The sequence below is a fragment of the Arachis stenosperma genome, chromosome 4 (genome assembly GCF_014773155.1).
Source record: "Arachis stenosperma cultivar V10309 chromosome 4, arast.V10309.gnm1.PFL2, whole genome shotgun sequence".
In the NCBI taxonomy this organism is placed as follows: domain Eukaryota; kingdom Viridiplantae; phylum Streptophyta; class Magnoliopsida; order Fabales; family Fabaceae; genus Arachis; species Arachis stenosperma.
In genome coordinates, this window is record NC_080380.1 from 11,534,227 (window position 1) to 11,606,315 (window position 72,089).

A 72,089-nucleotide genomic window follows, 5' to 3' on the forward strand; every position below is an offset into this window, starting at 1 on the left:
GATTTTGTTGGGGACAAAATTGATAGAAGAAACACAAGTGGCATGTGCTGCTTCCTTGGCAAGCCTCTCAATGTATGGTCAAGCAAGAAGCAAGCAATAGTGGCACTCTCCACTGCCGAAGCTGAGTATATTGCACCCTCTTCTTGTTGCTCTCAATTATTATAGTTGAAAACTCAGTTAGCTGATTATAAGCTGAAAGTATCTAATATTCCATTGTTTTGTGACAACATGAGTGCTATAAATATTTCAAAAAATCCTATTTTGCACTCAAGAACAAAGTACATTGAAGTTAGATTTCATTCTATAAGAAAACATGTGCAAAATAAAAATTTAGATATTCAGTTTGTTAAATCTGAAAATCAACTAGCTAATATTTTCACTAAACCATTGATAAAAGAGAGGTTCTGCAAATTACGAACTGCTCTGGGCATTATTGATTCATCAAACTTTTCTTAATTTTTCTGCTATTCTGGTTTAAGTTTTTTGTCTCATAGATCGAGATGAGACTTTTCTGAACAGATGATGAGTAGGCTTTATTAACTCATTGTGAAGCTAACTGGACTTGTTGAAGGATCATTAGATTTACTAGACCTGATTTGTTTGCTTGTTTATCATCAAATGGGCCACTTTTTGTGAAGCAACTTAGGCCCTATGTGGACTTGGATATCTAAAAGTTATCTTTGCTCCCAAAACCTAACATTATACAACATCTGCTTTTCAACTTTAATTTGGGCTTTCCTTCATATTGCATCTTTTTAATTAAAATTTTCAAAATTGAATTTTTGGAGGTTACAACTATAAAATTCAAAGGTTTTCAAAAGCTTTTATTTTTATCCTTTTTCAAGATGAAACCTTGCCAAACTGGTTATGTTTGCTCTTCTCTCCAAAATTCTAATTTCTTTTGCTTACTTGTTAGTTAGACACATGCATGCTTGTGTTAGTTCTAAAAATGATTTCTCTTATGCAATGCTGGTCACTAAAATTTTTTAATACTATAATGTTGATTTTGGGGCTAAGATTTCTAGAGATTGTAACTTTTACATCAAAAGGGGTGATGCAGTAAAGAAAATAGCAACCAAGCGCCACAACACTGAGAAAGGCACTGAAGTTCCATCCCATGATGATGATCCACTGATTCCCACATCCAATTCCTCCAAAATCAGAGTTCTGATACGTATAATGAAAAATGTGCTTCAAGAGTTCGTCAATTTCACCGACCTTCTAATCACCTATGGAGCCGAGTGCAAGAGGAATGAAGTTATGGAAAAGAATGCTCTCAAGAAAACCAAAGGAAGGGTTCGTATTCTGAGAGATTTTGTGGAGGATATTGTGGCTGGTCTTACACCCACCAACAATGAGGAGGATGATAATGAAGCCTCTGATGATTCCAACTCTGATACCTAGAACATTTCACCTTGGATAGTCACTAACAGTTTTTGCAGGGTCTTTTCCCTCCTTGATGACAAAAAGGGGAGATAAAGAAAAGAAAAGTTAGCATTGGCTTAGGTTAGGTTATGTACAATGATTCTTAATGATATCTGTTGCTATGTTATTGTGCTTTGTGATATATTGCTCTATGCTTGGTGTTATTGTTACTGTAATATATTGCTTGGATAATTGTTCTTGGCTGGTTTAAGTTTTATTCACTTAAAGAAGCAAGCCATGATTAAGAGGGAGAAATACTAACAGTAAGGGGGAGCATATCACACTTCGAAAGTTTATAAAAGGGAAGTGCTTTTAACTTATTTAAGTATACATTTTAAATTCAATTACCCTTTTTTATCATGTTTGTCATCAAGGGGGAGATTGTTGAGTTAAGGTTGATTTTGGGCTAATATGTGATGATAAACATTGTTTGGGATGAAAGCCCAAGTTAGTGTAATGTGTGTGCTAAGTGATACAGGCCCACATGTATGATTGCTTCAGCCCAAATTAGTGTGGCTTCAGAAATTTAAGGCATTATAGTTCCAACACTTCAGCCCATTACTTGCTAATTGAGAAACAAATCAGTATATGAGTCAAGAGAGAGAGCACCGAACAAAAAGAGAAGAAAGAGAAGGACATCTGTCAACATCAAGGACAGCTGGGGCTCTAGCAAAGCAACAAGATACAAGGACAACTCCACTACTCCAAGGACATCACTAAAGCAAATTTCAGAATTTGGGAGAGTAAAACACAAAGTTGCAAGAGAGCAAAGGTAGTGGTGTAGCTCCTCAGATAGCAGATGCAACGGAGTAAAGGGAAAAAAATGCATGCCAAGAAAGACAACAGCTCCAAGGACAATAGAGGTTGGTGGATCAGACTATCCAACAAGCAGCGTTAGTGGAGCATGATGGAAAAAGGACTGCATGCCATAGGAGACAGCTCCAACAAATTGATGGTACGAAAAATTGGAAGAGGCAAGGAAGAACGAAGTGGTAGCGCAAGCTGATTCTATAAAGGAGGCCTCACCTCAACATTTGAAGACAATGAAAAGAGAGTGATACAAGAGCATCATCTCAACATACTTGAGCTGAATTCTTTTTCTTCAATTTGTGCTTCATTTCAGATTTTCTTTGCTATGCCTATCTAATGTCATCTTTCAGTATTTAAGAAAAAAGCTTGAGAATGTGAGTTGAAAAAGTCATGAGAGAAGAGGCAAGAGAGATGCATGAAAAAGCCAAATGAATTATTTCTGTGTAATTTGGTTTCTATGTACTAAGGTTTAGTTCCTCTTACCAAGTTGGGATAGCACTTGATGGTAAATTGAATCAGTGGATTCCCTTTGCCAAGTTGGGATAGCACTTGGTGTTTTTGAATCTGGCTAGGTTTTCCTTCCAAGTTGGAACAGCACTTGGGTTGCTAGGCTTTGGGAGTAAAAAGCTTAGTGGAAGATACTAGATGAATTGGGTTGTAATTCATTAGTATTGGTGTTTGTAATCTGTTTGATTATAGTGAAAATTTCACCATGGTTGTGGTGGAGACTGGATGTAAGTTTCATGGCACTTAGAAACCGAACCAGGATACATGCTGGCCTCTATCTCTTCTTTCCTTCTCTGTTTTATTTCTGAGTATGAGACAAAACGAAAAAATTTTCTACATATTTAAATTTCGCAAAAACAGAGCTTGAAAAGTTAATATTGAGCCAACTTGATTCAACCCCCTTCTCAAGTTCAAGCAATTCCATCATAACAGATTATTCAACTTATGAATACTTTTAACACGAACTGAAGTTCATTCTTCTTGTAATTAAATTTCAGGGGCATCATTGTGATTCGGGTATGTTGACTGTCTTGAACATGTAGTTGCTCTATTGAAAGTCTATATTTTTTGGAATATGTTTCTTGTTTTTATGTTTGTTGGCTTTCTCTTCCAAAAGGATTATTATATTTAGCAATTTTTGGAGTATTGTGTTATTTTTTTTTTTTAGAATATTTACTGCTTCGTGTTGTCATTCCATGTAGATTTGTGTGTGTTCTATTGTTTCACTATTTTTTTTTTGTGAGAAAAGAAAACAAATTTTAGTGTGCAATCCAGCAATACATCTTGCTGAGCTTTTTTAAAACTTCTGAGTTTGAAACATATTATATCTTATTGATTGAAAATGAAAAAGCATGTTATATAATTATTCTTTGTTTTCGATCTACTGTATCATTGGTCAGTATTTGTGATTGTCCTATGCATCAAAATTTCTAGCTACATCATTGACATATTGATTTTTAAGCCTTCAGATCTGTTTTAACCATAGAAAAATTAAAACATAAAACATGCATGAAATAGTAAATTGTTTTCATCTCTATTGCATGTGATTCCCAGCTCCTGAAACATGTTGGCTGTGTTGTGTAACCTTTTTTGAAATTAATAAGAGGTTCTATTTCAGCATCTTTTATGTTGGGATTTCTCTTTTGTGTGAAGTAATTTTGGTTAGTGGTGATTTCGGAGCCTGTTTAGTTTCTATTGCTATTAAAAATGCTATGTAGATAAAAAAAAAATAAATCTCTACATCCAAGTCATAATTCTAATAAAGACCAACCAAGTATTTTAAATTCACGCGCACACGTTTATTGCCGTCGCTCCTCCTCTTCTTTTCCTGGTGCTGCATCTTCTTCTTCTTTTCTTTTTTCGTTATTTTTCTCTTTCGTTATCCTCATTACTAGCAACATCAATATTTTGCTAACATCTTTATTGGTTCTGATTTTCTCTGGTGTCATTATTAAATAATTTCGGTTTATTTCTTAGTTTATTTGAGGTTCATTTGGATCCAGAAACGAATTTGATGTGTTTTTGTTGGTGATTGAGTTTTTTTTAATGCTTGTTCAAATTTGAACTAATTTGGGTTCATTTGTGAATTAACTGAGGTTCAGTTGATGCTGTTGTTAAGTATTGACCAAATTTTTTATTTCTTAAGAAATTTCGGCTCATTTCTTAGTTTAATTTAGTTTTATTTGGTTTCGTCTCGCTTGAATTTACTGAACTTGTTTATGTGTGGTTGTTTAGCTAGTTTTTGTTCAAATCTAAACTAATTTCGCTTCATTTGTGAATTAACTGCAGTTCACTTGATGCTACTGTTAAGTATTGACAAAATTTTTTATTACTTAAGAAATTTTAGTTCATTTCTTAGTTTAGTTTAGGTTCATTTGGTTTCATCTCACTTGAATTTACTGAACTTGTTTATGTGTGGTTGTTTAGTTAGTTTTTGTTCAAATCTAAACTAACTTCAGTTTATTTGTGAATTAACTGAGGTTCACTTGATGCTACTGTTAAGTATTGACCAAATTTTTTATTCCTTAAAAAATTTCGGTTCATTTCTTAGTTTAATTTAGATTCATTTGGTTTTGTTTCGCTTGAATTTACTGAACTTGTTTATGTGTGATTGTTTAGTTAGTTTTTTTTTTCAAATCTAAACTAATTTCGGTTCATTTGTGAATTAAATGAGGTTCACTTGATGTTGTGGTTAAGTATTAACCAAATTTTTTATTCTTTAAGAAATTTTGGTTCATTTCTTAGTGTAATTTAGGTTCATTTGGTTTCTTCTCGCTTGAATTTGCTGAATTTGTTCATGTGTGGTTGTTTAGTTAGTTTTTGTTCAAATATGAACTAATTTCGATTCATTTATGAATTAACTAAGGTTCACTTGATGCTACTGTTAAGTATTGACCAAATTTTTTATTCCAAAAATTTCAGTTTATTTCTTTAGTTTAATTTAGGTTCATTTGGTTTCGTTTCACTTAAATTTTTTCTCCTCATTTTCTTTTTTTTTTCATCTTTTCCTTCTTATTTTATTTTTTTAAAATTCTTCTTGATTTACTTTTTTGAGAAGAATAAAACCAAAAAAAAGAACGCGAAGAAGAAGGAAGAGGAACACTAAGAAAAGAAAGAGGGGGAGTAGAGAAACGCAAAAATTTAATTTGGGCTAATTTAATCAGACTTAATTGCCAAAAAAATTTGGATATATAGCAGCTCTCATAAAAAGATCATTTATCATATATTTTAGACATAAACACGTGTTATTTTTTAACATGTATCATTTTTCAATATTTGTTGAAAGTAAGATCTTTATTATTTTAGCCCACAAAAATATTCTTCAATGCACCATGGTCTAATCAATATTATTCTCTTGTGGAATATGTTCAATTTTATTTTAAATGAAGTTAAATATTTGAAAGTTTTGGTATGTTTGGACGGAAATAAAATAAGAAGCGAGGTAAAAAATTTTACAAATGAACAGCAAATTGTGTAATTGCTTGAGAACAGAGACAGAGACCATGAATGTTTTGCAAGGAAAGCAACACTATATACTGCCGAGTTTCTTTGTATTTAGAACAGTTGTAATCTTGTTAGATACAGAATCACAATGAACAATATGATTAAGCACTTGATTACTGTGTTACAACATTAACATTAAAAATGAACAAACAAAAAACAGAATACTAATTAACATACAAATACAAACCTTCTTTTTATTCCTCTAAATTATCAAATAAACACTTCTAACAAGTTTTCCAGATTCCACCCCCTAATAATATAACTCTTATCCCCATTTATTGCATTTTCTGTCTTTTAGCCTTGAAACTGGAAGTGGTGGAATGCTCTGTTCATGCCTAAACACATTCTCAGGATCAAATTTAGTCTTAATCTTAACCAACCTATTGAAATTGTCCTTGAAATACATGTTACCCCATGCAGTTGCTTGTATATAGCTTGTGCTATTCTTCTTGTTCATACCCAAATCAAGATCTCTATAGTTCACATATGCTTCCCTTGGGAACTTAGACACATAAGGTGTCATGTAATTGTAAAGCTTCCTAATCCATTCTATATGCTTTGTTGCATTCTTGTCTCCATCTTGCCATAAAGTTAAGTACTGGATCTTGTAGAGAGTTCCATTTCTGTGAGGGAACGGCGAATCGGAGTCCGAGAAGCTGTTCATCATTCCACCATATGGGTTCCAAATCATCAAGGGACTATCCTCTTCAAGCAGCCTTTGCCACAGCCCTTCTAGGCCGGTTTCTGGTATCGGATCTCTAACGAAATCTGACTTGGCTTTGAAGTAATTCTTGAATGTTGATTTCCCTTGAAGCAGAACTTCTGGAGGTGTATCTTTAGGGAAGCCAGCAATATACAGCACTGATTTGATCCAACTGGTTTCCAAGCAATCGTTTTTGGTCAAACCCAATTCAGGAAACTTTTGCTGCATTACTTGGAGGAGTGTATCAGCATCACCTGCATTACACAAATTCAAATACGTGTATTAAATTAAACTAGTAGCTATAGTATTCGAAGCAGATATGCACAACAACAAAGTCTTGTTCCACTAGGCGAGGCTGTCAGTAAAAATGAAGTATTTGTATAGAGAATCACCAAGGAATAGAGCATTGTAAGAAGTTGAGATGGTTCTTTCAGTTTTGTTAGCAGTAGAAGCTGGTTGAATGATGACTCTCATGAAGAGTTCCTCATCTATGTTTGGTGCTACTTCTTGCCACCTTTGAACAATCTTAGTTGCATCTTGCTCCAGTGTCTTGGAAACCGTGAAAACTGTCACGGTTTCTGGCACTGGAACAAGATTCAACTTCCACGAAAGAACGATTCCAAAGCTTCCACCTCCGCCTCCTCGGATGGCCCAAAACACATCTTCTCCCATGGCTTCTCTGTCAAGTAATCTACCATTGGCATCAACAATCTTCGCGTCGAGGACATTGTCGGCTCCAAGCCCATATTTTCTCATCATGGATCCATATGCACCTCCCACAATGTGTCCTCCAATCCCTAAGCTTGTGCAAAGCCCGGCCGGGAATCCATGAACCGGGCTTTTCTCTGATATTCTGTAGTAGGCTTCGCCGACCGTGGCGCCGGCTTGGACCCAAGCGCTGCTATCTTGTATGTCTACTTCCACGGCGCGAAGCTTGGCCAAATCAATGATTATGAAAGGAGTTTCAATCTCAGAAACATATGACAATCCTTCATAGTCATGGCCTCCACTTCGCACTCTCATGTGAATTCCAAGCTTCTTTGAGCAAATCACAGCCACTTGGACATGAGATTCATTCAACGGTGTGAAGATAAACTCCGGCTTCGGCGCAGAAGGCACCAGAAGCCTTAAATTCTGTGCTGAGGAATCAAGAACGTTGGTGAATGAATCATCCTTTGGTGTCACAATTGATGAGGAAAACGGTGGGGCTTTATCTGAATAAAAGCTTAGGCATTGGATGAAGTTTTCTTCAATGGAAGCTGAATTTGAGAATGAAAAAATTGATGATAACAAAAGGACTAATAGTGTTGGCAAGTGTGAACGTAGTAACACCATGGTTCTGTGTTTCTAAGGTATTGGTTTCTGTATTTTTGTGTAGAACGAAGCTACCATAGATGTTATATTTATACTTATAGTGCCAAATATATAATACAACACTTTACGTATAATTGAGCTAAGACAAACGTCACACAAATTTAAATGAAAATAGTGTTGCCATGGCATTATCTCATCATAGTCAATGTTCTAACACTACATTATGATGGTATGGAAACAAATTGAATTAAAAATTCATTCATTTTTACTTTTGATTCCAACAACATCCACCTCTTTCACATTTGCTACAAATATATCTATACAGTTAGATCAGGTTTTTCCCCCTAAAATATTCATACCACTAATTTAGTATACTTGTAACATTAATATACTTAAATTCATTTTATATTTAAATATATATGTTATTTTTTGAGACTTTGAAAATAATTAGAAAAATGAGTTGATACGTTCAATAATATCACCTATATATATTTTCCAAGAAAAAATAATTAATATCATGACTCTTTTAGAAACTAAATTAAATTAAAGAATGTTTACTTTTTTTAAGGAGGATGTTCCTAGTAACGTCTATTTGCAAAGACATTTATGTGTCGCATTATTATTTGACGTATTAATAAATCGGTTATTTTTTAATTTCTTAACAAATTAGAATAAAACTGATTTTTTTATAACAATAACAATAAATCCAATTGTTATCGGATCTAGTCGAATCGACTAATTTACATAACCCACCAGATTATGGTTTTTTGTTTTTTTTTTTAAACAAAAATCAGGGATATATTTATTTTTTTATCAAAAAATTTAAACATAATTCGGTTTAAATTGTGTAAATCAATCGGATCAAATCGGATCTAATAATTATAATGCAGACAATTATGTTCATTATTGTTGCTATAATAAACCGATTTTGTTCTGATTTATCAAAAAATAAATTATTAATAGGTTTAATAAAGATATTCAATAATATTATAACACATGTAAACGTTTTAAAAAAAATATTTTTAGTGTCTATCGAAGTGATTTTTTTTTAAATTGGCTAAATTAATAGTTTAGTCAATAACTTATCTGCTTCGTCCCCAGCTGACAAAAGAATGGTATAAGCAAAGCAACAACAGTCTTCAATGGCCCCACGAGTGTTTAAAAATATTTATCTTTTGAAGAATAAAAGATGAGCATAATATCTCTATTAATTTGTGCATCATATTACATGATCATGCAACAAGTAATGCATATTCTTCATAATTTTCTTTCTGCGTGCAATAAATTATCTTTCATATATAATATTATAAATTAATTAAATCTTTTTCATGGCTTTGTAGTGGGGATAACAGGTAGGTCCATAACATCGTTCATTAATTGGTACATTTGTTACTTGAGTTCATGGTGTTACGTAAAGTATAATGGCGGAGGCTTAAGTTTCGTAATGCTTATTTGCCAAGAGTTATCATTGCTAAACTAAGAAATCCCCATCGCTCAAAGCTTAACTTATGTGTACAAGTCATACTTTACTTGAGTAATTCTTGAAAACTATATATTATACATATACACATTTTAAATATGGTGTGTAGTGTGTCACTTGTAAATAAAAACTAGAATGGCAATAATTACTTTAACTTGGTATTTATATATTTCTTCATTTGAAAATACAATTCTATTTCATTTTGGTATATTTCTTAATACTTAGTAGATAATGATATTTACGGTTTTCTTAGATATTTAATTTTTTTTATTTAATCAACAATCAGGCCAATGAATAAATTAATTAAGTGGGCGAAGGCTAAGAGAAAGAGAAATTTAAAAGAAAAGATAAACATCGATTAGTGATTAATTATTGGATGAAGAAAATTGGTTCCAAATATTTTTAATTTTCTAATATAATACTACTGGATTTTATCAAATTAAAAAAATTGTGGCTAAATAAAATTACAACTATAATTGCTAAGGTCCTTTTGAACATGATATAATTTATTGAAAACATTTTTCAGGATGGTGACTTACTTTATTTTAACATATGTAGCAATCAACTGTATTTTTTATTTAAAATTAAACAAATGGAAGCTTAAAGAAAGGAGAAGAAAGTAATAAAGAAGTGGAAATTTTTTCTTTACGCTCGGAGATAGAGGGAGAAATTTCTGCGTGGTATGGGCAGCTAATTAACTAGTTTATTATATGATTAGGTGATTTTAAAATTGAAATTGAAAAAAAAAAAAAAAGAAAGGAAAAACTCAATTATAAAGTTAAACTCCATGTAGATGCAAAACAGGATATATAGAATTCTCCTCATAAGTCTTGGTATGGTTTAATCTTTATTCATTTTGTTGTTTCTTAATTTTGGGATTGCTTGCTCTTTTTGCCTGATGCTCCTTAGAACAAAGTGCAACATCTAATAAGCACTAAGCGATTAATAAAACAAATTTTAACTATATATATATATATATATATGTGTGAATTTAATTTTAATATAACCGTTTTACACATATATTCAATCACATAATGCCACTTTAATAAAAATAACTATTTTTTTATATTAATTACGTAAATAATCATTAAAAAAATAATTGTGATTGCACAATTGTATAAAATATTTTACATTGTCAGTTCATCAAATTTAAACTTTATATATATGAGTGTTCTTCTTGTGTAGTAATATTGTGTGTTAATTAGGTACCTCGAATTTAGAAAGAATTGGACTTGATACTTAATAAATTTGATTTTTTGGAATCTTTAGTTAGGGATGAGCACAGGCAGCGGGTATCCGGTTATCCGTTCGAATCCGAACCGAATCAATTAAATTGGTTATGGAACCAACGGGTAATCGGATCCAACCCGAACTAAACCAATAGCTTTTGTTAGTAATTGGTTCGGGTATCAGTTTTGGGGGTGCGGAATTCGAACCAACTCGCGAACCCGATCATATATTAATCAAATAAAAAAAATTAAAAATATATATGGCTTTTCTATTAGACAATGATTATTCACTATTAATATATTTGGATTTTAATAAGTTTAGTTTTTAATGTATTTAGCATTTAACATATTTGGATTATTTCTATTGATGTTACATGTTTATTGTATTTGTTGAATTTTTAAGATAAAAATTTGATTTTTTTTATAAATTTCAAAGTCATCGGGTACCCAATTACCCGAACCAAACCAATCCATTCTTAATCGGTTTGGTTTGGTTCGGATACATATATAAAAAATCGCAAATCCGAACCAAACCGAACCAATTGCATTTTAATCGGTTCGATTCTAATTTTACCATAAAGGCGAACCAAATCGATCCGTGCTCACGCCTGTCTTTAGTTAGGGCTGTCAAATAGTCAGTCCAATCAATTTATATTCAATCTGTTTAAATTATGTGGGTTAAATGATGGGTTGATCGTTTAAGTCTGTTTTATTTGTGAGTTATAATTTTTTAGTTTAGATTGTTTATGATCAGTCTGATGAATTAAATGAGTTAGTCTATTTATTTTTTAAAAAATATTTTGATAAAAACTATTATTTTTAGATCAAAAATCTTAAATAAATAGTATTTTTTTAGTTGATGAGTTAAATTTTTGAATTGGATCGAAATAAATATCTGCCAAATTCATTTAATCTAAAATTTAAACAAATTTAATTTTAAAGACAAAATCTACTCGTTTAAATGGATAAACGAATTAATCACAAAAAAATGGATAGACGAATTGGTCCGATGAAGTTAATTTATTTTAGTGCCTTTATCTTTAATTATCAATGTGAGAATTAATGAATACAACGAAAATTGTAAGTTATTTTATCTGTTATTAACTTATAGTATTAAAATAACCCTTTCGTCTGAAGTATATCTTATATTTAATCGAATTATAATTATCGGATTAAAAGGTGATCATCCCCCCCCCCCCCCCCCCCCCCCCCCTTTTTCTTTTCTCTTCTAAAGTGAATGGGCCAAATCCTAGAATACGAAGCACGCATGAACCTGATAGAATTTGTTTAGACAAATAGAGCATTTACAGCCTATAATAATTGTGATCAACTGAAGGAATCGCCAATACGGCAATACTATATGTAGACATAGTGATGGGCTGATGGCATCAATCAATCAACCTATGCAACTATATTAATTAATTGCACTTAATGCGCAGGATTATTCTCCTTCCACTCTCCCTTATCCTCTCCTTCTCTTTCACCTTTTTGTTATTATTTATATATTTTTTCATACATCGTACCAATATCTTTTTCTTCCTTCAATTTCTTAACCTGAACCCATGCTTGCACGTTGCAGCTAGCATCTTAACCAGGACACAGCCTAGCTAGTTTGAAAATTTGAGATGCACCACAATTAGTGTTATAGGAACAGTGTTATGTAGCAGATCCATTGATTAATAAATAATAATAATAATAATAATAATAATAATAATAATAATAATAATAATAATTCACATGCCCATCATCAAAGTGTTACCTCTATATATAGGTGCACCACTTAGGAATCCACTAAGTAACCAATACCTACAAAACTATTCTTGTATGGGGCATTTGTACATGCATATTTCCTTTCAAAATGTCGGCATAGGCTTCAAGTCAACCACTATATATTAACCTAAAAAAAGAATGAAAGTTTTAATGTTCAAATTATATGGATTCTTTAAATAAGAGCCACAAGCTTCTTGTAGATTTAATTTTAATAAACCATTTTGAACTATGAGTGGATGATTAATGTGCCATTTAACATAGTGGTGGATTATATTCAGATCAACTTTGCCATGTAAGACAACCGTAATCATGTATGCATATAAAAAAGATAATTTGTTCAATTTGACTGTATCTTGCTGAGTTAGTGGGAAGAATGTGAAGTAGAGTTGGTGAACATGTATAAGCTAAGATCTAAATTAGTTAATTAATAAATTACTTTTGTTATTTGGGTAAATTAAAGATAGAAGTCTATCTTGTCCTATTGTCAAGGTATGTTATGTTTAAACTTTAAAGACATTGCTTCATGCATGCATTATTTTCTTAGTTAAACGGCAGTGTTGCGTATTAAAACAAATTAATTTTTCTTCAACTTAAAGCCACAAGTAGTTAGGAGTAGTCTTGTCTTGAGAATGTATGAGTGTCCCAAATCATCTACATGCAAATGTAGATGCACAATAATTTCACAAATATCATATTTTAATGATTAGACGAACACTGCCGTGAGATCTAGAACTAGAAGTGTAGGACACATAATTCTAAGATATGTTGTCTGAATTCCAAAGTGATTGTCCTCGGAAATAGCCAATAAAAAAATACTAAGTCTAATTAACTTTGGTACTCAATTAAAAATCAGAAATATTTTGTGACAAAAAGAATTAGTAAAAAATAATAAAAATTTATTTTATTTAATATTTATTAATTATTATAATAATTAATGAATACTAAATAAAATAAATTTTGACTATTTATTTTTATTTTCTTAACATTATCATTAAACTATATGAAAAGACGGGAAGGTTAGCACATGGCATTCTTGTATAACGAATCATATTAGGACTGTAAGTGAATTTGCGTAATTCAATTATTCAACTATAAAATTGAAGAAAAATTTTTTATATACAAGCATTTTTTTATACAAATTTTTACAAGTTATTTATATTAATGCGCTTCAAATTGTTACTGTATTTTTTTATTGCAGCTTTTTTTTCTTTTTTTTCTTGTTGCACGTTCTTTTTCATCTTCCTCTTCTTTTATTTTGTTTCTTACCTTTTCTTTCTTCTTCTTCATTTACGTGCTTTTCTCTCTATTTTCTTTCTTCGTTATTCTCGATTTCCATTGTTTTTTGACATCAAACTCTAAAATCGTTTTTGAAGAAGAAGAAGTAGCAGAAGATGAGGAGGAAAAAGAGAAAGAGTTCTGAATTATGCATAAGGTGTACTTCAACAAATTTTGGGTGTATTTCTTAAATCCTTTGGTGTATTTCTTAAATCCTTTGGGTGTATTTCTGTAATTCTTTGGGTATATTTCTGTAATCATTTGGATGAATTTTTGTAACCGTTTGGGTGTATTTCTGTAATCCTTTGGATGTATTTCTGTAATTCTTTGGGTGTATTTTTGTAATCGTTTGGATGTATTTTTGAAGTTCCATTATCTTCAAAACGATTTTAAAGTTTGATTTCAAAAATCATGAAAATCGAAAAAAAACAAAGCAAGAATACCGGTGATAAACGCAGGTAAAACAACGAATGAAAAGGCGAAGAGAGAACGCACGAAGGAGATCAAACAAATTTGGCAAGAACCTCGTTTTCATGGAGAAGGAAGAAGAGGAGTCGTTCATAATATATGGTGAGTAGCGCGCTTTGAAAACAGGAACTGGTTGAATAACGCATTAAAAGGCCCGTATGTGTAGCAACTTATAAGACTTGTAAGTCAAAAAGACTTGTATGTGTAGCAGGCCTCAAAATTGAATTAATCTAATTTAATAGGTTCTAATATTCGACGGCTAATCATGTTAAAACGATTAGATTCTATCTGGGTTGGATATCAGTTTTAATTTTGTGAAAATCAACCCAATATGAATATCCAATTATAATCAATTTGGATTGGCCGAGTGCTCAATTCATTTGTTCGCTTAAATAAGTGTCGGAGATTTAAATCTCACCTTATGCATGCAGTAATTCATTGGCCGACAGACTTTTAAATGGAGTTCAAATCCGTGACGGATTAATCCTTAACGTATCAGGTTGAGGGATATCATGGACAACTAAAAAAATAATACCCAATTACTATATATATATAGTTTTAAAAAATATTTAATTTTTAGTATTGGTCTATGATGTTAATTTATAATTTTAAACTATTATAATGTTAATTTGTTATAGTGATGATCTGTGATGATAATTTATAATGTTAATATATTCTTCTTTGTTTAAAATATTTATAGTATTTTTATTTATTTTTCTAAAATTTTCTAAAATTTATTTATTTTTTATTTTATTCCAATTGGGTATTCAATTAGTGAACATGATTTAAATAAAAAAATTATTGAATACAATCCAAATTAAACTAACCAAATTATCTTTTATTTAATTGGTTTGGATACAAATTTTTTCACTCTTGAATCCAAATCAACCGTATCCGATTATCCTCCTAACCAAATATATGTTAAATACTAGAAAAAAATAGGATAATATATTAATATATTAACAAGAGTAAGTCGTACGAATTACGGTAAAAAAAAAAAAAAAAGGTTGTCAAGAATGTTCAGAGCATAGGCGGTCATGAAAATCGATCCTTTAAATTAGGTTATAAATTTTTATTTAAATAAAAGTTTTGTTCTAAAATGTTAAGAGGTTGGGGATAAAGAAAAAACAAAGATGGTAAAAAGGGTGTGCAAAATGTATAGAGTGCATTTCGTAGGGTTTATTGACACAAAGAAGGATTGTTTGGATAAAGGTTTGGTGTCTCGTATATGGGGGATAATAATGTGTCTTGGGAAGGTTTGGAATCTGAAGGGAGTTCAGAAAGTATTTTGTGTTTATGGAAGAATGATTTTTTTTGAAAAATCTCATGTACAAAAAGGTAAAAGATGGGTGGTAGTGAGGGTATAATAAAAGAAGTTAAATTAGAAGGTGCAATTTGTATAACATATGGTCTCCATATTCGAGAAGAAAAGCTGGAGTTGTGGTCTAAACTCATGGGATTGAAAATAAGATGGAGTTTGCTGATTTTATTTGGAGGAGATTTTAACGAGATTATGAAAACTGAGAGGGTGGGATGTAAAGCATTGTTAGTAACGAATTTAAAGAATGGGTGGATAACATGGAATTGCTAGAACTGGAATTGTTGGGCAAAAATTTCACGTGGTATGGTGGGAGGAGCTATAGTAGAATAGATAGAGTTTTTGTTGACAGTGAATGGCTAGAGGCGTTCGACATGCTCTTTTTGAAGGACTTGAATAAGTCAATGTTTGATCATTGTCCTTTATTAGTGAATTCAGAAGTGGTGGATTAGGGTCCTAAACCTTTTAGAACGTTGGATGCGTGGTTAACTTCATAATAACTTTGAAGAAACAGTGAAAAAAAGTGGGATAAATTGGAGAAAAGTAACATAATTGATAAGATGGAAGCCTTGAAAAAGCCACTAAAAGTGTGGAACAAAGAGAAGTTTGGAAACATTGATTCCCAAATTGAGAAGATTGAGGCAGAAATACAAAAAGTTGATTAAAGAATGGAGGATGGGGTGGTGGATGATTGTCTTGTAGCAAGGAGTAAGGCCCTAAAAGTTTTAGCTGAAAAGTGGTATGAAAGAAAAAAATTATACTGGAAATAACTATTAAGATCGAAATTTGCCTCAGATATGAATCGTAATACATGTTTTTTTTTCATAATATAGCAAAGAATAGAAGAAATTGTCAAGTTATTGACTCAGTTTGTATTGGCGGAAGACGGTTTAAAGGTCCGAAAGAGATACGGCGATTTTCATGAAACTATACACTGAAGATCAACACCTTCATGTTGGGTTCGAAGATGGGTTGGTAAATAAAATTACAAAAGAGGAGGCTGATTGGATAGAAAGAATGCCGCTAATGAAAGAGATAAAGGATGCGGTTTGGGATTGTGAACCATCTAGAGCTCCAGGTCCAGATGGTTTCAATTTCAAATGTATAAGGAAGTTGTGGGGTGTGGTGGGTGGGAATTTTTGTAGTATGGTACAAAACTTTTTTGATAAAGGAATGCTCCCAAAAAAAGCTAACTTGACTTGGGTGGCATTAGCGCATAAGGAAGGAGGGTCTGATGAGTTAAATGACTATCGCCCAATTAGTATGGTGGGTGTATATACAAAGTAATAGCAAAGCTACTATAAAAAAGGCTTCAGCCGTTGATGATCACCTTGGGAGTGAAGAACAGTCTGCGTTTATAAAGGGGAGGAACATTGTTGATGGCGCATTAATAGCTTGTGAAGCAGTTCATTAGTTAAAGAAGAAGAAGGCTCCGACTTGGTTGATTAAACTTGATTTTCAAAAGGCTTATGACAAGGTCAGATGAATTTTTGTGCAATGCTTCTTGTCAATATAAGTACAAATTATAATACATATAGAATGTTTTAGTTTACTTATATTCAATTTATTTTAATTTTAATGTCACTCATTTTTAAATCATTTATATTTTATTTAACTATAATTTTATATTTAATACAAACTAAAAAGATAAATAAAAAAATTTTATTAATCACAATTTATTTATTTTTTTCATGATTATACGATATCTATTAATATTATTTTTTCAATACATATTTATAGTATATAATAATAGGTAAAGACTCACATACATTTGTCTTCATATGAAGTTGATAATTGAAAATCGTTAAATGATAATTTAGTCAAACTTGTCAAATCATCTAACGATTCTTAAATATCAACTTCACATAAAAACAACTGTATGAAAACAACTGTACGGGAGTAATGATCCAGTGACCTAGTAGCTTGACTAGTGACCGGATTAACCGGTTCAACCAGTAACCCACCGATTAAATCAGTAACCCAGTAACCCAGTAGCTTGACCGGTTCGATCACCGGTTCGGTTTTGATAACTATGCAACAAAGCGAAATTTTCGATCCAGTATTTGGAAATTCCTCTAGGGGCAAATCCAAAACGTGTGAAGACATGTGATCTTATTATAAAGAAGGTAGAGGAAAGTCTTAAGGGTTGGGAAGGAAAGTTTTTAACAAAGACGGGTAAGATAGTCCTTATAAAGGCTGTTCTAAATAGCCTTCCTATGTATTATCTTATCATATTCAAAATCTCTAAGGTTGTCGCTGCAAAAATTGTTTCTCTATAGTCAAAATTTTTTTGAGGTAAGGCAGATGGTGGAAAGGGTATGCCAATGGTAAAGTGGAGTGTTGACAAAAATAAAAAAAAAAACTAAGGAGGTTTAGGAGTGGAAGACATTTTCTTGTAGAATAGTGCTCTATTATTTAAGTGGTGGTGGAGGTTCAACAAGAAAGAATGTCTGCTTTGGAAGAAAGTAGTTTGCTTTTGCAATAATCTTGATAGTGGTGTGCCCTTTGAAAATCAAAATTTGAAGAGAATTGGGGGTGTTTGGGCTGACATTGGTAACATAAGTATGAGTGAGAGTAGTCTTGTGGATATATATCAAGAGGGTCTTCAATTGCAAGTGGGTAACGGAACTAAAACCAAATTCTGGCACGACCTTTGGATAAGGGAAGGTAGATTGAAAGAGGTATTCTCGGGTCTTTACAAGGTGACGCTGAACAAGGAGTGCACAATCAGTGAATGTGGCATTTGGATGGTTATATTTGAAGATGGAGGCTACAATGGAAAAGAACTTTATGGGAATGAGAGGAACAAGATCTTGTAAAACTTTTTGTAATTTTGTCAAAAATCGAAATTAAGCAAGATGAGGTGGATACTTTAAAATGGAACCATGACAAGCAAGATTTTTCTGTTAAATCTTTCTTAAATGTGGTATATAAGAATAAGGAGATAATAGTGAAACCCAATATGTATAATTTCACAAAAAAATTGTGAAAAAGTATTGTGCCTCCATCGGTTGAGTTGCTGATGTGGTTTGTTATTTTAAAAAGATTGAATACTAGAGATAGATTATGTAAGTTTAAGATTGTGTCAGAAGCAGAATCTTTTTGTGTATTATGTAAGAAAAAAGTGGAGACGGTACATCACTTGTTTTTTCATGTTATTGTATATGAAAAGTGTGAGGATTAATCTTGGTGGAATGGAGTGTGAATTGGGTTTGGCCAAAACCACCAAAAAATGCTTTGAGGTATGGATGGATAGGAAGATAAGAAAAGATGTGCAAAAAATGTGGATGGTGTTATTTTTTTCTGTAATATGGTGTACATGGAGATGTAAAAATAATATTGTCTTTAATAATAGAGTGTTGGTATTAGAGAAGTTAAAGGAGGAAGTTGTAGAATGCACAAATCGATAAGAGAAAGTATGGGGAGACAATGATTTTAGTATACAACATGTTACAATAGAATTAAAAAATAAAATTAAAATTAAAGTTAAAAATCAGATTATTAATTATTTAATTTCAAATTTTAAAATTTAAAAATTAGGATTAGCATTTAAACGCATGACTGCGTACGGTTATTTTTAATCTGACCATAACTTCTAATACACATCTAAAACTCGTCACCATCTTCTTTGGTCCACACATCATGCTGTTGCCCTCCCCGTCGGCCATACCGATGCTGCCGCAGTCTCCCACCAATACCGCCTCTACCTCCGCCGGTCAGCCCGACGCGCCTCGTCCTCTGCCGCTGTTTTCGCGCCACTCTTCCAGTAGCCATCATCGCGGACGGTAAGTCCTACCTTGTGCTAGGCTCGTCTCTCTCACATGCGCCGTTGCAAATCCCAACCGACCGTGTCACTGACGCTGCCACAAACTCCAGCCAACGCTGCCACGGGTTCCCGCATATGCCGCCAAAAGCTCAACGACGCCGCTGTTTGAATTAATCGTGCGAGTATGGTAGATGTAACGCCCGCATGCTTGAAGGCAATATCAAATCAAACACTCAATTGCTTACTTTTGATTGTCACTCATGTCTCCTCTTCTGTTCAAGTTTTTTTTCCATTTTTGTTTTGCCAGTTTTATTGTTGCATCAAATCATATGACTTATGTGTTAAATTATATATTTTCTCTTTTTTTAATAAAAATTAAATTGTTAGATGATCATAGTTGCTTCTTCTGTTTATTTATCTTTTTTTTCTTCTATTTTAATGGTTAATTTAGGATGGTTATTTTAATTTTTATGTAGATGATTATTTTGATTGGATTGGATTTAGTTATATATAATTAAAATATGTTGGATGTTTAATTCATTAGGTATGCGGATGATTATTTTTATTCTTAAGTGGATGGTTATTTTTACTAAGGGTGAGTAGCATATGGCAAGCCAAGCAGCGATGGTGAAGTGAGATGATTATTGATAAAGGTGGGGGTGCCCGCCGGTTGAAAAAGAAGAGAGTATTTGAGTGAAATGATTTGGTAAATTAGGATTTAGGATGGTTTTTTTTTTGAAATAACTAATTGAATTTTTTTAAAATTTGAAATTTGAAATTGGAGAATTTAAAATTTGAAATTTGATGTGAAATAATTGAATGAGAGTTTTCAAATTTAGGTCATTTGTGAAATAGTTTTTATTATTTATCTCTATTGGGCTAAATAATCAACCCATTGTGCATATGGTCAAGATTTCTTATTGTTTCCCTAGCAGGATTCTAAATTTAAATCTTGTAAGAACTAATTTGATTGAAAAAATTATTCGAGAATGAATTTGACGAATAGTTTATTTTTTGGGGACTAATTTAACCATTAACCTAATAAAATATATACATAGATTCAACAATATATCCAATTGAATACAAAATATAAAATCATTATATTGTAGAGATATTCTTGTGTAGAATATATTTAAAAGTATGATTTTAATTATTTTTTAATATTTAAATGATTAAATATTTAAATATATATTATTTTTTGAAAATATTAAAAAAATTACAGAACATTTTTATTTAAAAATTAAGGATGATTAAAAAAAAGTTGAATTATGACTCTCAATTATTTTTTATATTTAATATTTTCTAATTCTTAGTATTTTGAGAAGAAAAAGGAAAATAAAGAATAAAACTTTATTATTTTTACTTTTTTTTATGATTTTGTTGAATAATATTAAAATCCTAAAAATACAAAATATAACCATATTTGTTTTTTCCAAACCATACAAGTTCTTTTTTGTCATGCCATATGGCCTCAATTAATGAGAAATGGTAAATGGGTTATGTATGTATGTGGGCTACAACAAACGTTTTTTATCCAAAACCATTCTTCTGGCCAGGGTTTAGATAATACATTCGCGTCATAATCATGAAATTGAGCATAATTAATGAACTTAATCCTAGCTTATTAGGTGTTCAACCCTGCTTCCTATATAGTATATTTATATGTTTCTCAAAGTTCGGCAGCAGCATCATCATCATTATCTTCATCATTATTATCATGGAAGTGCCAAAAATCACAACTAACTTTTTTTTTTTAAATTAAGAGAGAGACTAGAACCCATGATTTTTTGGTGAGTATGAAGTAATTGAATAGGGATGTTCATGGTTTGATTAATCCAAAAATCAAACTTATTTTTGAGTTAGCCAAAAATATAATTTAGTTAATTAATCAAATTGATTTTATATAATAAAACTGGTTATTAACTAGTTAAAAAATGTAAAACTAGTTTTTAATCGATTATAAAAATAAAAACCAATTTTTTTAAAAAAATCGGTTTTTACATAAAAAAATTAAAAATTGTTAAAAATCACTTTTTAATCGATTAAAAACCTATTTTAACCGGTTAAAAACTGGTTAACCAATTTAAACACAAAGATTGCATAAAATTTGATTTTGATTTTGGTTAACCGATTAAAAATCAGTTTTTAAAATTTAGTTTTGGTTAATCATTTTTTAATAATTTGGATATGATTTTTAAAATTGTTTTATTAAATTGATTAACTAAAATATGGTTATGATTTTTTAATCGGTTAATCACAATTTAATTATTTTATATACACCTCTAATATGAAAAGATTATGTCATTTGAGTTATATTTCATTAGCTTGTGACAACTAACTTAGTAGCATATAGACTCTCATTACTAATACGTTTATCTGGAACCAGAGAATATTCATCTTATAAACATTGAAATTGCCAATGGTTATTAGGTTTTAAATTATTAATAATATAATATGGCCCTCACAATTATAAAATTTTTAACACTATTTCTGTCGATCACAATTTTCGTTTCAATTACTCTCCCTGCAAATTCTGCATCCTCTGATCTTGACAAGCGTTTTCTTCAATGCTTTTCATTAAAATATCCAAACTCATCAACTGCAGAAGTAGTATTGACCAAGAATAGCACTTCATATGAATCCCTTTTGCAATCTTCCATAAGGAACCTTCAGATTCTTGGGAAGTTCAATTCCAAAACCTGACATCATTGTTGCCCCAAAAGAACAATCCCACATACAAGTAGCAATACTGTGTTCAATGTTACTTGGCATACAAGTAAGAGTGAGAAGTGGAGGGCATGACTATGAGGGCCTTTCATATGCATCTGATTCTAATGATGTTCCATTCCTAATCATTGATCTCATCAATCTTAGGTCCATAAATATTGACATGGAAGAAGAGAGTGCTTGGGTTGAGGCAGGTGCTACACTTGGAGAACTCTATTATTCAATTGCAAAGGCAAGCAATGTCCATGGATTCCCAGCTGGTAGTTGCCCCACAGTTGGTGTGGGAGGCCACTTGAGTGGCGGTGGCTTCGGAACCATTTTCAGAAAATACGGTCTGGCTGCCGATCAGGTTAGAGTCACACTAAATTATCATAGATCTATAAAGTCGGTTTAGGGTTTAGGGTTTAGGATTTAGGGAACAAAGTCGAATTCTAAGATTTTTTGTCATAAAAATATTAAAAAATACGAGAAATTATCATTTGCCTCCACTAAAGTTTGGAGAATATGAACTTTGTATATATTTTTGTCTTTGTTATTAAAATTTTCTGAATCTGTCACTTGATCAGGTAATTGATGCACGGATGGTAGATGCGAATGGGAGGATACTGAACAGAACTTTAATGGGTGATGACCTGTTTTGGGCCATAAGAGGAGGAGGAGGATCAAGTTTTGGAGTGATCACTGCATGGAAAGTGAAGCTTGTTCAAGTTCCTGAAACAGTAACAATTTTCAACGTTCCAAAAACACTAGATAAGGATAATAATGCTGTTGCTACCACCAACCTTTTCCTTAAATGGCAAACCGTTGCTGACAAGGTTCCGAAAGAACTTTTCTTGCACTCAGTTATGAGTGTCACAAATTCATCCTATGGTGGAAAAACAGTGCAAATTTCATTCACAGGGTTGTATCTTGGAACAGCAGAAAATCTTCTACCATTGATGCAGAACAAGTTCTCAGAACTGGATTTGCATTATGTTAACTTCACTGAGGTGAGTTGGATCCAATCAGTTCTTTACTTTGCAGGCTATTCAATCAATGATCACTTAGAAGTGTTGCTTTTGAGAAACCAAACATCCCAAAGCTTCAAAGCAAAATCAGATTATGTAACTGAGGCAATTCCCAAGGAAGGTTTAGAGGGTTTATGGAACATGTTACTTGAAGAGAAGAATCCAATATTGATTCTAACACCTTATGGTGGGAGAATGAGTGAGATTTCAGGAACAGAAACACCATTTCCACATAGAAATGGGAGCATATATGGGATTCAGTATTTGGTATATTGGGATTCAAATGAAGAAACAGAAAAACATGTGGATTGGATGAGAAGGGTGTATGAATATATGAGAGCTTATGTTTCAAAGGGTCCTAGAGCTGCATATTTGAATTATAGGGATCTTGACTTAGGAATCAACAGAGACAACACAACATATGAAGAAGCAAAATCTTGGGGCTTGAAATATTTTAAGTTTAATTTTGAAAAGTTGGCAATAATAAAGGCTCAAGTTGATCCTGCCAACTTTTTCAGGAATCAGCAGTCCATTCCACCTTTTAACTAGTTTACTCTATCAAATTTACCGTAGAATTTTTTTTTCCACTTACTATTTTATCTTATTTAGTGCTACATTCATTTTAGGATTTGTTTGAAAGTCATTCTTAAAAAAAATTTCTTTTAAATGATATTTTTTTTATTTTTGGATATCTCATATAAAAAGATATTTTTATCTATCAATTATGTTTGAATAAAATAAGATAAAAATACCTTTTTATTTATTTAAAAAATATTTATTTAATGTGTGTTTGGCCAAGACATAGACACTCTAGAACATGTGCCTTGTTTAGTTTGTAAAACACAAAGTTGAGAGAAACACACATACCCATAAACCTACACAATATACATGTTTTTTGTATCTCACTAAATTAATGAGACACGGAATTGAAGTCATGGATACTGATTTAAATTTTTTTTGACTATTTTATCTTTATTGATTTTTTAAAATTTTAAATATCTTCTTCTCTTTTTACAATCTCTAATTTAATTTATGAGAATAAAATAATCATTTTTAGTTATGTAATATCTTATGTTTTGCAACCAAACATAATATTAGACACATAGTGTTATGTCTATTATTTTCAAACACTATACACAAACATAAATATTTTATATCTATGTCTTAAGTGTATATGTCTTAATGTATATGTCTCAAGTGTAAATGTCTTAATGTCTATGTTTCAATACATATACAAATCAAACAAGCCTATCATATAAAAAATATCTTTTTTTAAGAAAAAAATATTTATTTTTTTAATACTTTTATTTTTATTATTAAAAATTTATTAAATATACTAAAAAATAAAAAAAATTATTAAAAAATTTTTTTTTATCAATTTGATGACGTCCAATCAAACCCTTAGTATTATTAGCTCTATATGCAAATAGTGAAACTTTTGTTGAACTTTAATTCTGTCTTCCATTTTATTTTCGGTTGATTGATCTTAATTTTAACTATAGCAATATTATCTCATTTTTGTTCTCTTTAGTGAGAAACAACAAAGTATTTATTCAGCAGGTACCTAGAAGGTGCATTGATTTTGGTTCCAAATCCACAATTTCTCCCAGAAAAGAGTGCTTTAATTTGACAATTGCCCATGTCACTCTACCATCCCATCTCCACTTCCTTATTCAACTCTCATATTGGAAACTTCTCCCATCTTATTCTCTAATTAATATTGGTCTACTTATGTAATTAAACACCGGAACACAATTATATAATTTTCTTTCACATTAGTTCATTTTCAGAGCGAAATTTCCCCCACCATTTAAAGTCCATGATCTTTTTTCGATTTCTTTTATTGGAACTCCATTTAAGTTGACAATCATCTCTTATTAATAAATCATAAAGATTCGAGTGGTGAGAATTAGGGTTAGTTTGGTTAAACTTTTATATTTTGAACATATTTTATTAAAATTGATTTTTGAAAAATAACTTTTTAAAAGTTTAGCATTTATATTTGATAAATCAAATTAAAAATGACTTTTAACTAACACATGCAACAATAATTATTTGATAAAATATTTTTAAAAGTTTAAATAAATCATAACAAATATAAATATAATTATAAATTTAAACATTTATTAATATATAAGATTATATTAAATATTTTAATTTTAATAAACTAAATTTAATTTTGAAGAGTACATTTTTAAATATTTTAAAAATATTTCTATCTTTTTAAAGTTACAACCACAAATATATTTTTTTATTTATTAAATACAAAACAAATTGTTTGTGTTAAAATACAAAAACTTCTAGAAAAAAGTTTTACCAAATAAAGCTTCAAAATATATCGACCACACAAATTCTTCAAGAATATCAATATATACGGACTCTTTTATTTAGTGTAAATTACATTACATTATTATATAGCTTAGTTCCAAATCATACAATTCTTCGTATATAGCAATGTACTAATAATAATAATAAAACTTATAAACCTGATGAGATTTTCGAAGCTGCTTCTTTGTCAGCATCTAAAAAAATAAATTAAAAGGAACAAAGAAAAGTGAAAACGTATAGGTGGAATCACATGCAAATGTATAATAACAAATTACAACATGTTAAAAAAATACAAAATAATATATTGATTAAAAAAATGTAAATTTTCAGAATAAAATGGTGGAATGGATCAAAACCACGGCCAAATTAAAGTAAACATGATTAGATGAAGGCACATGGAATTGCACAAGTAGAGGAAGCTTATGCGAGAATAGTCGTTTTCCTTATCCATTGAAAACAAGTAGAGAGTGACTAGCAATTATTTTTGACGTTTTGTTAAATCAAAATGTCAAAAGAAAATAAATATAGTACACATTTGCACAAATAAAATCCGTTATCCTACTAAATTTAAAATATTTCTATATAATTTAATTATAATTTTTTATGAAGGTACCTAAAAGTTTCAAATTTTATAAATTAAAATATTTACATGATTAATTATATTAATAATTAATAAAATTTCATATTAACAATTAATTAATATTGGTATATATATATATATATATTCCTTAGAATCCACTTTTTGTTCTACATATTTTCTTGAACTGTAGTTCAAATGAAAAATCGAATTTTTCATTTTCTTTCCACCTGATGGAATATTAGATCAGTCTTCACTTTCAAATTAATTTTAATGAAAAAAAAAAGCTTAAGAATTAAGAAAAGTAAATCTCAACTGTTTAAGTTTTATGGTCGGTAGTCAGGTCCAAGAGAACCATCTTTTCTACTATACACAGAAGCAGTAACAAATAAATAATAAAAAATGTATATTACTTTATTTGGATAATTATAAAAATAATGTCTGTCTCGTCCTATGTGTTTATTTAATTTAATTTAAACTCAAAAGAAAACTACTAAAATGCTAAGAACATTTTTAATGTAAAAAAGATTAATTAATATTAATTCAAATATAAATAAAAAAATTATGACTTTAAATTACTCACCTCAAAACTAATATAAAGAGTCAAACTTATTTGCCACATTATTATCAAATCACTATATATAAAAATTTTGAGATAGCATTGCGTTTAAAGTGTACACACAGTATGTACACGTCTCTTTATAGAAGTATATACATTATTGCGTTTTATCAGTTTATGATATATTCCTTTCTCACCATTCAGTCACATGCTTATGGGTTATACGTGGTTTCCCCAATGCTTATGAGTTATAACTTATAAAGCTGACATAATTAAAATGATGGTGACGGTATTAATTATAATTATTAACATGTTTAAAAATATATAATTTATCATTGGCCGATAATCAATCTTTTCGGATTCAAATGTTGTTGTCAACTGGATACTTTTCAATTTTTTATTTTCATATTTTAAAGATTAATTATATATTTGTCTAGTAATGGAACCCTTAATTAGTTTATGTATGTTATACAATAAAATAGATTTTAGGATCAAATTAAATAAATAAAATTATCAGAGTATTATTATTTTAAAATGGTGAATGCTACCAACCCCCTCTAAAATAACATGTAAGTTACCCTTCATTACGTGTCACATTGTAATTAGATCTTATCTTAACCATAGTTAGGTTATTTTATAATTTATTATTCTTAAAATATCAAAGCTCCACTCCCGTTAATTGAAGCACATTCCACTCCTCCATTCTTTGTTTATCACTTCATCACCTGGATTTGGTCCTTCCAAGCACCGTCGCGTTCGTGACAAGAAGCGCTAACGTCATCGCCATGCCCTCCCACACAACCTCTCTTCCCAATATAGTATAGCCAGTGTCTCTTTTTGGCGTGAATCACTGCTTACCCACATAATTAATGGTTAATTTGGTTATTAAATTTTTTTATTAAAAAAATATATCTTTATTTAATTACGTGATGGAACATATATTTATGTGTAAAATATAATATAATAAAATAAATCTATTCAAAGTATTTAAAAGTATAATTAAAATCATGAACATACAAATATAATAATAAAATTTGTACTCCAAAAAAATAAATATATTTTTTTATCATACATATATTATTTAAAAATAAAATATATTATTAAAATTAATAACAGAAATTTAAAATGATAAAATTCAAATTTTTTACCGTATTTTTTATAGTATTTTTATTTTTTAATTTTTAATTTATTAGTACTTTATTATTTAATTAATAATTAAACAAATTATTTTTATGAAAAATTATTTTTTATATTATATTAGAGAAGAGACCAATATAACAGTTTAAAAAATAAATTGTATAAATATTTAAGAGATAAATATAAAATACATACCTAAGTAATGTTTAGTTTGGTTATTAATTTTTTTATTAAAATAATCTTTATTTAATTACACGATAGAACATATATTCATATGTAAAATATAATATAATAACTCTATTTAGAGTACTTAAAAGTATAATTAAAATCAGAAAAAATATATTTTTTATTGTACATAAATTATTTTAAAAAATAATAAATGGTTAAAATTAATAACACAAGTTTAAAATGATAAAATCTAACTTTTTTACAAGTATTTTTTATAATATTTTTATTCTTTTAATTTTTAATTTATTCGTACTTTATTATTTAATTAATGATTAAATAAATTATCTTCATGATAAATTATTTTTTGTATTATCTTAAAGAAGAGACCAATATAACAGTCTAAAAAATAATGTAAAAATAATTTTTAAATAAAAAATAGATAATATTAAAATTTTTAAATACAAAAGTAAATTATATAGATAGATATTTAAGAGAAAAATATGAAATACATGCCTAAAATAAATAAAACAGACAAAAATAATTTTCTATTTTTCAATAGTACTCCCATTTTGTCTGTTTTATTTATTTTAGGTATGTATTTCATATTTATCTCTTAAATATTTATATAATTTATTTTTTAAACTACTATATTGGTCTCTTCTCTAATATAATACAAAAAATAATTTTTCATAAAAATAATTTGTTTAATTTTAATTAAATAATAAAGTACTAATAAATTATAAATTAAAAAATAAAAATACTATAAAAAATACGGTAAGAAAGTTAAATTTTATTATTTTAAATTTCTGTTATTAATTTTAATAATATATTTATTTTTAAAAAATATATGTATGATAAAAAAATATGTTTATTTGTTTGGAGTACAAATTTTATTATTATATTTGTATGTTCATAATTTTAATTAAACTTTTAAATACTTTGAATAGATTTATTTTATTATATTATATTTTACATATAAATATATGTTCCGTCACGTAATTAAATAAAGATATATTTTTTTAATAAAAAAATTTAATAACTAAAATTAACCATTAATTAGAGGTTGTGTGGGAAGACAGTAGATGGCGATGACGTTGGTGCTTCTTGTCACGAACGCAACGGTGCTTGGAAGGACCGAATCTAGGTGATGAAGTGATGAACAAAAAATGGAGGAGTGGAATGTGCTTCAATTAACGGGAGTGGAGTTTTGATATTTTAAGAATAATAAATTATAAAATAACTCAACTATGGTTAAGATAAGGACCAATTACAATATGACACATAATGAATGGTAACTTACATGTTATTTTAGAGGGGGTTGGATAGCATTTACCTTTTAAAATAATCTTTTTGGATTATTAGTACCTTTTGTAGAAGTAACAAGTTAATGAGATTTAGAGATCTTAATCAGACAAACATTAAAATTATAGGTCAAAAAGATAAACTGCAAATCGTTACAATATTTAAGTTAGTAGTATTTTAGATGGTAAAGTAAATAGTGTATTATTTGCTGAATTTATTTTTAGAATAATTATCCAAATTAGTTTTTAAGAAATTTAAAATCAGATATTTTAGTCTCCAAAAAAATTAATACATAGATCAATTTTTAAAGTTATACTCCGATAGACAAATCAGTCTCTAGTTAATTTTTTGACAAAGTATTACCCAAATCAGTCACTAAAGATTTTAAAAATAGACATTTTAGTCTCCAAGAAAAATTAATGTACAAATCAATCCACAACGTTTCTCTCTGTTAGACATAATAGTCTCCCATCCAAAATAAAATAAAATAAAATAATTATTGTGTGGATTATTATGTCTAATAAAGAGAAACGTTGTAAATTGATTTGTACATTAGTTTTTTTTGGGACTAAAATGTCTGTTTTTAAAATTTTTGAGAACTGATTTGAATAATTATTCTGCCGGAAAATGAACTAGGGACTTATTTGTCTGTCGGAATAAAACCTTGAGGATTGATCTGTCTATTAATTTTTCTTGAAGATTAGAATGTCTAATTCTAAAATTTTTGGGAACTGATTTAAGTAATTACTCTTTTTTTTATTACATCTTTTCAATATAACTGTAATTAATATTAAAGATATAATTATTAATATTATCTTTTCTTATCAATTTAAATTTTTAGGATAAATAATTTCATAAAAATTAAATATTTATTGTCTTTCATATATGCTTTCAAGTTTTAATATCATAATTTAACGGTTTCATGTTTAATAATTTTATTAGTTTTAAATATTTAATAACTTAGTCGTACGTAATTTTATTTATTTATTCGTATTCTCAATACGCTATTCTTGTCCATAACAGGAATACTGCTAATAATCATCATGCATGCTTGATAAAAAAAAAGAAACATATTACACACTCCGGCCGGGCTTCAATTCATTTAATTTGTATCATTGCATGCATTGACGATATATATATATATATATATATATATATATATATATATATAATTTTATATATAGTTTCTGTTTAATTTTTTGAGTTTAAATCAAATAATGGTACGGTTAGGTACTTAGTTTGAAAGTTATCAAGCAAAAACTAAATTATCTTGTGATAAGTTACAGTCACTTTAAGATTGTGACTAGCTAATAAAAAATCACAGCACCGTATGTAGCACACAGAAAACATGAACTAGCGTTAAAATGCAAGAAATATAAATCATATTAAAAGGTCCTACTTGATCTATATATTGCTAAATTAGTTTAATAATCAACTTTTTAATATGCTATATTTCATAATTCAGTAGTCTACGATCAAAACAGTATTACAAATAAAATAAAGGAAAAGTCTAGGGGCCGGCAACTTTGTTAAATTCTAGCCAGCATGTAACCAGCAAAGAAAAGTGAACCATTGGATGAAATCTCACACCAATCTCACACCATTAAAACTATCTTGATGGCTATTTGATGGCTACAAATCACCAAAATTGCTGGTCCCCTAACATTCCTCATAAATAAATATGGAGTAATTACCCAAATCAGTCCCCGAGGATTTTAGAATCGGACATTTTAGTCCCCAAGAAAAATTAATACACATATTAATCCCCAAGGTTTTACTCCGGCAGACAAATCAGTCCCTAGTTCATTTTTCGGCAGTGTAATTATCCAGATCAGTCCCCAAAGATTTTAAAAACGGACATCTTAGTCCCCAAGAAAAACTAATATACAAATCAATCCCTAACGTTTCTCTTTGTTAGACATAATAGTCCCCCGTCCAAAAATAAAATAAAATAAAATAATAATTATTATTAATTGCTCAATAATATTGTACTATATTTTTTGTATTTTTTAGACAAAAATAATGATAAATTTATTCATTAAATTCTTATATATATATATATATATATATATATATATATATATAGTGTCACTCAATAATAATAATAATAATAATAATAATAATAATAATAATAATAATAATAATAATAATAATAATAATAATAATAAAATTATTAGAGATTATTTTACAAGAAATTTAAAGTTAAAATCATTTGATATTTTTGTATTTAATATAATCAAAAGATGTCCTAAGTAAAAAAAATATATATGTTTGTATTAAAAAATATGTATTAAAAAAAAAATTTTAATTTAGATTTATATTAAATACATATTTTTTTAATACAAATATTTTTTTTAAAATATTACATCTTTTGATTATATTAAATATAAAAATATCAAATAGTTTTAACCTTGAATTTCTTATAAAATAATCTCTAATAATTTTATTATTATTATTATTATTATTATTATTATTATTATTATTATTATTATTATTATTATTATTATTATTATTATTAATTACATAATACTATTATACCATGATTTTTTGTATTTTTTAGATAAAAATAATAATTTATTCATTAGATTCTTATATATATAGTCACTCAATAATAATAATAATAATAATAATAAATAAAACTATTCGAGATTATTTTATAAGAAATTCAAGATTAAAATCATTTGATATTTTTGTATTTAATATAATTAAAAGATGTATTATTTTAAAAAAAAATGTTTGTATTAAAAAAAATATATTTAATATAAATTCAAATAAAAATATTTTCTTTTAATACATATTTTTTAATACAAACATATATATATATTTTTTACGTAGGCCATCTTTTGATTATATTAAATACAAAAATATCAAATGGTTTTAACTTTAAATTTTTTGTAAAATAATCTCTAGTAATTTTATTATTATTATTATTATTATTATTATTATTGAGTGACACTATATATATATATATATATAAGAATTTAATGAATAAATTTATCATTATTTTTGTCTAAAAAATACAAAAAATATAATACAATATTATTGAGCAATTAATAATAATTATTATTTTATTTTATTTTATTTTTGGACCGGAGACTATTATGTCTAACAAAGAGAAACGTTAGGGATTGATTTGTACATTAGTTTTTCTTGGGGACTAAGATGTCCGTTTTTAAAATCTTTGGGGACTGATCTGGATAATTACACTGCCGGAAAATGAACTAGGGACTGATTTGTCTGCCGGAGTAAAACCTTGGGGATTAATATGTGTATTAATTTTTCTTGGGGACTAAAATGTCCGATTCTAAAATCCTCGGGGACTGATTTGGATAATTACTCATAAATATGTCAAGATCTGTTTGTTACAAGAATAACAGAAAGTATGTAATATATAATTATGAATAATATTATACGTCTAAATTTTTTTATTAACTAAATCTAATTAAATTAGTCTAATATAATAAAAATTAGTTATGACTAACATTATTTTAAGTCTTATTGTTTAATTTAATTGGATTTAATTCATAAAAAAAATTTGATATATAATATTATTCTATAATTATATATAGATAAACCTTCCAGTTAAAAATTTGTTTAAGCCTTAAATATATTAAGAATACTTCAAAATAAGAAATTATTCTTTAAAGGAAAAGTATATTATTTTCTTTTTTTTGTAATAACAATCAATTGTTATTAAAATTAAAAATCAATATATTTAAATGTCATTATATTAAAATTCGTAAATGTTTTAAGAGTTTTGCAAACAAGTTGTCGCCTTAGAGCACTTAATTTTGAATCTTTTATTTAAAATATAGGATTTGAAACTTTAAAAGATAATAAATGTATATAAATTATTTTTAATAACTATATTGACCAATTTTATGTGCACACATAAAATTATTTGTTCAAAAGATGTTTTTGCTAAATTAATAACTTCTATTGAAAATAGATTTTACCAAACAGTCTGCTACACATATAAATTTGTTTGGCTTACAAGCTATACAAGTTGGCTCAATTTCAAAAAAAAAATACACGCACCACTCTTTTAGAATCGAGCGTCCAACGCACGCGCCTTAATTATCCGTTGTGTTTTTCCACAACATGTTCATTATACTGCACTCTTCCTTTTCTTCTTCAATGCAAACCGTCAAGATTCAAACGACATTCGAAACAAACTACGATTTTGAAGAAACGTCCCAACTCCTCGAGAAGAGTAGAAGAAAAGATACAAATCTCCATAAAAAATTACAAAAAAAAAACGAAGAAACATTATTCAAGGTACTCTTTTACTGTTCTTCTAGGTTTTTTTTCTAGATTGTCTCTGCCATGTGCCTCATCCTTAACCAGCAAAACATTAAAAGATTTTAAGAAGAAATATATTGTTTCCCCCCTTATATTGTGGTAAGGTATACTTCAATGAATTTTGGATGTATTTCTTAAATCCTTTGGGTGTATTTCTGTAATCGTTTGCGTGTATTTCTGTAATTATTTGGGTGTATTTCTGTAATCGTTTAGATGTATTTCTGAAGTTCAATTATCTTCAAAACAATTTCAAAGTTTAATTTCAAAAACTATGAAAATCGAAAAAAAAAACGAAGTAAGAATATAAAGAGAGAAACACACGTAAATGACGAGAAGAAATCAGTTATAAACACAAATAAAACAATGAATGAAAAGACAAAGAGAGAATGCACGAAGGAGATCGAACAAATTTGGCAAGAAATTCAAAAAAAAAACAAAATATTTTAAAAAATAGAAGTTATATATTCACATTAATTGATTTGAATTGATTTAAAAATTTATTAAAGAGACACGTAATATAAACAATGCGTTTAAGACTTTTATTATCTTTAAACTTATAAAACTTGTAAACCCAAAACACTTATACGTAAGTATTAATCCTTTACCAAATTATTTGTTCAAAAGATAATTATTTTTTGTACGTGTATTTGTTGTTAACACATTTTTCCAACTTAAAGAATTCAATATTCAACTTATTATTAAAAATCCTGCTCATTATTAATACTAAATACCTGATGAGGATTGAGGACAAATTGACTTCTATTTTTTTTTAAGTAATAATTTAATAATTTGACATGAAAACAATTGTAAGAAAGAAAACGCTATGATTGGTTAATTTAAAAAAAAAAGTTGATTTTTCCAAACACCATCCATGGTATACGACAATTCTCCCACTACTACTAGTCAACAATGGCAAAGAAGCTTCCCCTTTCCAAACACAACTCCCCCCCCCCCCCCCCCCAAATCTCTCTTTCTCTCTCTCTCTATCTATATAAAACTAACTCACTCCCAACTTTCATCTCTGCACAAATTCGTACCTAAACATAACCTCCACCAATGGCAGAGAAATCATCTTCACCTTTTCTCTCTTTTTTTGTTGCAACTTGTCTTCTACTTCTAAATCTTTCTCTTTCTGTTTCTGCGGCAGCACCATCTCCTTCATCATCATCATCTACACTCTATCCCACTTTCCTTCACTGTCTCACACAGCAAACAAACTCCTCATCAACTCAACTCTCCAACATAGTCTTCGACAGATCCAACGCTTCCTTCTCCACGGTTCTCCAAAACTACATCCGCAACGCGCGTTTGAACACGTCATCAACGCCTAAGCCATTGATCATCGTCACTCCCCTTCAAGAATCCCACGTTCAAGCCGCAGTTATCTGCGCCAAGAGCATTCCTATCCAAATCAAGATCAGAAGCGGCGGTCATGACTACGAAGGAATCTCGTATATCTCTGATGAGCCATTCATCATCCTCGACATGTTCAATCTCAGAACAGTCACCGTCGATATAGCTTCAGAAACTGCCGTCGTTCAAGCCGGTGCCACGCTTGGCGAGCTTTACTATAACATATGGAAGAACAGCAAGATCCATGGCTTCCCTGCCGGAGTGTGCCCCACCGTTGGTGTCGGTGGACACCTCAGCGGCGGAGGGTACGGCGCCATGCTCAGGAAATACGGTTTATCTGTCGATAACGTAATCGACGCACAAATTGTTGATGTTAAGGGAAGAATACTCGATAGAAAATCCATGGGGGAGGATCTATTTTGGGCGATTAGAGGTGGCGGAGGAGCCAGCTTCGGCGTCGTTTTGTCGTACACTATAAAGTTAGTTACGGTTCCGGAGGTTGTAACCGTTTTTCAGGTTGAAAGATATTACGAAGAGAATTCAACTGATTTAGTTCTTCAGTGGCAACAAGTTGCTCCAACCACCGATGAGAGACTTTTCATGAGGCTGCTTCTGCAGCCTGTAACCTCCAAGATCGTTAAGAAAACGAAATCCGTTAGAGCAACCGTTATAGCGCTTTTTCTTGGCGGTGCCGACGAGGTAGTTTCGATTCTGAGCAAGGAATTCCCTGTTCTTCGACTCAAGAAAGAGAACTGCACAGAAATGAGTTGGATTGAATCTGTGATTTGGTACAACGACGACGCCGATTACAACAACGGCGCTAAACCGGAGATTCTTCTCCAAAGAGATCTCAATTCTGCGAGTTTCCTCAAGAGGAAATCTGATTACGTTCAGACTCCGATTTCCAGAGACGGATTGGAATGGATCTTTAAAAGAATGGTGCAGTTGGGAAAAGTTGGGTTCGTGTTCAATCCTTACGGAGGGAAGATGGCTGAGATCCCGGCGGACGCGACGCCGTTCCCTCACCGTGCCGGAAACTTGTTCAAGGTTCAATATTCTGTGAACTGGGATGATCCGTCGGCCGGTGCGGCAGTGAATTTCACGAATCAGGCTAAGAGGCTTTACAGTTACATGACGCCGTTTGTGTCAAAGAATCCAAGAAGTGCGTACTTGAATTACAGAGACCTTGACATTGGCATCAATTCATTTGATGCGCATAGCTTTCAGGAAGGCGAGGTTTATGGGTCCAAGTACTTCAATGGCAACTTTGATAGGCTCGTCAAGATTAAGACTGCTGTTGATCCTGAAAACTTCTTCAGGAATGAACAGAGTATTCCAATTCTTCCAAGCAACACCAACGCCTAATCAGTTACAGACTCATCATCATGTTATATTGTTGGACCCTAGAATTATTAATAATTAGCTCGTGAATATTTATGATAATTTGTTGTTTATGTATGCTTGGCCTATATATATGTCGTTGTTTTTGTAATTTATTCTTTTTTGGGTAGGAAGACAGTAAAGAAAGAAAAGACAGACACACAAAAGCCTTTATTTAATTTGTAATTCATTTGATCATCGTGGTTGATGACTTGAAGAAATATTTAAGTAAATAGATATTTGTATACATAAATTGGTCTCTCATTTTTAGTGATACCCTAAAGTAAATTGATAGTAGAGTTTTATTATTATTATTGGTTCGTTTTAGTGTCTAATAGGAATCATATTTATATGAGAAAGGATACTTACATAATTTTTTAAACATCTTTTGTACATTATAAAAAAGGTGACTACTCTAATAAAAATTTTATTATTGTCATTATACGAAGATATTTTATTTTTATTATTGAATAATAAATTATAAAATTTGATTTTTATATATTATAAAAGTGTTATTTTTATATAAAATGTGATCAAACAAATAAATTATACCTTTAAATAAAAATTATTATAAAAAAATATTTTTGACATTTTTATTAGAAAAATTTTTATTGATCATATGGGCAATTGGGCATGTGGCGAATGTGGCAGAGAAATCTGTTAAGTTAGCATTACTTTAATGGAAATTTGATGTGGATATTTGAGGGGTAGTGGGTATTGGCTGAAATATGTGTGATATTTTGTAATTGGTGTGGAAGCGTGACAGCCGCGGAGCTCTCAGCTTTCCAAATGCTAACTAAATCTTGTGACCCTTATTTTTTCTCTTGTCGGTTGGTGTCTGACCTACGTTCCTCTCATTATTTTGTAATTTATCAAGGGTCGACTTGGATATTTAGTTATTTACTCTATTTTTAGTTATACTAATTGGTCATTGACGTAAAAAGTACTGATTAAAATTTTAAGTTGATCTAAAATTATAAACGGTAATGTTAAAAAAATAAAAAAATAATTTAAATTTATTTTATTTAATATTTATTAATTTTAATAATAATTAATAAATATTAAATAAAATAAATTTTAACTTTTTTGTTAGTTAATTTTTTTGTTATCAAATATTATAAATATATTTTATTTAACCACAAAAGATGTTCTAAAAAATTGAAACGTAATCAAAACAATTAGATATTTTATATAATCTTAAAAGGTTTTAAAAATTTAGATTTGGATATAATTTTTTATAAATATAATTAAATAATAAAATATTTTTATCTTTAAAATTTGATCATTTTTATATTAAATGATATTTTTTGAAATTTTTTGAATATTTGAATTTTTTTAAATAAAAAAGGTCTAATGTTATTGAATTGTGCTTTATGCACCTTGTAAATAATTGTCTAAATGTTTTTACAATAATTAAGATAAAATAATTTACTACTTATAGAAAATGACAAGATGATATTTTTAATGATTTCTGTTATATTTTTTATTTTTTAAAAATATTTTTATCATTTTAATATTTTTAAAGGTAATTTTATCAATTTAATTAACCTTTTTATTTTAGCTTCTATTTGGTCATTATTTTTATTCACTGACGTGTTACTTCATAATAGATATTATATAATGTTTGATTACACATACACTACGGTTTTTTTTATTGAAATAAATAAACAAAAAATATTATTTTTCTAAATACGCACTCCAAAAAATTGTTACCTAAATGCGCAGCACTATGTCTCGACCACTACTCACAAATTGGGTTTAGCCACCATTTTATAATTGTCACCCACAAAATACATGCAAAGCTGACAGAAAAAATGTTGACCATCATTTCAATCCTGCCAACCACAAAATAGAAAATTGTACATTACATAATTGTCATGAAAAATATATGAAATAACTTATAAATATCCATTAACTGCTCAATTATTTCCCACTACTAGTGTATAACCCGCGCATACGCGCAGGCTGCTTTATAATAAAGATCATACCTCTTATGAACTACACTGTCAAAATTATTTGGTTCAATAATTACAACTCACGGGTTTGACAACTGAGATAAAGCTTTAGCTTATTAGTTTCCATCTTCACAGCTAGGCATAAAAATATAAACTGAAATACACATAACTGCATTAACTACCTATTTTTGACATGTAAACTTCTTTCATACTATTCTTTATGTATCTGGCAAGGGTAGTCGGTCAATCCAAGCAAGCATCAGCAATGCAACCGATAGCAATGCTGTGGCGCTCCAATATATTTTCTGAATGCTCTTATCCAGTTCCTGAATCATGTCTTACACAACTCTTTAATGGAGAATTTAAGGCATACTCAATCTTCAAGGAGAATTAGCCTCTGTTAATATTGAATCTCAGCAAAAATTAATTCATAAGTATGAAACTAATAATGATAGGCCATCCAGAAATTGAAAATAAGACATCATTGAATAATATATTACCAGAAAAGAAGATCCACGTCCATGCCATGACACCAACATATGCCTGAAAATATAAAATGTTGAAAAAAATAAATCCATTTGATACTAACAAAACAAATGATACCTGAACATCAACATATAATTTCTCAATATAGACCAATTCGTGGGTGTCCTTCCTTAAATAGTCATTTCTTGGGTGTCTCTCACATAATGGTACTATGGACCAATTCGTGGGCGTCTGGCTTGAGATGGAGGCTAAACCCATTTCGTGGCTGGTGGCCTAGAGATGGTGTTGCGCATTTAGATAACAATTTTTAAGAATGTGCATTTAGGGAATTAATATTTTTTTTATTTTTTTTAATAAAAAAGCCCATACACTACAGCACCTTTGATTTGCATTCAGAGTATCCGTTCTCTCAAAAGAAATGGTCCAATAATAAATAATCAAGTTGAAAGATTTTTTCTTTTAAGAAATTGGAAATAAATTTAAAAAGAAGTGAATATTTTATAAAAATAAATTTAAGAAGAAAAAAGAAAGATATATAGACATTACAGTTTTTTTTTCAACGATAGAATATGATTTTCATTAACAAAAATAAATGGTTTAAAATGACTAGACAAGGATAAAAAACGAATAGATTTATAAAAAATTTAATACATATTTTATTGTAAAAAAAAGAAAAAGTAAGGCTTTCAGATTCTTTAACATTCTTCCATAGCTTTCTGAACTGCTGCCAAGACTTTAGATGGAGAAATTTGATGACCTTTAAAGATGAGAACGTTTCGGGCTTTCCAAACCTGTCAGGTAATGTTTGTTGCGAGTTCTCTTTTTTTTAGTTGCTTTATTTCTTTTCAATTCATTTTTCAGTCTCATCCACCATTTTCAAGTTTCTTCTTGCTAGTCTGGTTTTGACAAATTTGCTGTTTGTCAAACATCCTTCGATTCTGTGCACTTTCAAAAACAATGAAAGGTTGATTCCTCAACTTGCTTGCACCACCGGCAGATTGGGTTTACTGATTGAATTCGAGATTGGATCTTCTGAAGAATAGGTAGTCCCTCATGCATAATCTTCTAAAGGCAATTCTTAATTTTTGGATGACAGTTTATTTTTCACAAATTAGACCATAATACTTTGTGTTGGTACTGTTCTGGCAAGTATTCCAAAAGTGGGTGAAAAAATTGGAAGCTTATTCTGTATGCCGAGTTCATAGTGAAACTACCATTTTTTTTTCATCCAGGTAACTCTATTTTCAATTTCATGTATCTGTGTGTTGAGGATCGCTGTAGCAATTTCTGGACTGAAGATTAATTCAATTAGTGATTGATTCCATGACATGGTAGGTATAATTAGGTCTGAGACTCTCTTTGATCTTTCTTCTGTATGTTGTGAGAGATTAGGAGTGATAACTACATAGTCTCTGACCCATGAATCCTCCCTAATTTGAATAGATAGACCTCTGCCCACTTTCCAGAGAATTCCTTTCTCTAAGACTTTTCTTCCTCCATTATACTATGCCAACTCCAGGAAGGATTTGTACCTATTTTTGCTCTTAAGAAACCAGAATTCCGATAATACTTATTTTGGTAAACTTTATTGATAAGAGAGTTTGGCCTGGAGAGTATACGCCATCCTTGCTTTGCTAATATTGCTAGATTAAAGGCTTTAAGGTCTTTGAAGTTTAATCCTCCTTGATTCTTTAGTCTCCAAGTAATTCTCCAACCAATCCAGTGCATTCTCCATTCAGACTCCTTTTGGCCCCACCAAAATTGTAGGATGGCTCTTTGAATTTCTTCAAGGAGAATTTCTGGTAGTTTGAAACAGTTTAGAGTGTAAATAGCAATCGTCATGGCCACAACCTTAATTAACACTTCTCTGTAGGGGTGTGCATGGCCCGGTCCGCCCAAATCCGGCTTCACCCAGCCCGTGTGCACCCTAAGCTGGGAACTGAAAAAGATATATATGTTTTAAATTTATTTTAATATTATGTTATATTAATTATAAGTTTATTGTTTTCTATTTAATCACACTTGTTGAATTAGAAAATAGAACAAAAGAAGCATCAAATTAGAATTTACGGACAAATTCAAGTTCAAATATGGATATCAACTTTTCGGTAACAAGTTTTTTTTTTATAAATAAGTGCATCATAAATAAGTTTTTTAATAAATAAATTTTTTATAAATTATTGTTAAAGCTAAAAGACCCGGTTTTCACCCGGTTTCGACCTGGTATAGTTGTGGCCTGAAAATATTTAGGTTTCATCGGGTTTAGAATTGGGTTAGGGTCTAAAAAATAGACCCGGTGTATATTTAGGGCCGGATTTAGGTTAGGACAAACCCGATTTCACCCGACTTATGAACACCCCTACTTCTTTGCCACTAGTAGATAAAAGAGCTCGTTTCCAAAGACTCAATTTCTGAATCACCCTGTCCTTAATGTAGTTGAAAGTGGCCTTCTTGGATCTTTGAATCACTGCTGAGAGGCTCAGATATTTGTTCTGATTTTCAATTTGTGGTACCAAAAGAATTTGAGCTAACTGGTCACGAATGTGAACTGGGTATTTTTGCTGAAAAAGATAGATGACTTATCAAGATTAACCTTTTGCCCACTTATTTCCTCATAAACCTGTAAAATTCGAAACAAGTTTTATCATTTTTTCTCACTTGCTTTGCTAAAAAGTATTGAATTATCTGTGAAAAATAATAGTTGATTCTAAGACACCTCTGATTGAGTCTCAACTCGATCGGATATTTTCCGTCTCTGTTCTCCTCTGTAGAGCAGATGGAAGAATCTCTCTGCACAAAATAGGAATAGATAGGGGATAGAGAGTCACCTTGTCGTAACTCTCTACATGGCTTGAAAAAATTAAACCATAAAGTTGACTTTCCATAATGACAGAATAGGAAACTGTTGTCATAAGTTTCTTTATCCAAACCATCCATTTTTCACAAAATCTCAATTTCTACATTATATTTCACACAAAACTCCATTCAATCCGATCATAGGTCTTTCTCATATCTAATTTCAATGCCATATCATAATCACCATAATTCTTATTTTTCAGAAAATGCATATATTTATGAGCAATAATCAATATGTTATCACTAATCAACCTGCCTTTGATAAAAATACTCTGGGGATCACTTATAATTCTGTTCATAACAGTTTGTAGTCTATGAACCAGAATTTTAGAAATTATTTTGTTAAAAATAATGCTTAAGCAGGGCGGACGTGCTTCATAGATTTAGTATTCAGTACTTTTGGAATAAGACAGATATGTGTGTGATTGAAGGCTTTAAGAATTTTACCTCCAGAAAAGAAATTCTTTACTGCCTGAACCACGTCACCTTTGATATTCTCCCAAAAAAATTGAAAAAATATGGCTGTAAAACCATCCTCCCCCGGAGAGGAGAAGAGGTTGATGGAATAAACTGCTGTTTTTATTTTTGCTTCAGTAACTGGCCGAATCAAGGACCTGTTTGTGGCTATATTTATCTTGTTCAGTATACCTTGCAACTCGACTTATAGGTTTCTAGGTTGGCTAGTAGCAAAGAGATCTTCAAAGTATTTTTACGCTATTTCTACCATACCCTCCAGATCATTAGCAACTCTACCCTCTTCATCCTCCAACTCCACTAACTTATTTTTTCTATTCCTGATTTAGAATTTGGAATGAAAAAATGTAGTGTTCTTGTCTCCTCAATTAAGCCGCTGCACTCTCGATTTTTCTCTTCAATACCGTTGCTCCTTTTCCAATATCTCCTCTAGTTCCGCTTTTCATATTCGAATATTACTTCCATTTGCCTCGAAACCTTTATTGGATTCATAAACAATCTAATCTTTAAGGTGCTGAATATTGGTTTGTGAGTTAGAGGAAGAGGTTCTTTGTCATTCAACAATCTTATACCTGCAATGTTTTAATTTCCTAACCAGCTTGTACATTGGTGAACCTTGAATGTCGACCTTCCAAGACCTTTTGATTAGATTAATAACCTCTTGATTCTCACACCAGCGTTCCTGAAACCTGAAACGACATTTTCCCCTCCTTTTCTCTATCCCCGAACTGAGAAGTAACGATTTATGATCAGAATCTGTGTCCTCTACATGCTTCGCAATAGCCGCTGAAAATTCAATTTGCCAGCTATTTGTAACTAAGACTCTATCCAGCCTTTTTTTAATAAAGTTCCTTTCGAATGGTCTATTACTCCATGTGAATTTATCACTCTCGTATTCCATGTCTACTAACCTCCTGAAATTAATAAAATCATTGAACTGCTGGATGGAAGTTGCAATCTTAATTCGGCCACTTTCTTTTTCATGATTAGAACGAATTGCATTATAATCACCCATCACTATAATACTCTTACCCCTTCTCTCGAAAACTTCCAGAACTTTATTAAATTGTCCCATTCTTATACCTTTTTTAGTGTACAAATAAACACCTATCACCTATCACTATAATACTTTACTCTTTTATTCTTTAATTGTATAATGAATGTTCTTACTCAATTTTTTTTTTTATAAAAGGATCATTTTTTACACAATTATTTATAATAGATTACATTCATAATGTTCTATTCCGAATTATTTTCATCGATCCAAATACTAATTATATTAGAATCTGATAAGTTAGTCTATTTAATTTAGACATGTAATATTTAATATTTTATTTTATTTTTTACTATTTGTGGTTTTTTTTTTTATATCAGATTTAAACAAAATCAAGTAATTAATAAGTTAAAAATACCGTTATTATGATAGTATGCCACATAATTTTAATATTCTTTTATGCTATCAATACATAAAAATTAAATTTTTTAAAATAGTAATAATTTTTTTGCCAATAATATCAAATATATCTAAACAAATAATGCTTTAAATATATATTATTTTACATAATACTATATATATATATATATATATATATATATATATATATATAATATTAGTAACAAGTATATATTATGGATAAAACCTAGATCTTAATACATGATTATGAAAAAGATAATATTTATATATTATTAAAGTTGGAATGTCTGTATTAATAATATTTTAAATTTCTTATAATTATATCATTCTCATTATATTATTCTAAAACAGTTATATATATTTTGGCGTTAAGTATGTTGTCATGAATCGTGACACGTTTTGATATGAGTGTGCTTGTCTCTTTTTTTATTTTTTATTTTTGGAAAGTATCAATTATAAATTATTATATTTATCAATATTTAATAATTATGTTAAGATTTATCAATATTAAAAATATTTTATATCATATCTTTTTAATAATTACAATAATTTTTTTATATCCCTATGAATATTATATATAGTGTTTTATTTATATTGTTTATGAACATAAATTCTAGAATCAAAATATTTTGTTTTTATTTTTTAATTTTCCTTTTTTCTTAATTATTTTATATAATAATATTATATTTTTTATTGAAATTGATTCTTTTTATAATATAAATTATAATTTTATTTTTTTTATGAATCCAACTTTATTATAATTCTTTGATTTATATAATGAGTGTTCTTCTTATTCAATTTTTTTGTCGTTGCAGCTGGAACTATTTTTTACACCATTACTTACAATGCATTATATCTCTATTTTTTACTCAATTATTTACAATACATTATATCTATTATATTCCATTTCAAATTATTTTTGTTGATCCGAATGCTAATTATATTTGAATCTGATAAGTAGGTCTATTTAAGTTGGATATGTCTTATTAATTTCTTAATTTTTAATTTTAATTTTATTTTTATTATTTATAATTTTTTTTATCAAATTCAAATATATTCAAATAATTAAATTAAAAAATACTATTAATATAATAGTATGCCGTATAATTTTAATATATTTTCAAGCTATCAATACATAAAAAAAGTTCTTTAAAATAATAATTATATTTAGTTGTCAATAATATTAAATATGTATAAGAAAAAAATTTCTCAAAATAGGTATATATTTTACATAACACTTTACGTATATTAATATATTATATAATATTAGTAACAAATATTATGAAAGAAATGTGGATATTAATACATGATTATAAAAAAAATATTTATATATTATTAAATTTAAAATATATATATTAATATTGTAAATCACTTATTAATGGCAGTAATATACATGATTATATTATTAAAAAAAAGATAAAAATTTTATTTTATTATATAAATTATACTAAATATAAATTATTCAAATTATACATAAAATTGTACATAATTATTTATTCTTAAAGTAGAGAATGAAAATATTTTATTATTATTATTATTATTATCATTAATTAATAATTTTTTTAATTTTAAAAGTATTATAATTAAAAATATAGATTCTGACTGAATAATAAATATGTTAGTCTATTAGATAGAATTTTTAAATTAAATTATAAGAGTAAAATAATATTTCAATTTTTTTTGTTCGAAATCCATAGTTTATTTTAGATAATTTGAGATTTTATTTTATGATGTATTGAGTATAATTTTATTTCAATGCTCTTTATTATCATATTATTAGTTAATAATTTCTTTCCTAAACTTAAAAGAATTATACTAATAGAAAGAATATGTATACTAATATATGATTATTAAAAAAATATTTATATATAATTAAAGTTAGAATACGTACATTAATGTTCTAAATCAATTAATGGTAGAGACATATATGATCATATTATTAGAAGAAAGATAATATTTTAAATTATTACTAATTAAATTAAACATAAATTATACAACTTATACTACAATTTTACATAATTATTTATTCTTAAATTACGAAAAATCAAATTATTATATCATTAATTAATAATTTATGTTTTAATTTAAAAGCATGATAATTAAATGCATACAACTCGGATTAAGAAGTAAATATGTTAATCTTTTAAATAGAATTTTTAAATTAAATTTTGATAATAAAATAATATTTTTAGTTTTTTCTTTGTTAGAAATCTTGTGATTGATTTATTTTAGATACTTATTTTAAGATTTTGTTTCCTAATACGGTGTATTGGGTATGATTTTATTTTAGTATTTTTTATTTTCTTTTTATCTACCCATGGGTGTTTTAAAAGTGTATAATTATTTAAACAAATATTTTAAATAATATTAATATTTTAGAATTTATCTTATACAAAATCATAAATGGAATAACTTGTCATAATAATTACAATTAAAGAAATATAGAATAAAATAACCATTAAATATAACTTATATTAATTGAATTGTTACAATTAATAAAAAAATCAGTGTACATAGATGCATAATTAGTATATAATTATGACATAAATAATATCTTAATTTAATACCATTTACACTGATCATTAGATTTATTATTGTAATAAATACATGAAAAAAGAAGAATCAAATATTGTTGTATTAACACAAATTCTATGAGACTTTTTAATAACTATTACTACCTAATAATTAAACCCCTTAAAATAATAATAAATGGAACCTAATCAATTTATATGTACAATACTAAACATGATTGAAACCTAATCAATTAGAACCTAATAATTAGAATTATAATCTCTTAAAAAAATTAATTTGAATTTTGAGAGTAAAATAATATTTTAAATAATACTAAGCATAAATAAATATAATATATAAATTTATTATATATATTAATATATATTAATATGCGAACGGTAAGATTTATACATTATTAAAGTTATAATGCGTGCATAAACGTTTTAAATTAATTAATAAAAAAGTATATTATTACATTATTAGAAAAAAGGTAATAATCTAATTATTATTAATTATATGTATTAAACGTAATTTACATAATTATACTATAATCATACAAAATTATTTAAGATTAGAGAATTAAATTATTATATAAGAATTGTTATGATTACTAAGTTATATTTTAACATTCAGTTTAATATATTGTTAAATAGAGTATTATTTAAAATTTTAATATATATTTTTTATTTTGTTATTTTTTTAGGTATGATCTTATTAGAGATGTCAAGGTAATGCTTAAACATATATAAGAAGTAATTGTATAATTTGTATATCAATAATAAATCAATTATATATTTTATACCATTCTTAATTAATTCTTTATTTTGAAATTATTTTATAACAGTGTCTTATATAGTGCACATTTAAGAATCCAAATGTATATCTATTTACTTTAGGAAGGATACTATTTTGTACTCAATTATATTGAAGACTCTCCAATTCCAGTAAATTCTTTTTTGCTTTCAACCAAACTAAAAAATATTCCCAAAAGAAGAGGTGACCCATTCTTGATAGACAAGAGTTATATAATTCATTTTTAAATGAGTTGGTTTAAATTTATTTTGATGAATTTTTTAGAAATAAATTTATGTGTTTTTAATTTATAAATATAATATAATTTCTAACTAGAAAATAAAATTTAAAAATCTATAATAAATTTAATAGTGCAATATTTTTATTGTGCTAGAACTTGATGAGTTGTGACAAATTAAAATAATTGTAAAAATATTTTTAAATTTTATATAAATTATTTTTAAATTTATCTTAATATGTTATAGACATAATGTTATAGAGATGGACTTAAATTGAGATTCACATTCTATGAGAATTTTGCAAATTAATTCATCAAATATATGTATAATTACTGTTTATACCCTATCCCAATACTATAGTCCAGGTCCAAGTAAGCTAAAGAAGGCCCAATCCAAAGGTTGACCTTTACCGCTTACTCGACCTCCTCAAAAAGGTCGAGTTCGACATAATCTAGCAGATAACACTTATTCAAATAAAGTAACTGCCCCCTGAAATCTCCCATCCACTTCTAGAAGAGATATCTCAACAACTCTAAGATAAAGGGACGGTTATCCACCTTCAGAAGTGGAACTATTCCAACGGTGGTTGTTGGATCACCCCTATAAATACACTAACACGCTCAAGTAAACCCAAGTTCCAATACACCGTAAACCTGCTTAACCCTTTACTGACTTATGCATCGGAGTGTTTTTGCAGGTACCACCCCCTATTCCTCAAAACACATAACTCGGACGGCGACTCCCAGGCAAGAACAGCTCGGAGATCATATTCCCTCAATGTTTGGGCCTTTCATTCAAGCCCAATCCAAATATTTCAGGTTATCCTCGTAACATTGGTGCCGTTGTCGGGGACCTGGAAGATCAACTCATCATGGCGAACGACCAGAACGAAGACGGACATACTGCATCGGAGTCTGAGCAAGAGCATCAAGATGCAGTCAACAACGATGAGCCATAATATCTCTGCAAGGAGTGGATAGACAACATAAGGAAGGTCCCTCAGGTGTGCAAGACTCAAGAAGAATCTCCTTTGAAGTGCACGAACCAGAGAAAGAGGGACAACCTCACTCCGCCGATCTCATGGGGCTGCTACACGGCCACCAAGGGCGGCTAGAACAGCTGGAACAAGAATTAGAACGACAGCAAGAGGCGGAGAGAAACCTAAGGAGAGAGGTTGAACGACGAAAAGAGCTTGAAGCAAAACTCTTAAGACTAGAATCCAATCTCTGAGGCAGGAGCTCTCGCGTTGACCGAGAAGACACCCCATTGGAGGAGAAGATCCGTTCAGTGAAGACATCATGAGGGCAAAAGTTTCAAAAAACTTCAAAGCCCTGACATGGATCTGTACGACGGGACCACCGACCCAAAACACCACCTCAGAAACTTCAAAAGTCAGATGTATCTAGCCGACGCCTCTGATGCTACCCGCTACAAAGTCTTTCCAATGACTTTGACAAAGGCGGCGATGAAGTGGTTCGATAGCCTCCCCCCCAAGTCGGTCACCAGCTTTGATGACCTCTCGCGTAAGTTCCTTATGCGGTTTTCAATCCAGAAAGATAAAATTAAGCATGCACCTAGCCTACTAGGAGTAAAACAGGAGGTCAGAGAACCCCTGAGAGATTACATGGAGAGGTTGAACAAAGCATGCTTGGAAATTCAAGATCTTCCCACGGAAGCAGTGATCATGGGCCTAGTAAATGGGCTCCGAGAAGGACCCTTCTCTCAGTCCATCTCAAAAAGGCATCCGACTTCTTTGAATGATGTACAAGAAAGAGCCGAAAAGTACATCAACATGGAGAAAATGCCAAACTGCGGGAATCGAGCTGGCGATCCGGGCACCCTCACCCATCAAGGGAAAAGGAGAGGGAGTCCAAGAAGAAAGAAGAAGTCGGGTCAGAAAGGCCCAGAAGATATCATTCTTACACTCCCCTACGAGTTTCTCTCGTCGATATTTACAGAAAAATTTGTCACACTGAAAAGCTACCTCCCCCTCGGCCCATCAAGAACAAGAAGGGGGGAAGTCGTAGCGAATACTGTGAATACCACAAGTTATATGGGAACTCAACAAATGATTGTTATGACTTAAAAAATGTGATAGAAAAGCTGGCCAAGGAAGGCCGGCTTGACAGATATCTCATGGAAAGGTCAGACAATCATGGAAAGAGGAAACGAGATGAGGAAGATCGGAGAGATCCGCCACCACGGACCCCGGAACGACATATACATATGATCTCGGGAGGGTTCGCTGGAAGAGGACTCACCAAGTCATCTCGTAAAAGACATCTGAAGGAAGTTTACCGAGTCGGGAGTGACTTACCCGACCTCCCAACCATCTCTTTCACTAAAGAAGATGGGTAGTGTATTGTTCCCGGACATGACGATCCGGTGGTGATTACCATGATCCTTGCCAACGCTCATCTATACAAAACTTTGGTGGACCAGGGAAGCTCGATAGATATCCTATTCAAACTAGCGTTTGATAAGTTGGGATTGGACGAAAAGGAGTTAAGGGCATATCCTGACACCCTCTACGGATTGGGGGACACACCTATAAAACCACTAGGATTTATACCCCTACATACAACTTTTGAAAAGGGGATGAAATCCAAAACTCTGAGCATTGACTTTATTGTCGTCGATGTGGGTTCAGCCTATAATGCCTTGATAGGAAGGACAACCTTAAATCGGCTTGGAGCAGTGGTATCTATCCCCATCTTTGCATGAAGTTCCCAACACCAGAGGGAATTGAAACCATCAGAGGAGATTAGAAGTTGGCGAGAAAGTGTTACAATGAAAGCCTAAACCTGAGGGGTAAAGGTAAGGAGGTGAACACCACTGAACTCGGAGGCATCCGAGTTAAAGAAGAATTACGACCACAGCCCGGAGGAAAGACTGAAGAAGTGTAGATCGGGCAAGAAGTCAGAAAAAATACCAACATAGGAACCAATTTAAAAGGAGATTTGAAGCAGAAGCTGATAAGGCTCGTACGAAAAAATTTCGACCTCTTCACCTGGAAAGCCTCCGATATGCCCAGAATAGATCCCGAACGGGCTCAAGTGGTCGAAGAACAAATACAAGCCCTTTTAGAGGCCGACTTTATCAGAGAAGTCAAGTATCTGGCTTGGCTGGCAAACGTGGTGCTAGTCAAGAAGCAGAACGGCAAGTGGAGGATGTGCGTTGACTACACCGACTTGAATAAGGCGTGTCCAAAAGACCTATATCCCCTTCCAAATATTGATACCTTAGTAGATTCCAGCTCAGGATATCAACTCTTGTTGTTCATGGATGCATACTCGGGATATAATCAAATCCTGATGTATAGTCCGGATCAGGAGAAGACATCTTTCATCACACCTAGAACAAATTATTGCTATGTGGTCATGCCTTTTGGGTTAAAAAATGCAGGAGCCACATACCAAAGGTTGATAAACAAGGTATTTGCACCTCACCTTGGAAGTTTAATGGAAGTATATGTGGACGACATGTTAATAAAAACCCAGGATGAGGCCGGTCTCTTAACTGACCTCTCAATAGTCTTCAGCTCTATAAGGACGCATGGGATGAGATTGAATCCCACAAAATGCACCTTTGCAGTGGAGGCTGGAAAATTTCTAGGATTTATGCTAACACAAAGGGGGATCAAAGCTAACCCCGATAAGTAAAGAGCAGTCCTGGAAATGAAGAGCTCGACCTATTTAAGGGAAGCCCAACAGCTGAATGGCCGACTTGTAGCTCTCTCCAGGTTTTTAGCAGGATCAGCATTAAGATCCCTGCCACTTTTTTCTCTACTAAGAAAAGGATGCCAGTTCGAATGGACTCCCGAATACGAAGAAGCCTTCCAGGAGTTCAAAAGGTTTTAAGCCAACCTATTGTTCTGACTCGACCTAAAATCAGGGAAGAATTCGTCCTGTATCTGTTTGTAGCCGAAAAAGCCGTGGCATCAGCACTGGTACGGGAGGATGAGGTCGGGTAGCATCCTGTATACTTCACCAGTAAAGTTCTACAAGGCCCCGAGTTAAGGTACCAAAAACTCGAGAAGTTTGCATATGCCTTAATAGTGGCGTCTCGAAGGCTACGACCTTATTTTCAAGCTCATACAATAAAAGTTCGAACAAACCAGCCCATGAAGCAAATTCTTCTAAAATAGAAATTACGGGCAGAATGGTTCAATGGGCTATAGAACTATCTGAGTTCGACCTAAAGTATAAAACTCGGACAGTAATTAAAGCCCAATGCCTGACTGACTTCATGGCGGAATATGCAGAAGATCAAGAGGAGGCCTCCACAACTTGGGAGTTGTATGTGGACGGCTCTTCTAATAAATCGGAAGCGGTGCAAGCTTAATAATGGTCAACCAAGAGTGGACCCAAATAGAAGTCTCTCTGAAATTTGAATTTTCGGTCTCCAACAATTCAGCAGAATATGAAGCCTTGATTGTCGGGTTGAAGTTAGCAGAAGAAGTCGGTGCAACCAAAGTAGTGGTTTTCAGTGACTCTCAAGTGGTAACTTTTCAAATCAACAGAGAGTATCATGCTAAAGATCCAAACATGAAAAGGTACTTAGATAAAACTTTGGAGTAACTTAGGCGATTCTCAGAGACCGAGGTCGAACACATAACCCGGGATCTTAACAGCAGAGTGGACGCCCTCTCTAAATTAGCAAGTACCAAACCAAGAGGAAATAACAGAAGGCTGATCCAGGAAACCCTCCAAGAGCTCTCTGTCACGAAGACGGAGGCTAAACAAGATGCCCTAAAGGTTTCCGGCTTAGACCTCAGAAGAATGATCCAGTTAATCGAATATATAAAATTCGACATCCTACCTAAGGAGGAAAAAGAAGCCAAGAGAATCCGAAGGGAGGCACAAAGTTATACCTTGGTAAAGAATATCCTCTATATCCACACCATTGCTGAAGTGCATCCCGACCTCAAAGACGACAGAAGTTCTAGAAGAGGTACATAATGGCATCTGCAGAAACCATCTCAGAGCAAGTTTTTTAGCCAAAAAAGTTATCCGAGCTGGGTTTTACTAACCGACCTTGCCGAAAGATGCTACCGACTTCGTGAAGAAATGTCAGCCATGCCAAATGCAGTCGCTCCCCCTGAAGAACTTATCAGTAAAACTTCTCCATGACTTTTTGTAAAATGGGGATTGGACCTACTCAGACCTTTTTTCCAAGCACATGGATAAGTAAAATACCTCATAGTGGGAGTGGACTACTTCACGAAGTGGATCGAAGCAGAACCCTTAGCTACCATCACAGCTTAGAGAAGTTGGAAGTTCCTCTATAAGAATATCATTACCATGTATGGTATTCCCCATTTCATTACTACAGATAATGGTACCCAATTCACCGACTCTACATTCAGAAACTTGGTAGCCAGTATGAAGATCAAGTATCAGTTCACCTCGGTTGAGCACCCACAAGCAAATGGGCAAGCAGAAGCCGTTAACAAAGTCATACTGGCTGGATTAAAGAAAAGATTACAAAATGCAAAGGGGGCTTGGGCCGAGGAGCTCCTTCAAGTGTTATGGGCGTATCGAACTACACCCCAATAAGCTACTAGAGAAATACCCTTCCGACTTGTTTATGGCATAGAAGCCATGATACCAGTTGAAGTCAATGAGCAAAGTCCAAGGGTAAGGTTCTATGATGAGGTCGACAATATCAGACACATAAAGAAGAGACCGAACTACTCTTTGAGGTCCGATAAAGGCATGAAACTTCCCACAAACATGCAAGTGCACCAAGCAGAAATAAAGAAAGCACTACATGAATGACGAAGAAAGATAAAGAAGAACCAACCTTTTTTGTAGAATCAAAGAGAAGCAGTCACGACGAAAGAAAGCGATGAAGCACCCAAGAACGGAAGACCAAAGGGAGTTTTTGAGTGGAAAAGCAAAAGAACAGGGAAAGAAACTTCGAAGAGAAGACAAAAGAAAATAAAGAAAGAAGAGGGAACATATTTATAACATACTAGGGGCATAACAGTAAAATGACGTTTTCATTAAAGAAATACGCTGTTACCAATGTAACTGCTCTCATGTGTAAATACAAAATTCCAAACGGACGCGACGGTTGAGCCATTCAAAATCACGTCGGTTCTTAAATTAAAACCACGTCGCTTTTCCGACTTGAATAGACCCGAGTTCAAGTAATACTCAAATCGAACTCGTAGCTAAGAGATCGGATTCGAGTAGGGGCACTGTTCATACCCTACCTCAATACTATAGTCCAGGTCCAAGTAAGCCAAAGAAAGCTCAATCCAAAGGTTGGCTTTTACCGCTTATCCGACCTCCTCAAAGAGGTCGAGTTCAACATAATCTGGCAGATAACACTTATTCAAATTAAATAAAGTAGCTGTAACTGTCCCCTAAAATCTCTCATCCACTTCTAGAAGAAATATCTTAACAACACTAAGATAAAGGGACGGTTATCCACCTTCAGAAGTGGAACTACTCCAACGGTGGTTATTGGATCACCCCTACAAATACGCTGACACACTCAAATAAACCCAAGTTCCAATACATGATAAACCTGTTAATCCCTTGCTGACTTAGATATTGGAGTATCTTTGCAGGTATCATCCCCTATTCCTTAAAACACATAACTCGGACGATGACTCCCAGGCGAAAACAGCTCGGAGATCACCTTCCCTCAACATTTGGGCCTTTCATTTAAGTCCAATCCAACTATTTTAGGTTACCCTCGTAACAATTACATAATAGAAGATATGTTAAATAAGTTAAATATGTTTATAATTAAAAAATATATTTTAAATATAAATACAAAATATAAATATTTTTCATGCATTGGATACATACACTAATGAATATTAATTACATAAAATTTTATGATATTATTAATGATATTAATAGGTTTGAATAATAATTAATTTTATTAATCATTAATCATTAATTATTAACAAATCGCATGAAATATGCCTTTCAAAAAATCTCGTAATTATTGATAAATATTAATTTATAATTAAGATTTAATATTTTTCTTAAATGACAAGGAGGAGAGACATATGAAGACTAACACCAAAATGCGTTTTGTCAAATAAAATATAATAAGAATTTAATTTTAATTTATTGATAGTATATAAAATTTTAAACAATTATTTAATTAAATTTATGCGTTTAAATAACTTTTTATTTATAGTCAACAAATTAAGAATTTATCTGTTGCTAATCAAAATTTTATTTAAAATTTTATTGTTAGTCAATAAATTATTATATGTATAAGATAAAATTCGAATTTTCAATACTTATTTGTATAAATGAGTGAGTTAATCACTCGATTAATTGTATTTTGTAAATTATATTTGATAATTCATGAAAATTAAATTCTATAGTATCATTATCATTATATATATAATGGCAATGATGAAATTATATATATATATGATATGAGGAACGATTTAATTTAATTTATGGAAGATTTGCTATGAACGTGAAAAGAAGGTTTAGACACCAGCAAAAATGTATTTGCATGATTTGCTCATTTAGAAGATTTCTTCATAACTAATAAGGTAAGACAAACCCTCACGGAGAAATTTCAGTCACAAAAAAAAAAAACCCTCACGGAGAAAAATATATTCCAATCTTAAAATTAAAAATAAAAACTAATTCTCTAAATAGAAATTCAACCAAATCAGATTAAGTTACTAAAATTTCTAATGATTATTTATGACAGTTTAATTATCCAAAAAAAAAAAAAACTATGAATGCATGATAATATGTTAAAGTATCATTATTAGTAAAGGATAACGGATTTTGTTTGCGAATAAAAGCGTGCCATTACCAACACCAAAATTTCAATCTCCGCACATAAACCCATCCATGGCAGAAAAACCAGCTTCTCCTTCATGTTTTTTCTTTGCAGCTTCTCTTGTTCTTCTAACCCTTTCTTCTTGTTTGGCATCACCAACACCACCATCACCCTCCTGCCTCTCAGGCACACTCTCCAACATACTCTACCGCAACAACAACGCTTCTTTCCCCACAGTTCTGGAAAACTACATCCGCAACGCTAGGTGGAACACAACCACAACACCAAAGCCATTGCTCATCATCACACCCCTTCAAGAATCCGACGTTCAAGCTGCAGTTCTCTGCGCCAAGAGGATTGGCCTCCAAATCAGGATCCGAAGCGGCGGCCATGACTACGAAGGCCTTTCGTATGTCTCCCGATCCCAACAACCCTACTTCGTTCTTGACATGTCCAATCTCCGGCAAATAACCGTCGACATTGGAAAACAAGTTGCCACGGTTCAAGCCGGAGCCACGCTCGGAGAACTTTACTATAATATATGGAAAAATAGCAAAATCCATGGCTTCCCTGCTGGATTGTGCACCACTCTTGGCGTTGGTGGCCACATAAGCGGAGGAGGCTACGGTGCCATGTTGAGAAAATACGGTTTATCCGTTGATAACGTAATCGACGCGAAAATCGTTGATGTTAAGGGTAGAATTCTTGATAGAAAGGCCATGGGGGAGGATCTTTTTTGGGCTATTAGAGGCGGCGGCGGAGCGAGTTTTGGTGTAGTTTTGTCGTATACAGTTAAGTTAGTTCCTGTAACTGAAACTGTAACCGTTTTTCGCGTGGAAAGGACGTTGGAACAGAATGCAACAGATCTTGCCGTTCAGTGGCAGCAAGTTGCTCCAACCATTGATGATAGGTTTTTCCTTCGGCTTCTCTTGCTCCCTTCCAACAAAACGGTTAAAGCCAGTATTGTAGCGTTTTTTCTCGGTGGTGCTGACGAGGCAGTTTCGATATTGAAGAAGAAGTTTCCTCTTCTTGGACTCGAGAAACAGAATTGCATTGAAATGAGTTGGATTGAGTCGGCGATTTGGTTGAATAATCCCGATGATTACAAGATCGGTGTTAAGCCGGAGATTATTCTGAATCGGCGTCTCAATACTGCTGGTTTCCTCAAGAGAAAATCCGATTATGTTCAGGTTCCGATCTCCAAAGAAGCGTTGGAGGGGATAGCGAAGAAGATTATTGAACTGGGGAAGGTTGCGCTTGTGTTCAATCCTTACGGCGGGAAGATGGCTGAGATTCCGGCTGACGCCACCGCTTTCCCTCACCGTGCCGGGAACTTGTTCAAGATTCAGTATTCTGTGAATTGGAATGATTCATCTCCTGCCGCGGCTGAGAATTTTGTTAATGAGACTAGGAGCTTGTATAGTTACATGACTCCATTTGTGTCCAAGAATCCAAGAAGTGCGTTCTTGAATTATAGAGACCTTGACATTGGAATCAATACATTTGGAAAGAATTCTTATGAAGAAGGGAAGGTGTATGGGGCCAAGTACTTCAATGGAAACTTTGAGAGGCTGGTGAAGATTAAGACTGCAGTTGATCCTGATAACTTTTTCAGGAATGAGCAGAGTATTCCGATTCTTCCAAACAACCACTAGTAGTTAATTTGCTAGCTAAGGATGGAAATTTAGAGCATATAGCATAGTAGCTAATGATGCTCTTAATTCTGTGTTAGATATTAATAATTATATTCCATGTGAATAATGCTTAATCTATTGGTATTTAACTATTTATGACTATTGCATGATGTACTTATTTTGATGTTTGAATAATTCAAGTGTGGTTAGTAAATAAGATACAAGACTTCATTTTTGATTCGTTCTTATTTTTTCAATAACATTTATACATAAGTTATATTAATTAATAAATTTCAACATTGTTTCATCGTTCCAAGGATTTAATTACTTCTTCTCCATGCTCCTCATAACAATAACGTTTAGCTGTATTAATTGTGGCACTTAATCACAGTAATGAGCAGGTTTCAATTAAAAAAAACTTATTTCGAGGACTTATATATGATACATGATATTCTGAAATAAATACACACAATATGACACGGGACACACCAACACATAAATATAAAGACAAGATATAATATGGGACACACTGATATACGAATTTTAAATTTTTATAAAATACGAGGATATATATATATATATAAAATAAAATATTTTTTAAATAAATTATAATAATATTTTGATATTTTATTAATATTAAAATATAAATTAATTTTTATTATATTTAATATTTATTTTAATTATATAAAATATTTAAGAATAAGTTTAGACATGCTGACACGTGATAGTATTTAAGTGTGTTCAAATGTGTTTAAAGTAGGGGTGTTCATGGATCGGATCCAATTTACATATCCGCGCCGTGTTTATCCGAATCTGATCCAAAAATTGCGGATATGGATCCAATCTGCAAGGCTATCGAATCGGATCGGATAAGATCCGCATATTCGCGTATCCGCAAAAATAAAGAAATAAATAAGTAAATTTTTTTTTGTTTTATTTCAACTAATAATTATCATATATGTTGTATTATTTTAATGTATTATTTAAAAAGTATGTTTAATATTATTTTAAGAGTAAATATATTTTAAAAATAGAAAAAATGAATTTTATTGATATTTTTTCAATAAAAATAAGCTTTTAAAAATATTTTTGTGTTTTGCGGATATATCTAATATTCGATCCGCAAATGTGCGGATTGAATCGGATCTAAGCTTAAAAATTGTGGATATTGGATCCGATCCGATCCGATGAATTTAGTGCGGATCGGATCGAAATTTTGGCCATATCCGATCCGATCCGATCCGCGTTCACCTCTAGTTTAGAGAAGCAATTTTTATTTTCTTATTAAGACATAGTTGGACACAACAAATACGCGTGTCAGACGAATATTAATAAGTGTCATATCTAAAATGTGTCTAACATACAAATAAAACAACTTAAGAAAATATCCTTATAAATTTAGAATTATATTTTAAAAAAATAAATTAAACAATGTATATTCATCTAAATTACATGATAATTGATTTAGTAATGGACTCTTTATATACACGTGATATTTTTAATTTTTTTAATTTAAAATATCATTTTTCAATGCCAAATCTTGACAAATATATACTTAACTCTCTAATTAAGGTAATTACAAAACTAATTAAAAAATCTTGACCACCATAAAGACACAAACTATCTTCAACCTTAACTATACAAGACAAAGCAAAGTCACGATTATAATAAAGTTGACAGAACAATAGAAAAAACATAGAGCACACAGATAGGTTTTATAGAAGCAAGAAATTTTTTTTTTTTTTGGAAAAACTGAAATCAATTTACTTTTTTTTTCCTTTTTTCTTTTGGAAGAATTAAGTAAGTTTGGCATCGATCAGCGCAGCAAATCAAGAACATGTGGCCTTCTTTTAGGTCACTACTAAATAATAAAAAAGTAAATTATGAATAAAATTAAATCAACAAATAAATTTAAAGTTAAAAAAATAAATAATCTAAATTAATAAGCAAAAAATTAATAATTCTAACTAATATTAATTTAAATGTATTGAATCTTTCAGAGCAATATAAAATAATTTTTTTAAGATTTAAAATTTTAAAATAAATTTTATTCAAGAAATTAAAAAATAAATAAAAATTATTAGACTAAAAATATAACAATTATCAATAAAAATTGATAAATTAAAATATAGATCTTCAAAAATAAAAAAATTATTAAAAGAATTACAAATAAAAATTTAACTCATAAAAATATTATTAAATTTGTAAAAAATAAAAAAGTATCAAAATGATAATGAAGGTAGAAAATAATATTATAAAATTTATAAAAAATAATAAAAGGATAAAACAATCCTCTAATAAAATTTGTGTTAAAATTAAAATGTAAATTTTAAATAAATTAAAAAACTAATATCAAAGCTGGAATGAGTATTGCCGTGCCTGTTTAGCCGCTTTTTTGTTGAGTTAAAAAATATTTTTATATTTTTATTTTTAAAATTATAAATTTATTATCAATAATTAAAAAATAAATTATGAAAAAATAAAATATTTTAAGTTATCTAATATATGTAGAAAGTATAAAATAAATAAATTTAAATTAAAAAATAAAAAATTTGTTATTATTATGTGTAATAAAATTAAGATAAAGATTTACTAATATTATTTTCAAATTAGTTATTTATATATTAAATTTATTTATTTTGTCAATCTTATTTAATTTGAAATAAATTAAAAAATTTATATTCAAAACACTTTTTTTAATACATAATTCTAATAGATAAAAAATTATTTTTAATCTTATATTAAACATATTTAATAATTTTTTATTTTATTATTATTTTAAAATTATTAATTTTTATTTTGATTATATCATCTCATCATATTAATTTTATTATATGTCTTATCATTTTTTCTTATAATTATGTTGTCTTGTTTCATTTTTCTTCCTTGTTTTCTTCTTCTATTAACCCCAACCACAATCAATTACCACCATATATTATTATATGGTAGCTCTCATTTTTATTTATGACTTTGATCCATACATATCCATTATGTTAACTTTTGAGTTATTAAAAATTTATTAAAAGAATTATTTTTTTATTTGATTTAGATATCTAAAATGTATAACTATTATATAAATACTTATTTTTCATACATGCTTGTTAAGTCATATTTTATCATTTTAAGAAAAAAAAATTAAGATATCAAGTATTTAAAAATTTTGTATAGAATAATTAATTATAAAATTTATATGTTATTTAATTTTTTTAATATATAGAATAATTAAATTTAAATTAATTTAGGTATAATACTAAAATCATTATGTTGTTATTATGTGTAACAATGAAAATAAAAATTTATAAAAATTTATAAATTTATTTATTTTTCAATTATATTTAATTTAAAGTAGATATAAAAATTTATATTTAAATCACTCTTTCTCTCGTATAATTTTAATAGCTAAAAAAGTTTTATTTTTTATAATTTTATATTCAATATTTTAAATTATCTTTAGTTTTATTATGTTTTTAGAATTTTTAATTTTATTTTTATTATTTTTTTCTTACTATTATCTATCTACATATACCTCACCACTACTCTTATATTGGCTTATTTTCTCTTCCTTCTTCGATTTTTTATTCTCTTTCAATCTTCTTTTCAATCAAAATTAGATTACAGAAGTGAATACTACTTTAAAAATAAAGTTAAAAAAAGTCTCATAACTTTTATGTGAATCATCTACACTCTTGTAAAGGTAACTCTTGTAAAGGTAACGAAAGAGTAAATTTAACTTTTTCTATTATGAGTTTTTTTTATTATCTAATGCATACAAAGTCACATTTTTTTATTTATGATAAAAGTTAAAAATTAAAATTAAATGACATTAACACTTTTTGGTTTAATAAAATTAAAATAAAGTATAAAAATAAAGGATAAAAACTAAAAAAATAGATGACTCTATTAGAAAAGGATAATGTTAAATTTTATGTCATTATATATGAGAACAATGATTTATTTTATTATATTTATTTTTGTACCAAATAACAAAAAAGTTAAATTTTACGTCCAATTATTTTACTTATTTATAAACTTTATATTTATTAAGTCATGTTTCCTTCCAAAAAAAAAATAATGATTATGAAGTTATTTTATTTTTTTATAAGAGTATATTTATTATATCATAATTTTAATAATCAATATAAAATTTAAAAAGTTAAATAAATATATATTTATTTTGATTACATTTAAGAGTGAATATATATATATATATATATATATATATATATATATATATATATATATATATATTTATAGGTTGAAATAATAAATAAGTAACTGATAAAAGAATTTTTTAATAATAAACCTTTTTTTAAGAATAATATTGGAACTTAAATTTAGACACCAATTATCATTATATATTATGTAAATTAGTAAATACCAAGAGTACATTAAAATAATGTGATAATAATAATAATTTAGAGAAAAAATTATTCTTTGTATATGTATTTAAAAAATTATCCTATTTAAACTATTTTACTTTATTCTTTAAAAATTTGCAACCATGATTTATATCCAATAGAAAATTTTAATGAAGTTGTTGATTTAAAATTAAATAGATGAAATTTTTTTTATTTAAAATAACTTGAAAAAATATATTATTAATTTAAATAAATATATAGAATTCCTACCCATATATATTATCATTATTCAGTCTATTATTTGGACATAGTTTTGCTGTTATTATGAATATTTGACAACGAAAATATAGATTATATTAGTTTTACGTTATATTTAAGTGAAATGAGAAGGATGCAAGAGAAGATGGATAAGAAAAGAAAAAAATTTCTATTATGGAGTAATAATAATATGAGATGAGAGATAGCAAGGGAAAAAAGAGATAATTATAGAAGTTCTGTGAATGTAAATAAATAAAATAAAAGAGACTGTTAATGTATGAGATAAGAGAGGAGTTTTTTAAGGTGGAATAACTAACATATAGTGGAATAGATAATTAGAAAGGGCAAGATTGAAAAAAAATTTTGGACACCAAAACAGATTTTTAAGATGAGAGATAGTAAGGGAAGAAAGAAATAATTATAGAAGTTTTGTGAGTGTAAATGAATGAGATAAGAGAGGAGTTTTTTAACGTAAAATAACTGATATATAGTGTGATAAATAATTAAAAAGAGAAAAATTAAAAAAGAATTTTGGACACCAAAATAAATTTTGCTATTATATATTGTTATAGATACATATAAAAAATTTAATATATGACAATATATTTAATAGACGAAATCAAATATTTTTATCTGAGTGTATGTGTTTTTTTTTTAACTCAATATAACTTAACTGGACACTTAGCTATTACTAAATAAAGGAACTCACAAGAAGTTGGTACGAAGGACTTGAACCTGCATTTTTGGAGAATATGTTTCAAGCTTTTAACACGGTAACTTTGGATTTGAAATCCTCAAAGATCCATCTAGCTACTTCACATACATTTTTGTGGAACGAAAATATAATTGCAATAATACAATGTTATATCCATACATATATATTCTAAAAGCAAAAGTTGTGTTCATAGATCTATTTAGATAATTCTCAATTCATACAAGTATGAATGCCTCCTATATACATATATACCTAAGACTTACCGTAGGTATGAAGAGAGAATTTTGTCTTCGGAAGTAAATTACATGAACATATAGAAAAGTTCAAGAGTAGCATCACCATCTTCTCCCAAGCTATAGTAGCCATTTAAGCATAAGTCCTATAATTATATTAGACTTCCATTCCAGAATATATTCATCCAAGTCTTATATATATACTTAACTTACCAAAACACAGCAATATGATTAATTATCATCTCAATAGAGAGACTTATAAATTCTTATCAACTAAGTAAACTATCTGGCTATCTAATGTCCTTTTTCTTCCGTTGAATATCGATCTACCTTTGCTTTTACTTTTAACAAGACTAGTATATTCTTTTATTAAAATAAACGAATGAATGGACAACTGAACAAATCGCTAATTGCTGACATAATAATTAATAAATGACAACAAATCATATATAATACTTATATATACACAGCGTACGTGTGGTATATATATGTATATGGAATTAGAATCATACACTATAATAATTTAATAATTTATATACAATATAAAGGGATGATGGCCGTCATTATTACTCAGACCTAAGATAGATATGTATCTGGAAATAAACTAAATCTAACAAACAAACAAGCTAAGGAAGAGTTCAATTCATCAAACCCGTGTATAAAAAGCAGAAGAAGAAATTTAAAAAAGTTAAATTCCACCGGAGATTGATATATATATATATATATATATATATATATATATATATATATATATATATATATATATTTATTTATTGAAAACACATATGTTTCATCGTGAGAAGCAACATAAATTGCGACAAAACAAGAAGTAAGACATCAAAAACAAAAATAAAGGTTGCTTACACAGTAACATTTTTATTGATATATATGTGATATGGAATAACATTGCCAAAGGATGAGTAGTTGCCCTTGTAGGTCAAGGCTTAAAACTAGGTTGCTAATAACATATCTGATGCACTTTCTTCTCTCTTGAAGCCATAGCTGTTATTCTTGTTGTTGTTGTTGAAAACACCGTTATCCTCCCAGCAGGAGGATCTAAAATTGAGATTCATTTTGGAAGAAAAAAACAAGGAAGGTGCATCATCAGTTGGTGACAAGAGCAAAATAGAATGATGATAGTGCTCTAGTGAGGGGAACATGTTGGGTAGTGTGATAATAAGTAGTGGAGCGAATTAAAGCATCTTCCATGGGATATACGGATATGCCTTTGATGATGCCATTCACTTTTTTGATAAAATAATCATCAAGCTGCTGACATTTGCAATTTTGCTGTTTTTGGGCTATCAAGTGATCATGGGCTTAGCTATCTCCAATCATGTTTCTGTCCATTTTGCAAGCAAGGAGTTTTAAATTTTAATTAACTAACTTTGAAATAGTCAACCATTTGACCTAACACAAATAGTATTTGCATGGTTTTGTGGTCAGTGTCATTCCTGTAAAATTAACTTTTATATGGAAAGAACATTGTTGTAATGCACTAGTATTGGGCGAGATTTAAGTATTTGTGGTGGGGTAGTAATTTTTCGCAATTTGCAAAAAGCATAAAAGACCAATAAATTTTTTTTGCAACCTACGAAATAGGTTAAAAAAGAATTATACTTTTTGCAACATGCCAAAAGCACCTTACATTAATGGTTGCATTTTGTAACTTGTGAATTGTGTTAAGCGTTAGTGTTAATATGATTTTGTTTGGCAAATTTTAAAAAAGAATAGGCCCAAATATATGTATTTTTACTTATTGCTTGGCCCATTTTAATAGAAAGTACCAATTTTAAAGTTATATTAAAATCTTTACTTGACCCAAAAAAAAAGTTATATTAAAATCTTTTATCCTAACTCTTATACAAAAGAAAGGTAAATTCAAATAGAACTAAAAATTAATAGTTGATACTCCAATAAAAATATATCTTTTTAATTTCTTTTCAATTCTTTAAGTAAAATAAAAAAATGTGATAGAAAATATTAAATAATAAAAAATTATATTTTATCAAATAATTAAAAAAAAAGAGAGATAAACCCTAGTTCAGCCTTCACATGTCACAAAATAGAAGAAAAAAAGTTTTTCTGAGATGCTGAGTTGATGAGGGTTTATTTAGTGTACCAATATATAAAAGGTGAATTTTATAGTATTTTTATCATGGTGTTTAAATTTTTTAATTTATCTTAAAAAATAAAATATTAAAAATAAAAAATTAAAAATTAAAATTTATTAAATAATATTTATTTTTCCTTTTTTAATAAGTTAGGCACAATATTAAACACATCATACCATTTAACTATATAAAATGTGCTTTTCACAATCCGTCCTCGCCTAACCAGAAATTTGGTGTACAGGTACAGGTACAGGAATTTCATATTAATATGTTTCGGGACCCGCCACAACATAACTCACCTTGTTATTGTGTTTTTTGGTACCATGACGTAGTCAATTTGGTCAAGCCATTCAATTCGAATTAGTCCAACATAAAATAAGAGGAGTTTGATTCAAACCGCTTTAATCGATTGAAGTGGTAAACTATATATTTTAAAATATATAATCTTAGTTGACTTATCAACGCGGAAATTTAAGCAAGCAAGGTCATGGTGCCAAAGGTTATATAATTCAGAGCTTACACATGTATCTGGCTAGTTTCTATTAAGATAGATAATATAGATGCACACATATTACCACAAGCCATGATTCTTCAATCTGCATTTCACTACTATTCACATATCATCATTTTGATGATAATATCCATATATCCATTGTTATTGGCATGTGCAAAAGATCCCACCATAGCAAAACCTGGTTGTGTTTCCACATGTGGGAACGTTGACATCGCTTACCCTTTTGGTATGAACGACTCCAATTGCTATGCTCACCAATTTTTCGAGATAGAGTGCAAAAATCACAAGCCTTACCTTGCATCATTCAATCTTGAGGTCACACAAATTTATGTAAACGTAAGAATACCCATATCTTTATTTTTGATAAATTTAATTTTTTTTATTAATTTAATTTTGATACTTTCGTAATTATTCGAAAAGATTTATAGATTTTTATAGATTTATATTTATATGAATAGTTATTTGTGAAAATTTATATAGAGTTATTTTTATTAATAATTAAAACAGTTAAATTATTTGATAAGTATAACTAATAAATTATACTAGGTCATCAATGACTTTCTTACACAACATGAACAATGAATCTTAAAATTGGCCCAATTCAAATAAAATATACTACATTTTAAATTACTCACCTAAATTTTAATATTAGAATAACTATCCGCACACCTAGTGAATTAAATATCCAAAATATCCATTATTCATATTGTTTAATATTTTCATTATCTACCTATACTTTTTTATAACTAAATTATTGTTTTTATGATTTTTGTATCTGTGTGACATAGATTAGTACGGTGGAGATCAAGAACCCAATCTACTATAGCTGCCAAAGCAAAAACGCTTTCATAAACCTAAAAGGAAGCCCCTACGTGTATTCCCAAGAATACGACAAATTCATGGCCATTGGTTGCAACAAACTAGGGTTCTTGCGTTCCAACGGTTCAAAGGTTGGCGGTTGCGTGTCCATCTGCGACGGCGATGAAGCGGTTGGAAAGGTTGAATTCGGAAACGACGGTTGCCATGGGAGATACTGCTGTGAGACTTCACTGCCTATGCATGTTTGGGAGTACAACGCAACAATAAGGGATATTGGAGATGGAAGTGAGAGCAACATGTGTAGCTATGCCATGATTGTGAGTGATGCTTGGCTTCAGAGTTATGGTTTGGGGATTCAGAAACTTAGTAACGTAGAGAACATGATTGATGTTCCTGCTGTTCTTGAGTGGGAGATTCGGTATGATATGGGGATCAATAATTCAACACTCTCTTCTTCCTCTCATGCTCGTTGTGACGCTTCGAGTCTTGCGTCTCCAACCAACACTACCTCTGGTTTTAGGTGTCGCTGCTTGGATGGTTACGATGGCAATCCCTACATTCAAGGGGGTTGCAACGGTACGATGATGCTATGGACAAATTAAATATGGTGAAAACTCAAGTGGAATCGACTTCATGAAGTTAATAACTAAGAGCAATTAGATGAAAATTTAATCAAATCAGTCAAATCATCTAACGATTCTCAGTTATCAATTTCACATGAAATCAACTCCACCTGAATTTCCACCATTAAATATTGTATCTCTTATTTCTGAAATGAATAATTATATTTACATCTTTGCTATATTTCAGCTGTGGCATCCGGTAAAGAAAACGGATCCAAGTGGGCTATAGTAGGTACGTGTATCTATCTACCTTATACACTTCATTCATATATAGTGCTCGTAAATTAATTATGAATGGCATTGAGGAATTAAAAACTAGCATTACATGGATCTAGTCATACATTCAATAATAAATGGATTAAAAACAATGAATTTCTTTGGCTATTATTGACGAATTTTGTCCCACAAAATAAATCTTTTATGTTTGAGAATTATTTTCAATAGGAATATGAAAAAAATTGGCGACCAAAAAATTTGATGCCACTTTTAGCGACGGATTTTGTTTCTGTCACTAACACCAATGTCTATCGCTAAACTTAAAAAATACGTTGGTAATTAGGGGTGGCAAACGGGCCTCAACCCGCCGGGCCAGCCCGCGTAACCCGCCAAAAAAGGCGGGTTGGGCTGGAAAATTAGGACCGCTAATAGCAAAAACCCGCCTAACCCGCACCGCTTAAACCGCGGATTTTGGCGGGGCGGGGCGGGCTTCCCCGCCGGGCTTAGTGTTTTTTTTAGTGAGGGGGTATTTTTACAATTTTTTGGCCAAAACCTAACTTCCTCCAACCTAACATACAAGAGTATGAAGATAAAAATTGAGTGGTTTGGATTATGTTTATGTTACTTTGAAGAGAATATTTATAATTATGATTTAAATTATGTTTATTTTGTTTTGGAGAGAATATTTATACTTATGTTTTGAATGAAAACTTGGTTTATAATTATGTTTATTAGATATTTATAATTACAAAGATTTTAATGTTTATGAATATAAAAGATATAATTTTTTATGCTTTTAGAAATTATAAATTTATTAATATGATTGTGAAATTATATACATTGTTTAGTAGTTAATAGTAAAAAAAAAAAAAAAGAGGAGCTTAGGCGGGCTTAGCCCGCCAACCCGCCAGCCCGCTGTTAGGCGGGGTGGGGTGGGATTCTAGGACCGCCTCACTAGGCGGGGCGGGGCGGGCTAGCCCGCCAAAAGGCGGGCTTCTAGCAGGGTGGGGCGGGGCGGGGCGGGCTTCCCCGCTTGCCACCCCTATTGGTAATAGAGAAAGTATAAATGGATCAAAAAAGAAATTTTTTTTCATTATTGACAGATTTTGTCCATTGCAAAATAAATCTTTCACGTTATCCGTTGCTAGTCAAAACAAGTTATTATTTATTTTTTTTATTAAAGAGCTAAAAAATCAATGACTTCAGCATCTAATTAGTAATGAATATTATTATTGAGAAAGTTTAGAGGTCAGCACTTTTATTAAAATTTGACCATTACTTAATTAACAAAAGAAAAGTGAATAATCTCATACCATTAGATGTAATTTCATACCATTAAAAACACTAATAATGACTATTTGATAACTACAAATTACAAAACCTGCTAGCCTTTAGCACTCGTCTATTGTTATTAGTGACTGATTTTAAAATTTGATGTCACTTGTAATAAATTTTATCAATCATTATTTCGATCATTAACAACAATTTCTGTTGCTAAACTAAAAAAATTGTTGCTAATTTAAAAGATTTTAGTAGTATATCTCCATTGTGAAATTTGGCTTACAAATTGACAGATTAAATATGGTTCAAAAATTAATTTGGTATTTCATTGAGATGTATGCAGGAGTTTCATCAAGTCTTGGGTCAGTCATTTTACTCCTTGGTGGATGGTTGTTGTACAAACTTATAAGGAAGAGAATAATAAAGAAACGCAAGGAAAAGTTCTTCAAGAAAAATGGCGGTTTGTTGTTAAAACAAAAGTTGTCTTCCGGCGAAGAAAATGTTGACAAAGTTGTTCTCTTCACCTTAAAAGAATTAGAAAATGCCACTGATAACTTCAATCTAAACAGAGTTCTTGGAAAAGGAGGCCAAGGTACCGTTTACAAGGGCATGCTAGTAGATGGCAAAATCGTTGCAGTGAAAAAGTTCAAAGTCCAAGGAAACACTGCAGAATTCATCAATGAATTCGTTGTTCTTAATCAAATTAACCATAGAAATGTGGTTAAGTTATTAGGGTGTTGTTTGGAGGATGAAGTTCCTTTGCTCGTTTATGAGTTTATTCCCAATGGTAACCTTTATGAACATCTTCATGAACAAAATGAGGATTTACCAATGACATGGGACATGAGATTGAGAATTGCCAGTGAGATTGCAGGAGCACTTTTTTACTTACACTCCATTGCTTCTCAACCCATTTATCACAGAGATATCAAATCAACAAACATACTTTTGGATGAAAAGTACAGGGCAAAAGTGGCAGATTTTGGAACCTCTAGAATAGTTTCTGCTGAAGCTACTCATCTCACTACGGTAGTTCAAGGAACTTTTGGTTATTTAGATCCTGAATACTTTCAAACTAGTCAGTTTACTGATAAGAGCGATGTTTATAGTTTTGGAGTAGTGCTTGTCGAACTTTTAACCGGACAGAAGGCAATATCGTCGATAAAATCGGACGAAGTGAGGGGTCTAGCTTCGTTTTTTGTTATGTGTATGGAAGAGAATCGGGTATTTGACATTGTTGCCAAAAGAGTGTTGAAGAAGGGAGAGAAAGAACATATAATTGCAGTGGCTAATCTTGCATATAGATGTTTAGAGTTGAATGGGAGAAAAAGGCCGAATATGAAAGAAGTTACCTTGGAATTAGAAGAGATTAGAAGATTGGATTATTGGAAGGGTGGTTCAGCACAAGAAAACTTTGAAGAAATTGAGCTTGATAGAAATGAAGACAATCAACTATGGGATGGATATTCATATTCTAATGTGTCAGAAACATTGCACACTACTACAAGTAGCAGCAGGGAACTCTCTGAGATTATGCCTATTCTTACAATCAAATAATTGGAGTTGTTCTTATAGTGTACATATATTATGTTGTCTTGAATTTAGTATTCGTCTTACTAGAGTTATACACATTTATGTTTTAGAAACTTTACATGTACGAATTGAAGATTCCTCAACGTGTGTTTTTTCTTTTTAAGATTTTTGTTTTTGTTTCTAATTTTTTTATTTTTTTCCATTTTGAAGGAATTTAGATTAGTCGGATGATGCATGCATCCTAGCTAAAAATTCATGGTGAGGAGCAAAACATATATCACTGGACCCATAACGCTTTATAAAATACTTATTATATAAACGTTCTATTAATGAAAAGATTAAGAGAACTTTAAAATCTAATTTTAGTCATTTAGGTACAAAATCTTTGTAGGAAGATTCAATCATTTCTCACATGTTATTAAAGTTTCATTTAAGGTGTTTATTCCGGTACGTTAAAAAATAAATACATATTAATATAATGAATATATGACTTAATGTGAAATGGAATATAGATTATATAATTTATATCAAGTGCTAGAAATAAGAGAGTAATATGAAGAGTGTATTATATTGAGTGAGTCCAAAAGTATAATATATAGGGGTATATATAGGTACTACAATAATCAAAGTAATAAAAAATACAATCGTATAATTAATATATAGATATTCTATATAAATATAAATGATATTAATTAATCTAAATTGATTCTAATTTATTCTCTAACATCCTCCCTCAAACTTAAGTGGGAGCTAAGGATACCAACTTGAGTTTGGATACTAGAGTCCGGAAACGAGTAGGATGATGGGCTTTCGTGAAGATATCAGCAGTCTTATCCAGAGTTCCAACAGCGATGAGGCGAACAACATCAATAAGGAGACGTTGCTGGACAAAGCGACAATCAATCTCAATGTGTTTGGTGCGTTCATAAAATACATCATTATGCGCAATCTGAATAGCACTGAAATTGTTAGAAAAGACATCGGTTGGAGATGACTGAGGAACATCCAAATCTGCAAGAAGCCAACGAATCGAGACAACCTCAGCAGTGGTGTCAGCGAGAGTACGGTATTCAGCTTCTGCGCTTGATCGAGCAGTGAATGTTTGCTTCTTAGCTCGCCAAGAAATGAGAGCGTTGCCAAGAAACAAACAATAACTAGTACGACAATTAGTGGGATCACCAGTCCAATCAGCATCTGAGTACGCCTGAAGGAACAAAGATGAATAGGCAGAAAAATAAAGTCCATGAAATAGAGTGCCTTTGATGTAGCGAAGAATGCGAAGAACTGCCGCATAGTGAATAGTACGAGGAGCTGACAAGAACTGGCTAAGTACATGAACGGGATAGGCAATGTCTGGTCGGATGACAGTCAAGCAGGCGAGACCTCCAACTAACTGTCGATAAAGAGTACGATTATTCAAAACAGTACCATCCATAGGGATAAATTGAACATTATGCTCAAGGGAAGTAGACTTAGTGCGACTATCTGTAATCTCGGCGCGAGCAAGAAGATCTGAAGCATACTTAGCTTGAGAGAGATAGATGCCATCATCTGTGGATATGACTTCGAGACCAAGAAATAACTGAGAGAACCAAGATCTTTCATCTCAAAAGTACGGTGAAGGAAGGCTTTGAGATCAGAGATACCATCAACATCATCTACAGTAATGATCATGTCATCAACATACAAAAGGGGAAGGATAACTCTACGTTCACTTTTACGAATAAAGAGAGCATTCTCATGAGGGCTGCAAATGAAACCGAGATTGCATATAGCTTGTCAAACCATTCATGAGGAGCTTGTTTAAGACCATAAAGTGCTTTGCGAAGGAGACAGACTTTGCTAGAAGAACAAGGATAACCCGGAGGTGGTTTCATATAGACCTTCTTTTTCAAATCGCCATTAAAAAAATGCATTCTTCACGCCTATCTGACCGAAAGACCATTTTTCAACTCAACTCAGTTATCTAGCAACAAATTCTACTTTTAGCAACAATCACATTTATGATATGTTCAGCATCAAATTCAACTTATAGCTGACAACAAATTCTACTTCTAGAGTTCTAGCAACAAATTCAGCTATGATAACTATGATGATAACTTTCAGGCAACAACGAAAACTTAAACTATGATAACTTTCAGACAGCAACAAAAAAAAAACTCCAATTCTCCAAATGTGATTTACAACAAATCAACATTAGCTAAATCATAATTTCAGTAACAAACTCAACTTTCAACAACAAATTTAACATGTACTAATAATTTACAGCAATGAAATTGAAAGAGGACTATCAGGCCCAAAGCTGAAACTCACCTGGACAGAGAGACGAAGCAAGTATTGATGGAAGACTTGGACCGAAGTTGAAACCCTAAACCCTGACTCACGGTGGAGGAAGTGTTGAAGGCCGAAGCAGGAAGACGAGCTTACGAACTATGACAGAGTGTGGCAGAGCTTGCAACAAGCTTGAGGCAATGACGAGCTTGAGGTGGCGACGAGCTTGAGGAGCCAGCGACAAGCTTAAGGGAGAGAGTGGCGAGAGAAGAGAGAGGTGAGATGGATTTTGGTTCTGGGTTAGAGCACTGCGCAAGGGGGTGTAAATAAGGGAGAGAACGACACAATTTTTATTTTTGAAAAAAAAAATATAATCCGAATCGGGTTACTTGAACCAATTCGGATCACTGTTTTCATAGAACTCGGCCGGGTCAAATCAATTTTTACCGGATTCACTGCTTAAATGGTTCGGCAAGTGGCTCAATCTGACTAAATGACCGGATGATTGGATTTTCGATCGAACCAATCAAGTCGACCGAATTTGATAACCACGAGAAATATTGTTTGTATATATTAGGTTTTATGGTAAATGTGGTTCCTATAGAATTAACTTTTATATGGAAAGGAAATTATTGCAATGCACTAATATTCATTATCGGTGAGATTTAGGTATTTGTGGTGGTAGTAATTTTTCGCAATTTGCAAAAAACAGGAAAGACCAATGAAAAAAATTTCGCAACCGCCTATAAAATGAGTTAAAAAAGAATTATAATTCTCGATTATATTACGTGTACATTAAAATTAGTCACTAAAATCGGTCACCACACTACGCCAGAAACGGAACATAGCGGCAAAGAATTGGCGACGTTTCACCTTGCCACCGCAAAGCAGTGGTGCGGATGAAGGCTCTCTACGTGTGCCGCTACAACAGCGACGATTGCCTAGTTAAACGCCACTAGGTAAGGATCTCTTAAATCAAATTCTGTTTTACCCCCTTTTTAATTTATCCTATAAATTCTAATTAAATCTTCCCCAAATCAAGCAGAACCCCGCGAAGAGTCCTTGGAAGCATGTGAACACTGCCGTCCCTAATCCACTGCTGCCGACCTTGG

General features: G+C 30.4%; 4 protein-coding genes, 1 long non-coding RNA gene and 1 pseudogene across 6 annotated transcripts in view; 5 read left to right on the forward strand and 1 right to left on the reverse strand.

Annotated features, from left to right (window-relative positions):
* Positions 1-5,831: 5,831 nt before the first annotated feature.
* On the reverse strand, positions 5,832-7,807 carry LOC130973494 (berberine bridge enzyme-like 13). The gene is made up of 2 exons (XM_057898050.1): positions 6,841-7,807; positions 5,832-6,702 (listed from the first exon to the last, which is right to left on the reverse strand). The coding sequence occupies exons 1-2, from the start codon at positions 7,781-7,783 to the stop codon at positions 6,011-6,013; spliced, it is 1,635 nt and encodes a 544-aa protein (XP_057754033.1). The 5' UTR covers positions 7,784-7,807; the 3' UTR covers positions 5,832-6,010.
* A 13,715-nt stretch (positions 7,808-21,522) lies between these two features.
* On the forward strand, positions 21,523-23,351 carry LOC130974601 (tetrahydroberberine oxidase-like; annotated as a pseudogene).
* A 10,833-nt stretch (positions 23,352-34,184) lies between these two features.
* LOC130974191 (berberine bridge enzyme-like 21) lies at positions 34,185-36,219 on the forward strand. Its single transcript, XM_057898968.1, has one exon. It carries the CDS (start codon positions 34,232-34,234, stop codon positions 35,891-35,893), a length of 1,662 nt encoding a protein of 553 aa, XP_057754951.1. The 5' UTR covers positions 34,185-34,231; the 3' UTR covers positions 35,894-36,219.
* Positions 36,220-54,479: 18,260 nt separating this feature from the next.
* LOC130974602 (berberine bridge enzyme-like 21) lies at positions 54,480-56,063 on the forward strand. The gene has a single exon (XM_057899468.1). The coding sequence runs from the start codon at positions 54,480-54,482 to the stop codon at positions 56,061-56,063; it is 1,584 nt and encodes a 527-aa protein (XP_057755451.1).
* Positions 56,064-64,275: 8,212 nt separating this feature from the next.
* Positions 64,276-68,834, forward strand: LOC130973358 (wall-associated receptor kinase-like 10). Of its 2 annotated transcripts, none has more exons than XM_057897842.1 (4): positions 64,276-64,570; positions 65,023-65,629; positions 65,864-65,908; positions 67,517-68,834. In XM_057897842.1, the coding sequence occupies exons 1-4, from the start codon at positions 64,304-64,306 to the stop codon at positions 68,728-68,730; spliced, it is 2,133 nt and encodes a 710-aa protein (XP_057753825.1). In that variant the 5' UTR covers positions 64,276-64,303; the 3' UTR covers positions 68,731-68,834. The 2 variants fall into 2 exon arrangements, with proteins under 2 accessions (XP_057753825.1, XP_057753826.1); XM_057897843.1 differs by having other exon boundaries at positions 64,371-64,570; positions 65,028-65,629.
* Positions 68,835-71,711: 2,877 nt separating this feature from the next.
* Positions 71,712-72,089, forward strand: part of LOC130973511 (uncharacterized) — a 3,636-nt gene continuing 3,258 nt past the window's right edge. Inside the window, exons 1-2 of the long non-coding RNA XR_009084162.1 lie at positions 71,712-71,936; positions 72,023-72,089. The exon at positions 72,023-72,089 is cut by the window's right edge and continues 251 nt beyond it. This is a non-coding gene — a long non-coding RNA (uncharacterized LOC130973511). The remainder of the gene's footprint in view (positions 71,937-72,022) is intronic.

What these genes read in the sequence shown, in the direction of transcription:
- LOC130973494 (XM_057898050.1), bottom strand. Translation starts at nt 7,783, where the DNA reads ATGGTGTTACTACGTTCACACTTGCCAACACTATTAGTCCTTTTGTTA. An exon ending in TTACAATGCTCTATTCCTTG is followed by an intron (nt 6,703 to 6,840) that starts GTGATTCTCTAT and finishes TGTGTAATGCAG; the next exon opens with GTGATGCTGATACACTCCTC.
- LOC130974191 (XM_057898968.1), top strand. Translation starts at nt 34,232, where the DNA reads ATGGCAGAGAAATCATCTTCACCTTTTCTCTCTTTTTTTGTTGCAACT.
- LOC130974602 (XM_057899468.1), top strand. Translation starts at nt 54,480, where the DNA reads ATGGCAGAAAAACCAGCTTCTCCTTCATGTTTTTTCTTTGCAGCTTCT.
- LOC130973358 (XM_057897842.1), top strand. Translation starts at nt 64,304, where the DNA reads ATGATTCTTCAATCTGCATTTCACTACTATTCACATATCATCATTTTG. An exon ending in CATTCAAGGGGGTTGCAACG is followed by an intron (nt 65,630 to 65,863) that starts GTACGATGATGC and finishes GCTATATTTCAG; the next exon opens with CTGTGGCATCCGGTAAAGAA. An exon ending in ATCCAAGTGGGCTATAGTAG is followed by an intron (nt 65,909 to 67,516) that starts GTACGTGTATCT and finishes AGATGTATGCAG; the next exon opens with GAGTTTCATCAAGTCTTGGG.